The 72,089-nt window shown below is 38.9% G+C and overlaps 1 protein-coding gene across 1 annotated transcript; it reads right to left on the reverse strand.

Annotated features, from left to right (window-relative positions):
• Positions 1 to 7,199: 7,199 nt before the first annotated feature.
• On the reverse strand, positions 7,200 to 57,049 carry FRMD1 (FERM domain containing 1). Its single transcript, XM_044675483.1, has 13 exons — positions 56,954 to 57,049; positions 40,603 to 40,693; positions 29,313 to 29,473; positions 27,985 to 28,061; positions 23,854 to 24,040; positions 22,266 to 22,421; positions 19,013 to 19,078; positions 18,717 to 18,785; positions 17,459 to 17,633; positions 13,601 to 13,921; positions 13,111 to 13,239; positions 11,930 to 12,009; positions 7,200 to 7,539 (listed from the first exon to the last, which is right to left on the reverse strand). The coding sequence occupies exons 1-13, from the start codon at positions 57,047 to 57,049 to the stop codon at positions 7,252 to 7,254; spliced, it is 1,896 nt and encodes a 631-aa protein (XP_044531418.1). The 3' UTR covers positions 7,200 to 7,251.
• Positions 57,050 to 72,089: the final 15,040 nt, after the last annotated feature.

The following is a 72,089-nucleotide window of genomic DNA, read 5'->3' on the forward strand; positions in this document are numbered from 1 at the left end:
AGATGGGTGAGCATTAGTGTTGTTTGTCTAATACAAAATAACCAAAAGTTTAAAGAAAATTTATAGTTTCCTTCAAGGCTTAGCTTTGCTTCTATCTCTTATATGAAGTCTTTCTAGATCACTCTCAGGACTGGTACTTTTAAACTCAAATTATATGTTTGGTTTTTTTTCTGTGTAAATGTTGTATCTCTCTAGTAGAATATAGGTTCCTTGAGTGCAAGGATGGTTTCATTTTGCCTTTGTATTTCATTCTTTAAATTAAATTTTACTCTTTTAATCAGTAGAAATCAGTTTTCTTTCTCTTACACTCATACCTTTCTGGGGGCATGTTTTGTTTTCAGTCTTCTAGCATCACATAAAGTCTTGTTTTATCCAAAGTCTTCCAGTTTTCAACATTCTTTCTTTTTCCAATGTTGTTGTTATTGTATAAATCATTCTCCTGGTTTTTCTCATTCCATGTTTCATCAGTTTAAGTCTTCGAAATTGTATAATACAGATGTTACAAAATAGTTTTCCTAGTTCTGCCCACTTCACTTTATTATCAGTTCACACAAATCTTTCCACGTCTCTCTGACATTATCTATTTCATAATTTTTTAAAAAGCAGAATAGTATTCCATTACATCCAGATATGATGATTTGTTCAGTTATTCTCCAACTGAGGGGGAGCCTTTTAGATTTTTGCCCTCATAAAAAGAACTACAATATCCTTATACTTATAGGACTTTCCCTCTTTCTTTGATCTTTAAAGGTGTCAGTCACTGTGTTGTCAAAAGCCCAAGCACAATTTAGCACCTTTTTCTGTGTATAATTCCAAATTGCTTTCCAGAACGGTCCTACCCTTTTACTGGTTCAGCAGTAGTGCATCGTTTCCATTTTTCCATAACCCATCCAACATTCGCCATTTTCTTTTTTTTTTTTGGTCATCTTTTGCCATTTGATAGGTGAGTCAGAACCTCAGAACTCCTTTAATTCATGTTTCTCTATTACTGTTTTGGAGCTTTCTAAAATGGCTAAAGATAATCTGAGTTCTTTCCTTTGAGATATGTTTATTCATATTCTTAGACCAGTTGGTCAATTGATAAACATTAATTTTTTTTAAATTTTTAAATTTTTTTTAACCCTTAACTTCTGTGTATTGGCTCCTAGGTATAAGAGTGGTAAGGGTAGGCAATGGGGGTCAAGTGACTTGCCCAGGGTCACACAGCTGCCCAGTTGCCCCCTTGATAAATATTTATTAAGCCCCTACTAAATGCCTGGCACTGTGCTAAGTGTTGAGGATACAAAAAAGGGAAAAGGTAGTTCCTCTCTTCAAGGAGATCATAGTCTAATTTAACAGTTGATTAATAGCAATTAATTATTTTCATAAATCTGAATAAATCCCTTAAATATCTCAGAAAAAATAAATTTATCAGTGATGTTTGCAGTTGTTTTCCATGATGCATTACACATATATAGGCTTTCAATAAAAGCTTGTTGAAATGAATTTTTAGAGAATTATTAAATAATATAGAATCATATTAAATTATTATATATTATAGAATTAAATAAATTATTGTAGATTATGGAATTATATAAAATTATTATATGTGTTATAGAATTATATAGAATAACCTGTGATTTTATAAGCTGGAGCTCTCTCCACCAAGAGAAGAGGACATGGCAGTAGATAAGTGAAATAACTCGCTTAAGATCAACTAGGTATTATTAGTGTCTTCCTTCTTCCAAATCTAATATTCCATTCCCTGTATCAGGATATCCCTACTAAACTCGTATGAAGGAAATGAAAGATTTATCAGTATGTATGAAAAATATAATAGTTTATATCAGAATATATAGAAGTTTCTCATCAACAGTCCCTTGTACCAAGAAAAGCACCGTCCCATCCATATATGTTTTGGCAGTTGAGGAATGGCTCTAGACCAGGGGTCTGCAACCTTTTTTGGCCGTGAGAGCCACAAATAATCCATTGGGGGCAGCTGGATAGCTCAGTGGATTGAGAGCTGTCCAGTGCTCACAGTGAGTGCTCCTGTAACAGCATCTGAAAAAAAAATGGACTTTATGGCTCCTGCAGAAAGAGCCATATCTGGCCCTCGAAAGAGTCGGATATGGCTCGAGAGTCACACGTTGCTGACCCCTGCTCTAGACCCATGATTTCACACTTGTAATGATTTTCAAGTGATGATACCTGTTCCGCAAATTGCAGATTCAAGATTATGTGACTTGCCCAGGTCCACACAGATTTTGAGTCTGAGACTAGTTCCCCATCCACTCCATAACATTAGTTCTACCTCCCTCCATATAACATAATGCAACTTATAAAAGATATCTTCTAAGATATATATAGGCAGCTTGGTGATACAGTGGATAGAGCACTGGGCATGGAGTCAGGAAGACTCATCTTCTCAAGTTCAAATCTAGCTTCACACTAGCTGTGTGACCCTAGCAAAGTCACTGAACCCTGTGTGTCTCAGTTTCCTCATCTATAAAATGTTCTGGAGAAGGAAATGACAAATCACCACAGAATCTTTGCCAAGAAAACCCCAAGTGGAGTCACCAAGAGTTGGACACAATTAAAAAAATGAATAAAGAAGATATATATGTGTGTGTGTGTGTGTGTGTGTGTGTGTGTGTGTGTGTGTGTGTGTGTGTGTGTGTGTGTGTGTGTATAAGCTTATAAATTCCTGCATTGTACTGGGGTGCCTTGGCTCAGAAAGTAAGACAGTAACTAGGCAAGGAGCCAGGGCATATATACAAAAGTGATTTGATGGTTTCAGTACAAGGACATTTCCGAAAAGCTCTTACTGATCTCATTGCTCTTATGACTGTGCATTTACTTACATGAGGGATGGCCACAGTGGGCATTTGAGAAAACATTTCGGCATTCTTTCTGGTCCTCTTCCTCTAGTACTACCATCACCCTCTGTTTCAAGCTCGACTCCCATCTTCCCCATCCTGCTTCCCTGGAAAATTTCTTTCCTATTGTCCTTTCATTTATTTTTTCATAGCTACTGGAGAGCTTGTACTGTGCCTGGTGAATTTATCCCTGCATGCAATGATCAATCAAAACCAGCCAAACTGGTTCTCCTACCTGTCTTCTGTCCTGTCGCTTCAGAAAAGATCTGGAAAGGGGCTGGAGTTGTGAATTCGTTGGTATAAACCTCCTTGGCCAAGCAGGTGAACGAACAGCTTCCTTCTCTTTAATGTACAAGATTAGGAAACTGCCTGGAGTAGGGAAGGATTTCGATGTGTCTAAGGTGGAACTTGAGTGGAAGTCTTCTTGGTTTACTCTTTATTCTGCCCTACTGGATCTTAAGTGTCAAAGAATGGAAATGGCCCATTTTAGCATCTTTTGAAGTACTTAAAGACATTTTGCTTTGTGTTATATCAACTCGAACGTCTCATTCTTTCTTTTTTTTTTTAAGCCCTTACCTTCCGTCTTGGAGTCAATACTGTGTATTGGCTCCAAGGCAGAAGAGTGGTAAGGGCTAGGCAAGCGGGGGTTAAGTGACTTGCCCAGGGTCACACAGCTGAGAAGTGTCTGAGGCCAGATTTGAACCTAGGACCTCCCATCTCTAGGCCTGGCTCTCAGTCCACTGAGCTACCCAGCTGCCCCCGGCATTACAATTTTTTAAGTAATCTCTGGACAACCAACTTGTCCCACTCAGTTACTGCTGCCCCCGTAAGCAGTCTTGACCCTCAAATGAGACGGATGACTATTCCCAGCCACCTCTGTCCAAACTCAGTAAATCCTGTGGGATTCTGAACAAAGCCAGGGCAGGGCTTTCTCTAAAAGCCTTTACATGACCGCTGGAGCCCCACTTCATGCTCTAAAAGCTTCATCAAGCTTCCTCCCCTCCCTGCTTCCCTTCAGACAAAAAAGTTCAAGCAAGAATCTTTCACTTCTTTATTACATGTGCACGGTATATACAAAGATGCCTTTCACAGAAAGGAGAAGTAACACTTTCCAGTACAGAGAGATCTGAAGACAACACAGTAGTATAAGCCATCCAGGATGCTATGTATTCAAGTTCTCCCCTGTCCCCCCACCCCCAGCCCCCCAAAAGCTTTAATATGAACAATGTGAACCAAGTATAATCAAGATACAAAATATAGCACTGACAAAAGATTAACAATGTTGCATGGATACAAAAACCTTGCATAAGAATGGTTTCACAGTCATTCGATATTAATACTTTATGAGTATAAAATAACAAAATATAACAATTCTGTCTAAACAAAAATGAGGACCATCTTCCTGGTTGCAAGCACAAGCATGGCGAGCACTTACTTCTGCGGTGATGTGGAGGGAGGGGACAACAGTCCGAGAGGGGTGACGAATAAATAGAAAATATTACACAGACCATCAGGATGGAATCCCTGCTCTGTAACTCAAAGTACTGTCAGCCATCAGAGCCCTACTGAGAAGCAAGCAGAAGGGGATGCTCAGACAATATTCACGCTGCAACTGCCCTTTGAAGGAGCGGCCAGTGAGGACACCGAAAACCACCTTCTTTCGTAGCATCCTTTCAAGAGGGAACACAAACAAACGGAGACTCGGCTTTCCCATCAGGTGATGCAGGCAGACCTGTCTATAAAATGATCTATGCCTTTTAACTGCCTACACAGCAAATACTCAAATGACAACAAGTTGATGGATGACATGGGAGCAAGGCCACCTGTAACCGAGTCTGCCTCACTCTCAATGGAGAGCTTGTAGGACAGTTGGAGAGAAGAGAATGTTTTCTTATTTATCATGCATTGGGGAGGGAAAAGGGGTATATTCCTTTGAAGCTACTGGAAGGCTGAAGGAGTACAATAATTAATAGCAGGAGAAACCCTGGGATCCTGCAACCACACATGCATCCTGTCATAATGCCTCATGATTGATGGTGCCATATTGAACCCCAAAGTAGAAAGAATGACTACCTTCTTTCAGCCTCTCGTCCCATTCCTGCCCTTGTAAAAGATGAGTTCTGTGTCGTTGCCTAGTTAGCTAACTCCCTGATAGTTTCTATAGTTTAGGCAAATTCAGCATTCATAGTCACCAATCGACTACTGACATTTTCCATAAAATTCTCCACCATGAAAACTGGGAAGTACCAACAGAGCCAAAGAGAAGATCATCAACAAACTACTTGACCTAGATATAAACTTATTTAAATTAATGGGAGGGGGAAGTGGCGTTGGTGAACTAGGAGTAGAGAGGTCTTGGAGAGAAAAAGAAGGCAGTGGGAAGAGAGGAAATGACTTAAGTTTGTCTATTCATTTTTGGTGCCAACAATGGTAGAAAGAGCAGCTTCTCCAGCTTGAAGAGTTTGAGTGCAGATTCTGAACACATTCGATATTTGATTGCAAATAGGTGATATGGTGAAAAGCAGCTGGAATTTCTCAAGAGTCTATTATTAATGCTCTTAAGAAGTCACTGGCCATTGACTACAATGCTGGAAATTCCACAAACTCACTCCCATATCACAGATTGTCATATGAGTTTGTAAGTAACTTTATGCTATTTCAAAACATGAGAAGTTTAGTAGGGAGAAAGAGAAAGAGAAGGGGGGGGGGGGAGGAAACAAAAGAGGGAAGAAAAGAAAGAAGTCAGTTATGAGAGTAATTGATGAATAGAATGGCCTAATTACTGACAAAGTAAGATAGCATCCTCTACTTAAGAACTATTCTGTTTAAGAAACTGAGTAGAATGGCTAGTTTGATCTCATTTATTTGTTACCGCATTAAAAAAGGAAATTCCAAGCCTCAGAAAACCTTGGAAAGCTAACTTCATACTTAAGAGTTACATTGGCTTCTTATTCAATAATCTCTTATGGTCCTTGTACATGAAAAAAAGAACAGATTTGGATGCAATTGATATCACCTGGCAGATACAGAAACAGAAAGTGACCACTGAATGCAGGATTGCCTGCCTGCCTGTCCTTGCATTGGCACACATGGTCAAAGGAACTTCCAAATGCCAAATTAAAGCATAATGACTAGAAGATTAGCAAAATGGGAGATTTGTGATCTGCTAGAGTTTCAAAGAAATCAGTTGAAAAGGAACCAGCAAGCCTGAATGGCATCCTGTAATAAGCACTATGATGAATGCTCTGCAACAGCAAAGTTTGATTTGGGACTCCTGGAGAGTGGACAATAAGCAATCTTCCCACACCCTTGAGAATAATATCCATGCAAATATAAACATACATTCTTGAAGGTCAAATTTTTGTTATGCTTTCAGTGTATAATTAATTATAAGACTCTATTCGAAGACAACTAAACTGCTGGAGTCATAAAATGGACAATCTTGCCATTTTGAGGGTTATTTTATCGATTTTGTAGTGGTATAGAGGATATCTAGCTGGTTGGCCTCAGCAAGTTAGGGGCAGAGAATAGAAGCTTTGAGACTCCAGGGCTCTTCCTTCCGAGTCAAATACTCATCACTGCTTACACATTTTTTGCCTTCCAATGTTCCCTCCCTCCCCACCTTGCTTTCCAAAGACTAAATCAAAGATATTCTGTCAAAGAGGGAAGTTCTTGATTTCCCCTAAGAAATTTCCCCCCCCTTTTTGCCAATGGGGCAGGAATAGAGAGAGAAATTAAGAAAGAAACCTCTCAGGCTGTTACCCCAGTGGGTAACAAACCTAGTATTTGATTTCATGATTTGTTTGGAAGGACCAAAACATCACTGTAATTGAATCCAATTCAACATTTAATAAGCACCTACGATGGTCCAGTAGAATATAGGCTCCTTGTGGGCAAAGCCTGTTTTGGGTTTTGTCTTTAGTCCCGGTGTTTTGCATATTATAGGTGCTTGGAATGATTGTTGAATTGAATTTCCCACTTATTTCCAAGACCTGCCTTAAAAAACCTGAACACACCACATAAAAGGGGCATTTAAAGTTCAGCTGGAGATTTGCTCTTTTCCTGGAATCCTGTAGAAGATACTGATGAAAGTTGACAATAGATGGAAGGTTTTTGTATGTCTGGCTCCTTCCACCTACCAGTTTGGAGACTGCCCAGGAGATTGGAATAAACTGTTAGGGCAGTGTCCAAGTCAGGGAGGGACCAGTGCCAGAAATTTGTTCTGTGAATCACTTGCACTGTGGTGTCTTGGCGAAGGTGAGCACCATGTCAAGCTCTCCCTTGGTGAGGAAGATGATTCCTTTTTGCAGTTATCCACAAGATCTAAGGTGACTTCTCCTCTTTTCTCTCATAGGCTACCATGCCACAAACCACCTCCAAATTGTGGCAACTTAGCCTACACCACAAATTCTTCTGGGACCTGGTCTTCTCCCAGAAGATCCAGGGAGAGACAGTTCATAGATCTCTTCCCATAGAGGGCAGACTTGGTCATACAATCGGCCGTAGAGTATACACAGCCATAAGTAGCCAGTTTGTCTTCTAGGGCGCAGCCAAAAGTGTAGCTATGAGATGTGGGAGAAGAAAGATTGGTGCTTGGGGGTGGATGTTGCTGCTGGTACAGGCGGATGTCATCCAGGCTTTGGCTGTGCTGATCTGAGCACTCCCTGGCTTTGATCTCTCTGAGCTGTGGGGTTAGAAAGAAAACACAGAGGTGGGTGGAGGAATCCCCAAAGGAGTAGGTTCTTCAGATTCAAAAAGTGCTTTGTGATAAGGATGAAAAGGAGTTATCATGTTAAGTGTGGACTGTTTCTCTCTGCCAATTTGCTCCAAATATTTTCTTAATCAGAAAGCTACAATCCCACATTAACAGATGATTCTGTGTTCATTTGTGTGTAATCTACTCATTTTGTACGCTTTATCTTTTCTTCTATAAAATATATGAATGGCAATTAATTACAATGCACCATAGCTTTCATACATCCTGGGAGTTAATGATTTTATCTTACTGTGTTGACCTGAGAGAGCACTCCAAACCCCAGCAGCCAGGCTTGAAGAGATGACCAGAGTCTGGAAAATATTGGACACCGAGAGGTAGTATTTGCTAGGCCAGCTATTTCTAGTACCATATTCTGTCTTTGTGATCAGAATCTTAGCCCTAGGATTACTGACAAGGAAATTGTATCATTTTCCCAGATATTTACATCTCTTGTCTCTGCAACTAAGCCTCCTGAGGACAAGAAATAAAAATGATACTGATAATAATAGTTAGCATTTATTTAGTGTTAACGTTTGCAAAGTGCTTTCTTATTTGATCTTCACAAAAACCCTGGGAGGTGGGCATTATTTTTACCCCCATTCCTCAGATGAGGAAATGGAGACATAGAGGAAGTTCAATGACTTGCCCTGGATCAAGTGACTAGGAAGTTTCTGAGGCAGGATTTAAATTCAGGTCTTCTTCTTCTATCCATTGTGCCACCAAGCTTCATGTATGCTCTTCAGTCCTTGACACTGTGTCTCAAATGTAGTGAATGTTTCAGAAAAGGCTGAGGAATGACAAGGATAATGATTCTGAAAAGAAGCTCTCCCTTTGAGATCTTCAACAGTAAGGGTATGGAGCAGCTAGATGGCACAGTGGAGTGCCAGGTCTGATGTCGAGAGGACCTGTGTTCAAATCAAGCCTAGGCACTTCCTAGCTGTGGGACCCTGGGCAAGTCACATAACCCCAAATTCCTAGCCCTTAATTCTAAGGCAGAAAGTAAAGAGTATCAATTCAAAGACAGAAGGTAATGTTTTGTTTTGTTTTTTTAAAAACTAGCTGAGAACTCAGATCCTACTTATGTCAGTAAACCTGTGATCTTGGCCAAATTTGCCAACGAGGTGCTTCTCTGTTCAAATTCAATTCATATCTACTTTGAGCCAGGCAATATATATCAGGGGCTGGGGAAAATACAGTTAAATAAGACTTGGGAACACCTGAGCAATGGACTTGTCAAAATAGGAAACAAAAGTTAAAAAAAAATCAGTCCACACTTCCTGCCTCTCAGGACATTTGAGATACAGTCGGGGTTGAGGATTTCTTTCTATATTCCCCAAAGGAAGCATGAATATATCAGCGACCAGCCTTGAGTGAGGGGCAGGGAAAGGGGAAAGGAGTGGGGGGTTTGTAGCCTCAGAAAATCCACTCTCACTAGATTGCTCCCTTGAGGGAGGAGAAAGCCTCCAAAGTTGGTCTATCCTAAAGCTCTAGAGCTAAACTGACTCAAAAAGCATTACTGGCACCAAGCTAAAATCTAATCCAGCTTAAAAAACCCCCAGAATCATGTGCTTTCCCCAAGCCTGGCATGGCTCTCCTTGATCTTGGCCCAAATAACCCAAGCCCGCCCCTAAAATTCCAACGACATCTATTAGCATTTGACTCCTTTCTGTGACTGATGCATGTTTCTGTCTTGCTTGTTTGCAAAGTCTTGACCCAGTCAGAGCAGGGAAGACATCATTCCGGAGTTTCCTGAGGACAGGGGCAATGTCTGGAGGGCTTCTACTTAAAAAGGGCATAGCACAATGCCACATGCAATTAGAGGCTTAATGGACTGTTGTGAGGATGGTAATCATGAAAACTTCTGCTTTAGAGACAGCCGGGTGGAACTCAATTTGAAAGATTTCATAATCTTTTCTAAACAAGTGCTTTCTTTCCGTGTCCCTGGCACTCAGCCCCTCACCTCACCTCTCCCACCCCCAGCATACCCAACCAGTGTGTATGTAGCCAAAACAAAGAACAGAGCAGACCAAGGTGAATAGTATCAGAACAAGATGAATCCTAATCAAGCTGCGTGGGATACAAGAGAAAGCATCATTGTCTTCAGTACAGACCTATTCAGGCACACCCCTAATAAGAGTATTAGTTAGCCAAGTGGACAGAGCATGAAGACATGGAGTCGGGAAGACCTGATCTCAAAGATTGCCTCAGATACTTCCTAGTTGTTTGATCCTGGACAAGTCACTTAACCTCTGTTGGCCTCAATCCACTGGAGGAGGAAATGGAAACCACTTCAGAATCTTTGCCAAGAAAATTCCATGGAGAATAGTCAGACACGACTCAACAACAACAAACAACAAAACACTATGAATGTTTGCTATGATTATTTTTGTTAGTAATATTAATGCATGAGCTTCTTGAGGGCAGAGATTGTTTTTTGTTTTGATATAGTCTCAACACACGTCACTGTCCCTTGCACAGAGTAGGTGCTTAATAATATTTGCTGGATTGGATGGATTCTACAAAAAAAATCATTATTTCCCACTTAAGGCTATTTGTGTATATCCAGTCACATATAGTTGTGTCCAACTATTTGTGATTCCATTTGGGGTTTTCTTGACAAAGATATTGGAGTTGTTTGTCATTTCCTTCTCAGCTCACTTTATAGATGAGGAAACTGAGGCAAGCAGGGTTAGGTACTTGCCCAGGGTCACAGAAGGCTGTTTATGAATCAGGTAAAGAGACTAACCAGCCCCAAGGATTTCCCTAGCAAATGAAAGTTGTTATTATAAGGGCCACCGTAACTATTCTGCTATAAGGGGAATGGTGAGCATGGAAGGTCTAAAGAGAATGACCAGGGGGCAGCTGGGTGGCTCAGTGATAGAGAGCAGGCCTAGAGACGGGAGAGCCTAGGTTAAAATCTAGCCTCAGACACTTCCCAGCTGTGTGACCCTGGGCAAGTCACTTGACCCCCATTGCCCACCCTTACCGCTCTTCTGCCTTGGAGCTAATACACAGTAATGACTCCAAGACAGAAGGTAAGGGCTTAAAAAATAAAGAGAATGACCACTCCACATACATCCCCATCATTTTCCTTAAGGATGGGGGAATCATGACATTTTCCCAAGTACAATAGCCATTCTGTGATTTAGCACTTTAGGAATAGATGCTGAAGCGCCTGAAGCAGGCATCCATGCAATGGGCATAAACAAGGTTTGCAAAGAGCCTCAGGCTACCTGCTTTTTCTGCTTGAGCTCACACAGTCTGATTTTATCATTGCTTATCTTTGTAAGGTGACCACAGTTCCACATGGTACAGAATTCAAGAAAAAGGCAAGCATAATGACACACTTTGCCACTTCCTCTCTTTCTTTAAGTCAATCAATACCTAGGATCATAGCCCATTAAACTATAAAATATAAAATGGCAGAGAAAAACACACTCATAATTGTGGAGAGGTAAATAAAGGTGGACAGAAGGTTATCCGGTCTAGGGGCCTCTCCTCATTAAAGGAGAACTCTACAACTTACTCTCCCCATAGGGTAAAGGTGAAAAAAAAAAACAACATGCTAGGTCATGAGCACAACATTGGGTGCCAGAGGTACCAACCTAGGTTCTCTAGGCTACATGCCACCTGGGATCTAAGTTATATCCCCACTCTGGGTCTCAGTTTTCTCGTCTATAAAATAAGGAGTTTAAATTAGATGATGTCTAACACCTAAATTCCTTCCAGTACTAAATTTGTGATTCTGCACAAAATTAGAGGCTACAAAGGAAAGAACCATCTATGCATGAATACCAGTCTCCTTAAAGTCGGGGGCAGTTAGGGGTGCAGTAAAAAGAGCATTAGATTTAGAGTCAGGTCATGAATTTCCCAGTTCAAATCTAGCCTCAAGACATTTAAATAGCTGTGTGATCCTGGACAAGTCACTAAACCTTGGTTTGCCTCAATTTCTTTTCTATAAAATGGGGATAATAATAGCATCTACCTTACAGGGTTTTATGAGAATCAAATGAGATATTTGTAAAGTGCTTAGCAGAGCAGCTGGCAAATAGTAAGTCCTACATAAATGTAAGCTATTCTGATTGTTGTTATTAAAATGTTTGGGGTAAGGTGGAAAGGAAAAGGTTGGGCTGCTGAATAACATGCCAGCCCTTCCTATGGGGGCATAGGAATTCATATACTGTAGGAGAAGATGAACCATGATACCTGTGTCTGTTGATGATGAAAGGCATAAAGTTCATCACTCATGTGAACAGCCTGTGATGAGATTCTTTAAAAGCAAAAACTTAACAATTGGCATGGAAGTCACCTCTTTTACCTGGTTAAGGGCTTCAACACTCTGCCCCCGCATCTTGACCAGTGTTATCTGCACCACAGCAAAGGGTTCCTGGTGAGAGTCTGTAGGAAACGAAGAAAAATCAGGAGGGACGATGAACCCTGGGTTCATAGGCACATCTCCACCTTTCCCAACCTCCTCCCACTTTTGCCCTAGCTCAGAACTCTTTAATCTTCCATGCCAACCTGCCCTGGTCAACAGGCTCCAGGGAACAAAGGCAAAATTCTGAAACCTGCAAAAACCCTTTCATCACGGGCAACAGAATGGCCACTGATGGATGACATTCTCCTGCAACCTTCACTTGTTCTTGCCTTGCTGCACTCATTAGGTAACTTGGAATTTCTCTGCTGATACTCATTTATTTCTGCCTTGTCAAAGAGGCCAGAGTAAATATAAAGAAGGTTACTCACAAAATAGCTTAAAGAAATAAACAAATGTTCTAGAGTGGCTACACAATACTCATAAGAGAAGTAGAAAGTATTCAAGACAGCAAAATTCAGCAACTAGTCTTGAGAGGAGGAAGTTCATGAGACATGCATGATGCTTACATATCTTCAATATTTCAAGAAACAATGATCATATAGCCACCTTGAATACAGAAACATTTCTGAAGATTCACAAGGGTTTTTTTTTTAAGGCTAGCAATGGTTTAATGATAAGAAAGCTAGTCTTTGAGTCAAGTAATATCAATCAGAATCTGAGCTCTGACGTTTAGTAGTTGTGTGACCAATGGCAAGGCACCAAGCTTCCATGAGCCTCAGGTTTCTCATCTATAAAATAAGGATATTAGCCCTTGCATGACTTAGCTCCCAGTGAAACTTAAAGTTCATGGGATCATAAGATTTAGAACTGGAGGGCATTTTGGATGCTCTCTAGTCCATATGCTCATTTTACAGAATACTGGGGCTTGGAGAGGTCCAGTACTCAAAGTCATACTGGAAGTTAAGTGGAAGAGCGGGAATTCGCACTCAAGTCTTCAGACTCCAAGGTAAAGGTAGAAGATATTGTGCTGAATCATTGAGTCTCTTATCATCATCACTGACATTGCCATTATGAGATTAGAGGTAGAAAAGGCATGACTGTAATCAAGAACCTGAGCCAACAAATTCAGTCTTTTTAAATTTTTTTTCCCATGAAAAAAAAGAAAATTTAGCTGAACTCACCTTTGCAGCCATGTAAGCCAAGAGTCAGTGGATTCATTGATACTTCTTCCACTGCCTTCTCCAATCTGTTATTCCCCATTGGATCATCTACTGTCACTTCCTCTGGTCCATCTACCATCACCTCCACCTCTGAAGCAACAAGAAGCAAAAGGAAAAGTATTTGAGAAACCTAGATCTTAGGATTAGAAAACTCACTTAGCTCTCCCCAAACCAAGTATATTCTCCTTTTTTAAAGCCCTTACCTTCTGTCTTAGAATCAATACTGAGTATTGGTTCCAAGGCCGAAGAACAGTAAGGGCTAGGCAATGGGGGTTAAGTGATTTGCCCAGGGTCACACAGCTAGGGAGTATCTGAGGACAGATTTGAACCCAGGACTTCTCATCATCAGGCCCAGCTCTCTAGCCACTGAATCACCTAGCTGTTTCCAAGTAAGTGCACTCTTTTTTTAAACCTCCCTTTTCCTGATCCTCTGGTTCCCCCACCCACTCACCATCCTCAGTTCTCCCTTTACTGCTGCTATCTATGCCAGAGCTGCTGTGGCTGGTGGTGGACCTGCAGGACTTCTCTTTACCATGGCCCAGCTCCACGCCAAAGGGTTCATCCACAGACATCTCCACAGATACACGGTGTCTCGAGTCAGCCTCAATGCCAGATGTATGCGAGCTGCCATGACTATCTGTTGAGCGATGGGAGAGCCTGTGGTGGTTCCGACTGCCTCTGCTGCTTCCACTCCCATGAGAGTGCTTGTCTGACTGGTCAAGGTCCATCTCCAGGGTGTCACTGATGTAGGACTCCCGATAACGCTTCTTCTCTAAAGAGGTGAACAGGAAGAAAGGGGAAAAGAGGAACAAAGGAATGTATAAGCATCACTTGAGAGTCAGTGTGGGGCAGCGGACAAAGATCTGGCCCAGGAGTTAAAAAATATTCAGTTTGGGTCTCATTTCTGATGATCTACTTGTTATGTGACCCATGACAAATCATTTAACTTCTGAATGCTCTAGCCTACTCTAAGATTATATAAAATTTCAGAAACGATGCCAGTTTGAGGGGAAGAGTTCAAAACAAGGGATAAAAAGATTACACAATATAAAATGGATAATCTTGATTTCATAAAACTGAGTTTGCACAAACAAAATTGATAGATGTAATTTTAAGGCAGTTAACTGGAGGAGAAAATCTTTCTAATAACTTTCTTTGACAAAAGGCTAATATCCAAGATATATGAAGAGCTGATTCAAATGTAAAAACAAAAACCATTCCCTAATAGATATAGTATACGAAAAAGCAGTTTCAAAGGGAAAAGACCAGTCGCCATTAAAAAAACAAACAAACAAACAAACAAAAACATTCCTGGGGCAGCTAGGTGGCTCAGCGGATTTGAGAGCCAGGCCCAGAGATGGGAGATCATCCTGGGTTCAAATCTGGCCTCAGACACTTCCTAGCTGGGTGACCCTGGGCAACTTACTTAACCCCCATTGCCTAGCTCTTATTGCTCTTCTGCCTTAGAACCAATACATAGTATTGATTCTAAGATGGAAGGTAAGGGTTTAAAAAAAAAAAAGAAAAAGAAAAAATACTTAAAATCCCAATTAACAAGAGAAATGGAAATTAAACTCTGAGGTTGCATAACGATACCCACTACATTGGCCATAATGACAAAAAAGGAAAATAATTATTGTTCAAAGGGCTATGGAAAAATAAGCACATTAATATATAATTAGGGGAGCTGTGAATTGTTCCAGCCTTTCTCAGAAGTCATTGGAATCAATCAAGTCACTAACTTGTGTATTCCTTTTGACCCAGAACCACTGATACTAGATACTAGGCATCAGAGAAGGAGGAAAAGGACCTATAAGTATTTCGTAGCAGCAACAAGCCTGAAACTAGGCAGATACCTATCTATTGAGGAATGATTATACCAATTATGGTATATGAATGCCATGGAATATTGTGTCGTAAGAGGTACAAAAGGAAATGGTAAGATTTACATGAATTGTCATAGAGTAGAGTAAGTATAACTAGAAAACCTTACATAATAACATCAACAATGGAAAACCAAAAAACCTTGGAAAACTTAAGAACTTACAAATTCTGATCAATGCAATGGTAGCCATAATTTCACGGGGCTTGTGAAAGAGCCTGCTATGGTACAAAATAAGGGATGCATTTCTGGCTGGGGCCAATGTGGGGATTTGCTTTGCTTGAGTATATGCTTTATCATTTACTTGTTTATTCAGTTTTGGGAGGGTTAAGACAGGGAGGAAGTGGGAAGTAAAGTGATGGGGTTAGCAAAAAAAAAAGAAAGCCAAGAGGAAACAAAGATAAGCAGGAGAGGTATGGAAATAGCATGATGAATGTATCATGTGCTTTAAGTTGAAAAGCAAGCTGTACATAATATAGATTCAAGCTTCAAGGATAGTATTCTTTTTCTGTTCAGTTTTGTGTATGAAAGTGTTTACCTTATTGCCAAGTTCAGAAAACGTTTCTTAAAAAAAAAAAAGAAGAAAAGAACAATTTTAAAAATGAAGGGGCTAGTCTGTTTTGGCAAAGAGAATTTCCTCACCTAGAGACCGCTTAAACCAATCAAAGCTACTGAAAGCAGATTCCCTAAGTCCTCTTGCTATCTCTATATCCCTAGTGGGGGCATAAGGATGGAACAACAATAACAAAAAAATAAAACTAAACTAAAATTTGGTAGACACAACACATTGAATGCCAGATGGTGAGTATAAGGGCACACACTGATCTTTTCTAAAGAAGATACCATCCAGTATCGTTTACCTATTCCTAGGTTGCCAAAGAGGGCACACCCTCTTCCCCTTCACCACACTCACTCTGGAAGGAAGGGAAGAAATTTCACTCAATAAACACTCCCATGTGTGGCTTGGAGTGTGGAGAAGCTGAAGCAAAACAAAGTTCTAAGTCCAATCGTCCTCTCTTCTGCTCAAGGTGAACCCAATCATAAAATGCTGATTACAATTAATTACCATCATTATCAGTTGTCTTGGAGAGGCTGTTCTCCAAAGAAACCCAGAACAAACCTTAGTAAAATTCTCTCCTCAGCAGTTTACATTAAAAGAAACTGAGGACGGGTGTCTATAACAATTTTCTCTCTAGCAAGAGTTGCTAAGGCTTGCTGGGAAGACCAATGCAGATGGAAGAATGTGGAATTCTTGGCAATCCTGTCTGAGGTATTGCAGAGCTCAGCTAAATGGGTTCATTACAGACCAAAGGAATGTGTAGGCTCTGCCCATCTATCACCCTGTGAGCCTTCATCTCTCTAGTTCTTGCTCCTCCCCATACACACCGCAGCTCTAGTCCAGGAATGCTGGCCCTCATAAAGTGAATGAGACTCATTTGTGTTCATTTTAACTGGGACATTAAGGGTAATGGAGGCATAAATGTAAGCCTGGCAGTCAGGGGAAGACCTTGAAACCCAATCAGTCAAAAGGGAATGGAAGTGAATCCAACAGGTGTAGCTGGAAGGGGAATCAGTATGGAATTTCAGTTTCCTATTCTCTATGTGCTAGAGCAGTTGATAGAACTTAAGGTCTGGAATCAGGAAGATCTCAGTTCAAATCTGGCCTTAGATACTCACTAGCTGGGTGACCCTGGGAAAGCCACTTAGTGTTGTTTGCCTCAATTTCCTCATTTGTAAAATGAGTTAGAGAAGGAAATGGCAAATTACTCCAATGTCATTGCCAAGAAAACCCTCAAAGGGGTCAAGTAGAGTCAAACATAACTGAAAATGACTCAAGGACAACAGTCTCTATATGTGGGCAAGGTGGCTAACAAAAAAGAACAGGATTTTTTAAACGATTGGAAAAATCTAGGGGAGAGGATGTGGGAAGAGGAGGAACAGAAGATTTGCTAGCCTAGTCTCCAGCTATTTTTTAATCAACTCTACTTTGGAAGAAGGAAATATTGGTAGCTTGCCTTGGTTCAATAATATTCAAAAGGCAACCCAAACCTGTCTTAGGCAAAGTACCACAATTAAAAATGGGAGCAATGATGAGAATTTGAGAAAGGATGAATTCCTCTTCCTTTTCTCAAACTAGAAAGTACATGCAGGAAAGGGGTGGGACTAGGTAGAATAGCAAAAAATTAAAAGAAAAATGTATTTCTATCATCTGGCTAGTTTCTGGTGATAATTCTTTGAGCCAAACATTCAGAATAGAACTTTAGTACACACACACACACACACACACACACACACAGAAAATTAACCTCATGTCTTTTTTCTTATTTAACTCCCAAACTTATACAAGCTATAATGCCAAAGAGACATAAGAAGGCTTGTTCAATGAAGCCCCAGAATGCTCTCCCTTCCTACTCGATCACAGCCTACCTTCTACTTCCTCCAGTTGTCGGATCTGTTTCAGTACTGGCTGGACATTCAGGTAGAGTCGATGACTGTTACTGAGTAACTGTAGCAAGTGCCGAGAGCGGAATGGACAACCGGTGTAGTAGACCAGTTTTCGAGCAGAAGGCAAACCATCTGGTTGGATCTCAAATTTTTTGCCCTGAGATAAAACACAGAAAAGAATTTTCAAATTTGGGGGCAGCTAGATAGCTCAGTGGATAGAGAACTAGGCCAGGAAATGGGAGGCCCTGGGTTCAAATCTTCCCTCAGACACTTCTTAGCTGTGTGACTCTAGATAAGTTACTTAACCTCCATTGCCCAGCCCTTACTGTTCTTCTGTTCTTAGACTAATAATATTGATTCTAAAATAGAAGGTAAAGACTTATTAAGAATTTTCAAATTTGGCCTTCTTGGGATCAAAGGGACGTGGTGTTTTAAAATCTTTCCTTCAACCTAGAGCTTGACAGGTTCTCTGGAGAGATAATGAGTTCTTGGTATAGAATGTATGGCCACTAGAGCTCCTGGGATGGCATGCAGAAGAGAGAGAGTGAGACACATGTACAAGTGGCAATTTTCACCACCAGGTCAGGAGGGGAATCTGGAATAGACTCCAAATATGGCAGACCCCTAAAAATTTCAAACCCTACTCAGAAGGCAAAAATGAGAAACAATATGGAACAGTGTCAAAAGTCCTGAATTTGGGAGGCAAAGAATTTCAATGTGGATCTCATCTTGGATATTTTCTACTGGGAGAGGCTGGGCAAATCACATTAGCTTCTTTGGACCTCAATTTCCTAATCTATAAAAAAATGGAGCTGACCTGTATAACTCTTTAATGTCCATTTTGGTTCTAAGTCTATGTTGGTCAAAGTGACCCCTTCTTCCCCTGGGGACCCATTTCCTTACCCCTCCAAGCATTACATAACCCTCCTTGCAACATTATCGAGGTATTTTTCTCCCTGACACTCTCTCTCTCTCCTCTCTGTCTGTCTCTCTCTACTCTCTGTCTGTCTGTCTGTCTACATATATATATATATATACATGTGTGTGTGTATATATGTATGTACATAGAGATGAATAGATATAGATATATTAGCTTCTATAGGCCAGGAATTATAAAAACTTGCAGGGTGCCTAGATCTGGGGTGTTTATGCTTTTCATGATAACGTATATTTATTTGCACAGTCTTCTCAATCAATGCTATGCACTTAGATAATGTCACTGGTGTTGCTCTATACTCACAAGAAATGCCAGCTTTCCAACATGTGCCCAGGGGAAGTCATAGAGCAGCTGCCGGGAATGGTTTACCTCCTGTGAAATAACAAACATAACCTGGTTTGGAGTTGGCTGGAAACAAAGATGAGCCCAGAAGTGGGGGGATGGGACCCGGGTTGCCTTCAGGCAGAAGGAAGAATGTTAACAATGCACACAACTCAGTATTTTTGCCTTCGGGGAGGTGAAAATACTTTTATGAGGTTGGGAGGGTAAGGGAGAAAAGTCTGTGTGCAGAGATGATGAGCTAAAGCCTCTTCCATTACCTGATAAATGTGCATTCCTTTTAGGGTGAGACCCAGGACAATTGTTGGCCGATCTTCCTTCTTATCCTAAAAAGACCCAAAAAGTCAATAAGGTCAAAAGTTGTGTGTGTGCGCCCAGGGATGCATATACGAGCTCTATTTCTACAGCAGCTCAAGAGGAAGCCAGAGGGTTATCTGACATTTGAATGTAGTGGATGCCTATCACTGAAAGATGGTGGGGCCACGAAGGGGTTGGGGGCTTGGAGGGGCATTGTTCTCACTTCTGAATGTTTGAGGTCATTTACCTACTGGCATGGTGTTATCTGTGATTAGCAGAGGTCATAACTACTTTTCGGTAGACAAAATCCAGGTCTCTGCCTGGCCTATGAACCAAAACATCACTTCCTGCATATCTTGGGTATGGAGATACACTTAGAAAGTCCTCCCCCCAAAACTAAATAAAAGTATCAGCGTCACCAGCTATTCCTACCTCAGATGAGACACTGCTGTATTTTACAGTAAAAGGCTACAAACTTCAAAGAAATTGAAAGCAGAGGTTCATATGTCAGTAGGAAAGGAAGGTGAGCTCCTGCCATGTATTCATTGGAGAAACATTAGTTGGAAGCCTAAACGTGTTTTTATAATAGAAAAAAATGACATACTTGGTAGTTAGGTTCTCCAGCTACCCAAAAATGTCTACTCAATTCTTAACATGGTTAAAAGTATGTTGACACCTTACCACTCACTGCATCTACAGTAGTGTCTGGAGAACTAAGATTAAACTCATCAGCATCCCCTTTTTTCCTCTTCTCTTTCCATTCCCATCGGAAAGCAGAACTCCCACAGAGAGGACGAGCATTTTTCTTATTTATTTCTCAAATGGTTGGAATTGGTAAACAATGGGGCTAAGGGTGGGTATCCAGAAAATGACTGCCCAATTGCTCTTTAGGGCAGGACATTTGTAGGGGAAGTAAGTGGGAGATTGTACTCCCTGCTGAACAACTCTATGCACTAACAGTTTTTGTGCCAGATGCTCCTATCTTTCTCGTCTGCAGCCTTCTGTGGCTGTTTCCTCCCTATCGGGGAAAGCGGAGTGACCCTTGCCATGTGTTCATTTGAGAGGCATTATTTGGAAACCTAAACATGTTTTTATAATAGAAACAATGACATATTTGGTAATTAGGTTCTCAGGCTACCCAAAATGCTCATTCAGTTCATAATATTGTTAAAGCATGTTGCTTTACCTAGTGCTTGAGATGAAACTTTGGGAATACATGTAGGTTCATTTGTTCTTCTTTCTCCAACCCAACTAGCTTAGAGCTCAAGCAAGCTTCTGTCCTCCAGCTTAATTCTTGCTGTTTGAGACTCTTTCCCTTAGAGAGCCTGGTATTAACCCCTGCTACTTGTGTCATTGCAGAGGGAAAAGTTTCTCCTTGTAAGACATCATGTTGATTATCATGGTACAAAGGAAATGGTTCTTGCCTGTATGACAAAGAAAGGGTCTTAGCTGAACTGACTGACCTCTATCTGTCCTAAGGGAAACCAGGCTCTACTTAATCTGGATATGGTCCACATAGGTAGTTGTTCAGAAATTTATCCTAATAGAATGATCTACTTTATACTCTCTGCTCATGTCTTCTTACAAGGGCACCAGTATTTCAAATAATACTAGCACAGCTGCCACATCTGGCCAGGGAATGGGCCAGGACTGTGGGTACTAACACCACAAAGGGATCCATCTGGGCAGCCTCCTCGAGAAACATGCCAGTTCCACAAATCCACCCACAGGAAAAGCAAGAACCAACAAGTTGTTCCAGAGCCTCTTTCGAAAGTCTGTAGGGTGCCTGTGGCTATTCACACAATCAACATGCCCAGATTTTCCAAACAATAATTGCCAAGGCTCTAGTCTCTTATGATTGATTACATCACCCAGCCTAATTTAAGGAGCATAAATACCACCACCACCCCTCAACCTGTTTTTATCACAGGCACGTTGATGGGAAGGACCTTGGCAGACAGGACTCCCCAGGAAATAGAAGTGCACCAACAGGGCAAACACAGGCTGTCATTAGATCACCAAAAAGCCAACTTGGGTTTGCCTTTAGGCTCCCTGGATAAGGACTAGACTATATCCCTGAAAATAGATCCCAGGAATTTTTTCCTCATGAGCCATGTCCCCCTCACCTCTTGAAAGAACTCCTGGAGTCAAATTAGGAGGAAAAGATACTGGTGAAGGGAAAGCACAGGGGAAGAGTGGCATGACAGATGAAGGGTTAAACTAACATTAGGCTTGAAGCCAGAAGAGAAACTTATTTCCCTCAACCGTCCCTTAGAGAACTTGATACCTTTCCCTCATGAATGTTATCAGCGTAAAATGAGATACAACTGGGGATTCAGGGAAATGAAGAAACAAGCTTTGGGGACCTTCTGGCTTCTACTAGACAGACAGCTCTTGTCCCTCCAAGATGGATGTGGTAGAAGAAAGTTGCTTGGGTTTGCCTGTAGGGTCAACAAAAACTTACTAAGATTTCAAATCTGCCCCAGATCAAAGGGCTTAAAGGTGTGCAGGTCAAAATTTTCCTAGCTAGGTACCTTCCTTACAGGTAAGAAATTGGTTTCTGTGCCCAGGACAAGTCTATTCTTATACATTCATTTAGTCCTTTCATCTTTATGTTAACTCTGTCTTGGAGCTCTGTGTCTCTCTCCCCAGAACACTTTAGGCTTATCCTTACCTCCATTTAATGTTATGATAGGGTCTAAATCTTTGACAATCTTTGTTTTAAAACTTTAAGAATCATAATGGAATTTTCCCATCTTCTTTAAGGATTCTACCATAGGGTACTAATCAAACCCTAGGTAACTTTGCTTTTTATTGTTACCTCTTTGCTCTTGATATTATTAAGACCTGTCATATTTCTAAGCCTTAGTTTTCTCATCTAAAGTGAAAGACTAAACTAGATAATTTCTACAGTGCTACTTAAGATTTAGAAAGCACTTCTGTTCAACTGGACCATCTCATTTGATCAAAGTTTATAATGGGTTGAATTTGAGAATGGAATTTTAATAGAAATTAGTGCATGCTTCCCCCATCCCAAAAGTACCCAGAAGGCATTTTAGACCCCATCTCCAAAACACATGCTAACGTCATTATCCCTTGTATAAACATCGTTGCTTTTCAGCAGATAAGAGACATTAAAAAGAAGTGCAGCTCATCAGCCCTGAGCCTCAGTTCAGTTGCAGAGAGATTAAATGCTCTTCCCATGTTCAGTCCAACCTTTTGTAACTTGAAAAAGTGAACAGGAACATCTTCCAGTAGACAGGACTCCTTGATGAACTTTAGCACAGCTTCTTTGGTAGTCAGCCCCTGCTGCTCTCGGTGAATCTCTGGAGCATGTTTTAGGATGTAGTCTCTCCCTCTCTTTGTGATAATCTACAGAAAGAATGCCACGTCAGTAGCTCTCAAGACTTTCCTGTCTACCCTACTTGACTTGCCTAATTTCTTCCTTCCCGTTAATGCCCAGGATCACAAAAATTTAGAACTGAAAAGGACCTCTGAGGTCACCCTAATTCTGATGTTTGATTGATAAGAAGTCCGAGGCCCAAATTAGTAAGGTGACTTGCCCCTAAAACTAATAGGCAATAAAAAAGCAAAGCTGGAATTTGAACAAAAGTCTTGTTCAAAATCCATTGATTTTTCTAGCTCAGTACTTGTTAGCTATGTTTATTTAAATTTTTCAAAATTTATTTTTAGCAGCTTTGCAACTTTTGATTAAGTTTAAATTAAATTACTGTCCTTGTGAATTTGTTTCCATGTCTGTAAAACAAAGAGGCATGGATTAGATGATCTCCAATGTCCTTTCCAGTACTAATATTCTGTGGTTCCCATGTCACCTCCTCCATGAAATCCCCATTTGATTTATCATCCATATCACTTGTTAGTGAGAAACAAGCATGCTACTTTCTACCATCTAATTCTGTCTCTCCTGTGTATTCCCTAAATAAACAAGACAGTCACTTGAAGAAACAGGATCTTATAAAAATATACTTGTATCCAATTTACTCAGTTTCCAGTCAACTTTGAGAGACAGACACTGTTGATTGATTAAACAGTGACTCCTCCATTGGCTCTGGTGGAAAGTGATAAAGTAGGGACAAGAAACTGGGGTTTCCTGACTATGAATAACCCTCCAACTCTTTCCATTACAGTTCCTTCAATATCCTCCACGGATTCAAATTAATGGAGGTGGGGAAAGGTTTTGGGGTAGATGTGGTAAAATATAGGAATAAAGCATTCAAGAATAAGGAATATATAGAGTCCATGGAAATCTTACACCTTTATCGTGAATTCTTTGAGAAAAGTTATTGTCTTACTCCTATGATGCTTGACTATAGATCACAGATCTAAGATTAGAAGGGAGGTCAGAGACCACCTGGTCCAGCCTCTTCATTTTTACAGAGAAAGAAACCAGAGGTCCAGGAAGGTTGTGACTTGCCTACAATTATATAGGTCATGGTGTCAGGTAAGATTTGAGCACAAGTCCTCTGACCATAGTGCTCTTTTAAAAATGGACAGAGCACTGAATTTAAAAAATAGGAAAAATGATAAGCCACCTTAAATTTCTATGAAGTTCAAATAAAAATATTTCATTCATTTTCCAATATTCTGCCTTTGTCCTTAGCCTCTTCTCCTTGTCCCCTTTGCAATTCCAAGTAGATGTTACTATAACTGTCAAAGAGCAAAAGGGTAATAAGGGTAGAATTATTGTGAGGGAATACACCTGGGGAATGTGGAAAGGAAATTCTATCACCTCCTGGGCAAAAGGCTCACTAAGCTACTTTATAAATATAAAGGAAAATCTTACCCATTGAGGAAAGTAGGAATGAGGTTCAAAATATTTCCCCACATGGGCAGTCTCTCTATAGTTGCCCAAGTCTGCTTGAAGCCCATAGGCAGCCAATAGGAAGTAGACTTCCTCCTTGTGGGTGCACTGGGACCTCAGCACCTGTTCCTTGAGGTGGTGGTAATAGAGACGTCTTGCGACCTTGTCACTGGAACACAAGAGGAGAAAACAGAAACAGCTGAGTGTAGTGAAATTTAAGTGCCAAGATGGCCCCATAGTTGAGTCTGGTCCATAGGCCACCATATTGTGGGTAGAAGGAGCCTCAATGGGCAACTCTGCCTTGAACCTGCATAGCAGGAACCCAGATCATTTATGCCTCTCCTCTGGTACTCACTAAAGACAATTTTCTTTTATTATTATATATATTTACATATTATATATGTGTATATATGTGTATATGTGTGTGTATATATATATATATATATATATATATATATATATATATATACATCTCACTTTTAAGATATTTTAGGCTCTTTGGGGACAAGATCTGGATTATATCCATTACTGTATCCCTGGGAACTTTAGTATAATGGGCACAGTAGAAATTAAGACAGTGAAGCAAAGTAAAGAGAGAGCTGGTTTTGAAATGAGAAAATCTGAGTATGAATCCTGACTCTGCCATTTCCTAACAGTATAGCAATGGGTAAGTCATAACTCCTCTGAGTCTCATAACCTCCCCATAAAATAAGGAATTGAATTCAGTAGCCCATGAGGTCCCTTTTGGTTCTAGATCTATGATCCCAAGAGTGGTCAGCCATATTGTCATTCCTATAACTGCAGGTATTCATAATGAAATGTTTACGTTGGATTATTCCAAATTGCATAATCATCATAATAAAATTATAACTATAATAGCTCATGTTTATAACTTCCCTATCACCATCCTTCCAGTCCCTTGAGTTCACAACCTCCTTCACCCTAAATAATGCAGTCACAGTTGCTCAATTTTGTGGATTCAGCCTTCTTTCATCTCTTAATATCCTTCACCTTTTCTCTATTCACATGGCCACTCTCCTGGTTCAGAGACTTGCCACCTCTCACTTGGACTCCTGCATAGCTTCTGAATTGATTTTCCTAATTCAGGTCTGTCTTCTCTCTAATCTATCCTCTGGAGAAGTTACCCAAGCAATTTTTCTTCAGCAGACGGCTGACTGATCATGCCATTCTCTTGCTCTGGCTCCTCTAGGATGGAATAAAAACTTTTCTGTTTGGTATTTAAATTTGTTCATGACTTGGCTGTAACCTACACCTTTCTAGCTTTATTTCACCTTAATCCTCTCTTCCTATACATTTGAATTTAGTCAAACTGGCCTTCTAATTTCTCCTCCCACATAACATGGTATTTACTGTTTTCATGCATCTGCACTGATTATCTCCCACTCTTAGGATGTTTTCCCTCCTCCTTTCGGTATAGTTTCCTTCAAAATTCAGCTTAAACATTAGCACCATGAAGTCTTTCATGGTCCCACATTTGCTCATGACTCCTCTGACCCAAAAACTTTGTGTTTATTTTGTATATTTATTTGTATGTGTAAATATGTGTGTGTGTTTATCTATATCTATGTTCATTTATTTATAGGTTTGCCAACATGGTTAATACTAACAACTTTTGTGGACCTGGGATTTAGACTTAGATCTCTTGGTTCCCAGCCAAGTGATCTGTCCATTTTCCATGTTACTCTGACTCTGTTAAGGTTCCCCCTGCCCAACATGGGCCTGAATAAAACACCCTTTTGGGGGAAGCAAGCTTTTCCTAATGCCCTTTGGAATTTGTTCATGTGACCTATTTCCTGCCCACCAGATAAATCTTAGTTTTCTTTTAACTAAATCATACCCTCTACTCTCCATAATCTTCCTTTCCTCTCTATTTAATAGCTACTTACTTGCTGCCAATAAGTAGGTTCAGTTCTTCCCTATCCTTAAAAGAATCTTCCCTGGACCTTACTATATCCCTTCCAAGATACTATCCTGTATCTCTCCTAGATTTCTCCTTTCAAATTCCTAAGAGAAAAACAAAACAAAACAAAAAACAAATGAGCCAACACCTCCCAAACTATGTATACTCCTTATTTCAATTTCTCAACCCACTGCAATCTTACTGTATCACTAGCACCTAATAAGTGCTTACATACTGACTTAATCTTCAATCTCTTGTATTTAATATTATGTATCCTAGAGGTGCCCATATAAGTCGGAATATGCTTTACAACTTTTCTCTCTGAGGGCCATTGTCTGAAGTTGGAAGCTTTCAATTAAAGGTGGCAAGTTGGCTGATTTTAACTGGCATTCAGGTTAGTGGCCACCTGTCCTATTCCCTTCTTAGCCCTCATGAAAGTGTGCTGGCTGTCACTGCCCACTTAAACGTTGACAGAGTAGCCATCCTGCTCCCCAAACCATGCTAAAGAGTTCAAAGTCTGGTATATTTAGAATCAAAGTCCTCCAGGAGATCTCATTCCAATCTAGCTTTCCTGTCTTATTTCACATTAATCTATTAACCAAGTCTATGTACCAGACAAATTAGAAAACCAGTTAAGTTAGTCCTCAACTTGTTCTGACCTTTCATCACTGGGTGCATTCACACAGGACATTTTCCCCTCTATTTATTCTTTCTGGTGTATGTCAGGACCACTAGAATCATGTTAGTGAACTTATAGCATATGTGCCAGAGGGGGCTGCTCTTCTGCCCTTTCTCCATGGGTGTCTGAAACATTTCTCACATGATTCACCCCTCTGCCTAGCAGCCCAATGGGAGCACTTCCTCCCTCCCCTGTCTGAGGTAAAGGAGGTGGCTTACATGCAGCATGAGAGTATAGTTTGGGCACTTAAGTCTCTAAAAGGTTCACTATCACTGCACTAGAACAAGTATTCTCTTTTCCTCCAGCTGAAAGTGGTCTCTCTAATTTCCCCATAATTTTTTAACCTTTCCTTTGTAGTTACCATATTACAAATTATATCCTCTTCAAGAACATACCTTATCCCCTGTATTTAACTGCAAATACCATCAGGAGTTTGGCTTTATCATGGCCATTTCTGCATTCCTGGCAAAGGGACTACTAAGCTCATGGCAGACACCTGAAAAATGTTTTGCTACACTGAATTGAGGATGCCCCAGAATCATTCTGGTTTTTTTTTTCTCTCTGTCTCATTCTCATCTTGTCATACCAGAGGCAGAAGGACCAGAACCACAGCCAGACGCTTCTAAAAGTTTTCCAACCAAAGCTCTTTTTAAGGCATTTGTTATAGTTGTTCCTTTTAAAGGTCCTTTTCCTGGTCAGAAAGGTTTTAGGTGGGTCAATAGTCTGAGAGAAACCACCCAAAACCAGCTTTACCATTATGGGAGAAAGGATGTGAGGATGGGATGGGGGTGGTAAGTCAGGCTTGTTTTAAACTCACCTAAATACCTCTAGTTTTTGGATAATAATATTCACTCATACCCTGGATGATAACACTAAGAAAAACCCTCTTTTTCCACTAGGGAGAAACTGGGAAATTCAGCTAGAATGTTACTTCTATTCCAAGTGAATGGAACCCACTCAAATGTATAATCCCTTTAGGCTAAGCTTTCCCAACAACCCCCCTTATTTCTCTCCTTCTGCTCCCCACCCCAACACTACTGGGGAGTAGCCAAAGGCAAATATCTGTGGCCATGAGCAGTTATGCAGATAATACATGCTGCCACTTTGGAGAAAAAAATCATTTCCACCCAAAACCACAGAGGCTTTGTTTTGTTTTGAAAACAAAATTAAAATGTAGATTAACTTTACCCAAGTCTTGGGGCTTGGTCATATATTTAATCAAGGACCTTCAAATTCCAGTCAATTGAAGCTGATTGGCACCAAAGTCCAAGAACTAAATGAAATACATTTTCTTCTACAGAATACACCCTGATTTTGAAGAGGTTCTACTTTACCTTCATAGAATCCCAGCCTGTCACTCTTACTAATAAGGTCCTATAAAAATGAATACATAAATGGGTATCATGTTACTTGCCTTTTCAATTGGTGAGAGGAAGGAGAATGGAGAATGTGGAACTCAAAATAAAAAATTTAAAACAAATCAATAAAAAATGAATACATAAATAATAAGTACCTAATAATTCTCCCATTTTCCACATAGTATTGCACTCTGAAGAAGGCAACAAAAGGAGGGTTGGACTTCTCATTTCCCTGCAGAGATGGTTATAGGAAAGAAATATAAATTAATCACCTAATGTCTTTCATGTTGTGGATATCAGAATCCCAATCTCATCCCTTTTCCATTTTCTTCTGCATATTTATTTTGTGCTCTGATACTTTGCCTAATCTATTGATTTTCTCATCTAGTTCCCTTCTCTAATTCTAAACCTAAATTTAAGCCAATTAAAAAAATTAAACAGACTTACATAAAAAAAATCACAAGATAATCTCTCTCTCTCACACACACACACACACACACACACACACACAACCTTAAAAAAACTATGGCAAACAGAATGACAAATAATTATGAAATGTGGAATTGCATAAACTCAGATATTCCCTACAAACAAAGCCCGTTCATCATGAATACTTGCTGATTACAGATGAAGCCAGCACTACAGATGACTGCAGAGGCAGTGTGGAAATTTTTGTTGTCAGCTAGTTTGGGCTGGAACAATATGATGCTGACCAAAATTTAATTTCTCTTGAGAAAACTTTTCTAATCCTCCCAGTTCCTAGTTAATTCCCTAAAAATGACCTTGTATACATTTTGTATAAGCTTAATGTGTATATGTGGTTTTACAATGTAAACACCATGAAGGCAGGAACTGTTTTTGTTTTGTTTTTCTCTCAGTGACTCTAGCACTGACAAGAGTGCCTGGCACATAATATATGCTTAATAAATGTTTATTGGCTGATTCTCCCATAAAGATCTAGATCTTTGCTGAACAGCCTATTCCTTAACTTTGCTTGAATTTTTGGTCCCCAAGTTCCAGTCACTTTGAACTTAATTTATTTTATTTTTTAAATTTTCTTTATTTTATTCCAGTAACAAATCTACACATAAGTTTTCCAAGGTTATATGATTCATATTGTCTTCCTCCCATCTTCTCTCCCCTCTCCTATAGTTGACAAGCAATTCCACTGGGTTTTACATCACTCAAAACCTATTTCCATAGTGTTCATTTTTGTAATAGAATCATCTTTTAAAACCAAAATCCCAATCATATACCCAAATAAACAAGTGATAAATAATGCTTTTCTTCTGCATTTCTACTCCCACAATTCTTTCTCTCAATGTGGATAGCATTCATTTTCATAAGCTCTCAGAATTGTGCTAGATCATTGCATTGCTGTTAGTAGCAAAGTCTATTACATGTGATCATCCCACAATGTTTCAGTTCCTCTGTATAATGCTCCCCTGGTTCTACTTACTTCACTCCACATCACTGAACTTACTTTATATATCTCTTTCTTCCAGTCCTTCAGAAAGTATTTGCTGAGCTTTTGCTCTAGGTCCATAAATATGTATTCATTGTCTGCAAAGTTAACAAAAACAGTTGTCAATGCTGTTGAATCATCTGGTATAATGTGGCACATTGGGAATTTTAATTGTAGAGCTGAATAAGAACATGGTCATTATAGAATTGATTTAAGGAGGTCTAATGATCCATTCTGAAAACAAAAAACAAAAAGGGAAAGTGTTCTCTAGACTATGATGTGTAGCTAGATAAGTAGCTTATTAGGTATCTCCTCATAATGAAACAAACATACACAGACCTTGAATAGACATTGTAGATAAACAATGAACTAGGTTCAGAAACACATCATCAGGATGGATGACATTTGGGAAAACTATACAATGGCTTCAATGATCTTAGGTTGCTCAATACTCCGTATTTTTTTACACCAATATTCTCTTGATGATTCTATAAGGCTTACCAATTTTGAGAAAGCCACATCTTAGGTGAAAGCAGTTAAAATGACCAAAAGGTAAGGCATCTACTGGGTGTAAGTAGTATTAGACTTGAATTTCTGAAGTAATAAGATAATTATGATGGGAAATGGAGGTGAGCTGATCAAATAATAAGAATGAGAGACAATAGCTGGAAGGTCTGCATAGTATGAAGGGCTGGAAGGAATATCCTAAATAAGTAAAGGTCAGATATCCAAAAGGTCAGCCACAGATTGTAACCATAAGCATTACAAAAATGTTCATTATGTGGGGAAAATAAGGCTAATATTGTTTCCAGTTTTTAAGGGTCAGTTAAAACAGTGGTCATACAAAAGAAGAAAGATGATTTGAATCCTATTCTTAACCACTATGTAGACCATTGGCAAATCACCTGACTTCTCTAGGTCTCAGCTTCTTATCTGTTACAGAAGGTGGACTGGATCACCTCAAAATTTGCATCTAGTTCTACAGTTCTGATTCTTCATTTATGACTATATGATCCTTTAAAAAAATCCATAAATGCTATGTAAGATGGCCCATTTGTAAGTGTTCCAATTTGAATAATAAAAATACAAAAGCCCTCTTATGATGACAATTTTTCCTCAAGTTTATTTATATGGTAGTTTAATTTATTTTTGCAATCAGAAATTATTATATAATATTTAATCATACTCAATTACATATTCAACAAAAACTTATTATTAGTCAGCTAAGTTACCTACTACCATAGCATTGTTTCTGTTTTCACATTAAAATAATCCTTGTATCCTTTGTTGACACATGTTCAAAATTAGGGGGAATAAATATACACACACGCAACTTCTTTCTTTCCTTAGAGTGAGAATGCTTTAATTTTACAAAAGTGCATCTGTCCCAATTATCCCTATTTTACAGATGAGGAAACAGGCGCGGAGAGGATAACTATGGTCATACAACTACTCAGTGAAGGGATAGGGATGGGAAAGGAAATCAGGTCTCCTAAATTTATTACTGGTGTCAGATCAAAGAGTCTAATATTTGAACAGAATAATTGGAAAATATACTCTGAGGCAAAGGAGTTAACCAATTGTGATGGTAGAACTACTTTTTGGAAGCCAATGTCCCCAGTTTGATCCTCTGGGCTGGTTAACTTTAGTTCTAATTTGAGGCTATAGACTCTATAGCCAATAATTAAAAAAATTTTTTTATTTAGAATATTTTCCCATGGTTACATGATTCATGTTCTTTCCCTCTTCCCCAACCCTCCCCCTCCCCATAGCCAACACACAATTCCACTGGGTTTTACATGTATCATTGATCAAGACCTATTTCCATATTATTGATAGTTGCACTAGGGTGATCGTTTAGCATCTACAACCCCAATAATATCCCCATCAACCCATGTGTTCAAGCAGTTGTTTTTCTTCTGTCTTTCTACTCCCACAGTTCTTCCTCTAAATGTGGATATCATTCTTTCTCATAAGTCCCTCAGCATTGTCCTCGGTCATTGCATTGCTGCTAGTAGAGAAGTCCATTACATTTGATTTTACCACAGTGTATCAGTCTTTGTGTACAGTGTTCTTCTGGCTCTGCTCCTTTCACTCTGCATCAATTACTAGAGCTCATTCCAGTTCACATGGAATTCCTCCAGTTCATAATTCCTTTGAGCACAATAGTATTCCATCACCAATATATACCACAGTTTGTTCAGCCATTCCCTGATTAAAGGACATTCCCTCATTTTCCAATTTTTTGCCACTACAAAGAACGCGGCTTCTATAGCCAATAATCATGCAAATGTTGGTACCAATATGGTTGGTAATAGATAAACAGAAACTTGATCATCTTCTGAAGCAAAACTCCTGGGAGCTCCCGATGTTTCTAGGGTGAAATGCAAATGATTTGGGGAAACATTTAAAGGACCTTCGTGATTTGGTTGCAGCTGACCTTTCTAAACTGATTAATCAAAATCCTTCCCAAATTCCAGCTAAGTTGGTTTATTTGTTATTGCTTAAATATGATATTGCATTCCAAGGGAGTGTCTTCAAGCTTCGAATGCTTCTTAGGAATCTACCTTCCTTCAAGACTTAAGTCAAGTGTTTTCTCCTACACAAGTTCTTTCCTGACTACTTCCCCCCTTTTAGGTCTTACTCTATCCTCTATTTGTATGTATTTTCTTTTTACTTATGTTTATTTTCCCTTAAGCAGAGTAAAAGGTCCCTGCAGATAAGCACTGTTTTCTCTTTATATCCCTAGTACAGCATCTAACAAGTATTATTAATGCTCTCTAAATTAAAGTGGGATGAGGATCTAATAACGAACATTCCTCTATCAATAGCAAACCATTTAGTGAGAGCTATCTCAATATGCCCATTTTTCCTGTCCTTTTCTTTCTGCAAAAGCAGGCACATGTGGAATATGATTTCTTCTTTTTTCCCCCATTCACATATTGTTTTCTCTATAACCTCCACCCCTCTCCTATGCTTTTCCCTCTTTCTTCTTGATGGATGCTATAGGCTAAAAGATAGAAAATTCATAAAAATTATTGATGAAATGCAAAACCTTCTGGGAGTCAGACCAAGAAATAAAATCAAATGACCATGAACAATCCATTCTCTGGACCTCGGTTCTCATCTATAATGGTTTTGAAGCTTGCTTTCCAACTTCTTCAGAAAGAATGCCTGAGAACAGTTTCAGGCATCAAAAGTATAAAACTGTCTGCATTTTAATAATTAGCTCCAGGAAAATCAAGCTGTGTTTTCGTATCCGTTCCTTCCTTTTTGTGAAAGAGGGCATATATAGCATCAAAGCTTGGAAAAAAAATCTGAAAAGAAGGGCAGTAGCAAGCATTCTAAGAAGGTTCTGATTCTAAAGGCATCCTTGAAGGAGTAAAAATGCAAATTTAACTCATCATCTCTCATTTTTTTCCTTCCTTCCCTTTAATGGAGAGTTGGGAAAACAAAACAAAACTCACTGAGTCATTTGGAGAACTCAAGTAGGGGCTATGGGAAGTCTTTCTCCAGTTTAAAGGTCTCTGGGTAATCAGGCAAAACCAACTTCACTTAGTTGTCCAGAGAATACCCCAATGCTCCTTTCACATACATGCCACTGGGAACATAAGCTCTGGCCCTTCCCACTTTCACTTCAGCTGCTGGGCAAGGAGCCTTCTTGCATCAATCTATCCCTCCCTCCCCTTCGCAAACACATGCTCCAGCCTCTCGGAAGGAATGCAACTGCACATTCCAGCTTTAATGAAATTAATATTATTGGAATGCCAGCCTGCTGTGAAATCCCTCAAGCCTATAAAAATAAAGACTCCCATTCCACCCCTCCAGCCCCAGGTATTTCTTGCTGGAAAGCTCAAGAGATCTCAGGTAGTTCCCTTACCTCAGGTGAATTCTGGACTCATTTTAATAAAAGTGATGAGGCACAAAGGCAAGTGGGCTTAATATCATTCCCAGATTAGAAAGAATGTCTTGCTTAAAAAATGCATAATGTAGTTGTCAAAGTAACCTAATAAACTAAGCCAACTAAGTATATTTCTCCAGAGTTCAAGAAGTAGAGTCAATGAATTCTAGGATGCCCATTATCTAGCTTATATTCCTGTCCCACCCCACTGGCTACCAGGCATCATGGTCTCACACTGCCTACATTCATCATTGATTATAGCCGCTGGACCAATAGGGTCCAACACCTGATATGCTAAGGCATAGAGGCTGGGGGACATGGAACAATGACCGGAAGTGACCGTTATTACCTAGTCTCTAAATGCATGCTGATAGCTATGTAGTCTCTCCAGGGGTACAAGGAACTGGAAAGGATGAAGAGTGGACAACAATGAGAGCGAGGTGAAGAACAGATGGCAGCTTAATATTATAAAAAGACTGCTAGATTTGGAACTAAAAGGCCTTCATTCAACTTTGGTCTCTGTCTGTTCCCACACAACCATTCTATAAAGGGACGACTGGTAGGGGAAACAGATCTTTTATATTCAAGTATTCTTAACTTTCTAGGGCTCATGGACAGCTCTTGCAGTCTGGTGGTAAAGTCTCTGGATTCCATCTCATGTTTTCAAATGCATAAAATGAAATACATAATAATAACAGAAAATGAATGATATTTCAATAGTCATTGAAATAATGTTTAAAATTCTGATTCCAAGTTAAACCCCTCTGATATAGTTGAGGAGCAGCATGGATAATGCCTTGGACTTAGAAGTAGGATATAACAGCAAGATGGCTAGATATGGGATTAGTTACCATTTACCTAGGTGATCTTAGACAACTCACTTAACCAATCTGTACTTTACTTTCTTTATCTGTAAAATGAGGGGATCAGACCAGATAACCTTAAAAATACCTTCCAATTCTGTTTCTATGCCCTGGGTTTGAATTCTGGTTTTAACACTTATAGAGAGTAAGTCATTTTCATGTTTCTGGGACTCAATTTCCCTTGTGAAGTATGGATAAGTTTTTCCATCTTTCCCACATAGGACTGTTATAAAGATCATTTCTAAAGTATAAAGCACTACAGAAAAGAGTTACTGTCATAAATATGACTGTCACATTACATATGATTAGCTTTATTCCTCAATCATTTGCTTTATCCTTTTGCCGAGGTTGCAGAAGGCCAGTTGCAGAGCCACAATTGGAGAATTCTAGAACTGGAGATGACCTTAGGGTCCATTTGGTTTAATTTTAATCCCTTTATCTTACAGATGAGTCAATTGGGGTTTGGCAGAGTCAAGTATAAAATACATAAAAGTATTTACGTCCTTTATGGGTATATGATTTCAAGGGTTCTAAGACGATTTTGCCTCCCACTACCTCTCAATCTGTTCAACCTCTTGTTGATGACTAAAATAAAAGACAAAGGATTCATTCACGGCTCTGGTCAAATAATTTCACCTCTATCTGCCTTAGAGTTTCCTCATCTGTAAAATGGGGATAATAATAGCAACTACTTCCCAGGATTGCTGTGAGAATAAAATGAGATAATATTTGTAAAGCACTCTATAAATAAACATCTGCTCACTTCTTTTTTTTTTCTTATTTTTCTTTGAGGGAGGAAAGTTTAAGGGGTTATACCTTTTTGAAATACAAATATCTCTTCTGGGAAAGGTCTCACTAATGGTGTTTGGAGTTACACATTAGTAGGAATAACTGAGAGCTTGTGCCAAGCTTTTGCCAAGTTTTGATAAAAGAAGGGGAAAAAGAAAAGAATACATGAAGGGCAACAGAAAAGTAGAAATAGAAAAGTGAAGCTGTTGGTAATATCAATGTCTCTCTATTTCACCTTTTCCTAGGCAGGGTTAAGCCCATCTTAGAAGATCAAGGACCTGAAGTTGTAAAAGTATCTTTCTAAAAGTCTCTCAAGTTTGCTTTGATTTATTGTGTCTATTCCAAATACCTAGTGCCATACAAAGGCAGTGTCCTATGGCCTTTGGCAAGGGATGATATTCTTGAAAATTTGTACAAAACTGGAATTTCTTTACTCTTTGGGAAGGCTAGAGAACCCATTCTGAGTTAATTAAAGCACCAAAGTATTATGTAAAGTGGGATATAACAACAATACTAGTTCAGTTTCAAACTAATCAGTGTGATATGGGGTAAGTTGTAACCTGTCTGATTTTCCTTATCTATAGAATGAGAATGTGGAACTAGGGGGCCCTTTTTTGTTTATAAATATTAAATCTAAGATCTACTCTAGCTCGAACATTTTATTTTTCACTCTTTAAAAGATTATTAATCAAATCAATCAAAAAAGCATTATGAGTACCAGTATTTCACTATTTAACAATTCACTAACAATTTAATGCCTCCAATTTCCTGTTGTAATGTATGCTACCTACCCCATCCCAATAAGGATCTTGATGCCTTTTCCTATTACATTAAGGTCAATCAGCTAAGACTGGTTTTCCCTCCTCTTTGTACCTTAGTTTCTGTAGTTATAGGAAAAGAATTATGAGTCAGGACATCCAGCACATTTTATTGGTTCTCTTGGCCTCTCTTGCCTCTTCCTTTCAAAGAAGAGAAGTAGTCCTAGACAGAGTGTAGGCAGATGGCCAGGTTGCTTTTCCTAATGAGGAACAACCTGCTTTCTTTCATTGTTCAGTGGAGTTCAGAGGGCTGGGAAGCACCACATGGAATCTCACATATCCTCGGTGCATGAGGAGGTGGCATTAAATGACTGGCTGGCACTAATATGAAAATCCTCCCACCTGGGAACTTCCTTTGCAGAGCAAACACACCTTCTTTAAGAAAATATCAGCTGCTGATAAACTTAACAATCCCCCTTTGTGTGCACTTCTGGCCTAACTCCCACCCCTCCTAATGCTGTCAGGTATGTTTGCCTGTTTTCAGTGCTGTGCAAAATCAACTGCCATCTTTACAAAGACACCACAGTCTGAAGCAATCACTCCTTCCATCCCTCTGATCCATCCCTCCTTCTCAACTAAGGTTATCTTTGTAAGGGCTGATCCCCATGACTGAAATACTTTCCCTCCCCTCCTCATCGTCACTGAGTCTTGGGAATCCTTGGCTTCTTCAAGAAGTAGTTCCAAGCACCAACCATCTCCTACATGAAACCCTTCCTGCCTTCCCCTTAACAATGATCTTGTATTCATTCAGTATATAGCTATATATGCACATGCTTTCTCCCCTTTCTGCATAGCTAGGTACTGAGTCATGCAAGCTAAGACTCAAACTGGATCTTGGTAGTGTCTGAGCTCATTTTTTTTAGACACACTAGTTGTTTAGAGGTTTTTGGTTTTATAGCCCTTTTAAACCAATTATATTAAATGTAGAAATTTATTCAACAAATTCCCACTCTCCACTCTTAAAAGGAGAGAATATATTGGTTTTGCCTTTATGCCAACAGATCATACTATACAACATTACAACAGGTCAACAAACATTGTTATAGGCTCAAAGCCTAGTAAAATCCAATTAACAGATAATGAAAGATTTAGTTCTTTCCCCCTAAAACAAAGTTTCCTCACAAAGTTCATCTGCTTTTGAAACTACAAGTCTTCTATCTGCTGGCAAACTGTATAATGAAAAGTTAACCACCCCTGTGTACAAGGGACTGTGTAGGTACTAAATAGACATAAAAACAAACAAAAAAACTTGAAGCAAGTCTGTGTCCTTGGAGGTGGAGAGTATGGGAATATAATATGTACTCAGTATAGTGCTAGAAAAAATTGATCAGGGGAAGATCACTAATTGGAGGATCAGAGTTGACTTCCTAGAGGTTGAACCTGTATTCCATGGCCACTTCCAATAAACTGATTCCTTTCCACGGAGCTCAAAGACAGCTCTCCTCCACCACTGAGTGTTTCAATATCATTCCACATTCTCAGGGACACAATCAAAGAACTTTTCCCCATAAAGAATTTAAGATTCATCTCTATCAGCAAGGCATTTTAAAGTCTTATAACTATTCTGTGAGCCTAGGTAGTGAGTTCAATTTACAAATGAGGAAGCTGAGGTTCAAAGAAGTTCAATGACTTGCCAATAGTCATTCAGCTAGGAATTGTCTACTCAGATGTTGTAAGTACAGTGCCATTTTCACAACACTTTTCATGCAACCTTTTCAAGCATGGCTATTATATCTACAATAAAACTATAGGCACTTTGAGAACATCCTAGCATGACCTTGGGCAAGTTACTTATTCTCTCTGTGCCTCAGTTTCCTCATCTGTGAAACATAGATAAGACCTCTAAGGTCTCTTCTGACTATAAAGATAAGATCCTATGAATAGGGGCTATGTCTTTGATTTCTTGGTATTCTTCTCAGTAACTCTTCCATTGAATCCTCAAAAAATTTGATTAATTAATTCATTTGTTCTGCAACACAAATCTTTTGGCAAAACAGTTTTACTTAAATATGTAGCCAGCATTCACTAAGACTCTGGCCAGAATACAAAGTTATAGGAGATCTTTTAAGACTCCTCCTGTTTTACATTTTGTTTAAAGCAAACACTATGCATTCTTAGATCATCAAATGTCCAAAGAAAGTAGTGCCACCAGTTTGAAGTCTGTAACCTGTCAGAAGATGCAGCTTACCTTGCCTTTTCCCTCCCTTCTCAAGAATTTATTATCCCCAAAATCCTCACCGCTCTCCCACTAGCTTTGTGTTGAATGTCATCACTGAAAAGGTCAAAAACAAACTTCCCAGAGCAAACACCCTTTGGGTGAATTGTATACTTAATTGAAAATCAAACTGTATAAAGACCCTGGAGAATTCTGTTTATCTAGAGAACAGGTATGACAAGAATGTGGCAACCTTTCTCTCCTCCTAATATGACTCAATTTCCATTAAAGGACATGATCTTGATGAACAAGGACTAAACCCTTGGGCCATCAACAAAGAATTGTTCACTTACAGATCATTATGGGAAAGCCCAGAGTCTCTGAAAGAATTTTCAGGTATTTCTTCATTTTTTGTGTCTGAGATTAAAAAAAAAAAGGACCACCACAAAAATATACACATGGTTAATCTTTGATGGGAACTGCCCTTTTGTCTCCAGCGATTATCCCATTCTTGTCATTCCCTTTCAGAAACCACATATATATCACTTACACCCTTGAGGGCTACTATTGCCTGAGCCTCTAAAAATATAAGGTAGCCAAGTCAGGTCATAAATCAATACAGTGAAGGGAATATGGTGGATAGCACAAAAGATTGATAGACAATGAGATAAGGGAGAGGTAAATTAATGTAAACAGGGAAAAGTGGGGGGGGAGAATGGAAATCTATGAGGAAGTTTCTGCCCTTAGTATAATTAGTTTAAAAAAGATTATGAGACAAAACAAGCCCAGATATCTCTCTGATCAGTAAGACTCCAAACTCTACCTAGAACCCAGTATAAGTTTTAGCTTGCATGGTTCAATACCAATCTATGCAGAAAAGAACAGTGGAAAAAGATTTACTAAGTGAGTTAGTTATGAAGATATCTGTTTTTTCACTGTACCCCCTGCCATTACACCTGAAAATAAATTACACCTTTTTTACACTCAGAGAGAAACTAAAACTTATAGATTAGAGGATAGATTTTAACTTCCTAAAGAATCATTCAGCGCTTAGATTTTTTTAAAAGTTGTATTAACATGGATTGTATCCTTTTGCACAAAAGCAAAACATTAGAATGGACCACCTTTAAACCTTGACATTTTAAACCCCAAGGCTAAAAGTTTGCTCATACACATGATGCATGTTATATCTAAGGAGGGATTTGAACTCTGGTCTATTGATTTTAATTCTCAGGCTGTCTTCACTATGCCACACCCTCTCCACCAAGTTATCTTCCTTACATTCAAAGATCTTTAAATGTGGCTATCTTAAAAGATTGAGCTCCTTCCCTGGAAGACTTCAAGCAGAGGCTAGATGATCACAAATCCTATTTTAGTAGGTGGATACCTTTTTAGAATTTTTTAATTAAAATTTTTAAATAAGAAATACAATACTGTATTGATTCCAAGGCAGAAGAGCAGTAAGGGCTAGGCAATGGAAGTTAAGACTTGTCCAGGGTCACATGGCTAGGATATGTTTTAGAAGGTGATAGACTAGATGGCCACCACTCAGGTCCCTTCACCTCACAAATTCTGTGATTCTAAGTCTTCCATAAATACATAGATAACTGAATTTACTTTATAAATGATATACAGGTTTTCTTCAAGTAGTAAACTGCAGAACAATTTTACCTCCACTAAGAATGAGTAGCACCTCGTTTTACTTCTAAGAGATGGCCCTGGGTTCTTAAAGGGTCTGCCAGAGGAGGACAAGTAGTCTATAAACATACTTTTTGGGTCAATGGAAGGATCAGATGAGCACAGCTTATTCTACAAAGTCTGAATGCCAAATGATGTATAATTTTGGTACAGTATCTTTTAATGGGTTGGGACCTGACATGGTAGAAGAACCATTCATATCAATGGTCTTTCAAAGTCAAAAATGTTGAGCTCTTACTTTCACCAACCACTCCTTATTTAGTGTTTACTATGTACCAGTTCCTATAGTAGGAGCTGGGATACAAATGCAAAACAGAGACAGTATCTGCTCTCCTGGAATTTATATTCCATTTATGGAGGGAGGAATGAGGCACCACATGATAACAAGTTAACATAGGACAGATACAAAATCAATTAAAAGTGATTTGAGGGTGGGGCACCAACAACTGATGAATGGAATTTCTAAGAAGCAGGTGAAAATGGAGAGCAATCAGGGCAAGACAGATGCCATGCAAAGGCACAAAAGTATGAATTTGAATAGTGTGTAGGGAATAGTAAATAAGTGGGCCCATTTGGATGCAGAATAAAGTGGATTCATTTGGGTGGAGAGTAAAATATTTGAAGTGGGAGTTATCCTAAATCAGACTGGCTAGCATAGTTTCATGACAGCCTTACAGAATGAGAGCTCAGAGAAACTTAATTCAACAAAAATGCGAAATCCTGCTCTTTGCTTTACTCAGAAAATCTAAGAATCTGTAAGAGTCTGTCTTCGACTCAAAGTCTAAGAATCTGAGTAAGAGAACCAGATAGCGCAGAAATAACACCATGCTGTATCTTGATGGATATAGACCTAGCTAAATAAGGGTGGTACCAGAAGCAACAACTCCAGAACACAACAATTGCAATTGCATTGCATAGTTCAGGGCAAGCCCTGAAATCACCCTCCCTTATTGCTTGCAGGCAATAAGCATAGAACACAATTTTAGATAATGGAGACATGTAAAGGGCATGGTGGGATCACAGCTGTACAAAGTTGAGGGGGGGAAAAGGGAGCTTAGTCTTTTGGGCACGTGCCAATACTTACTTCGAACAACACTCAGGCCAAAGAAGTGGGGTTCTTTAATGCTCAACAAGCCACACACCTGCTGGAAAAGCTCTCTTCCTGTAGCTTTCACCTACGTGAGGAAAGAAAAGGAGAAAAGCCTAGAATCAGAGCTCTGTGGGTCACAGACTTTGCTGCTGCCAAGAAAAAAAAAAAAAACCCATGATAAAGTTCTGATGCCAGTGCAGTCAAATAAACCACCTCATTTGTTTGGCCTTCTTGTTTGTCAGGTTGTCCTTCTGTGGACATGATCCCTTTATTGCCAGATAAAGATGATAATAACTTTGATACAGCAATTTGCAAATTCTTATTGTTTGAGGTACATTTTCTTATCTGATTCTATACTACATATACTATAGTATACTTACATACACATGCACACCCACACATACATATATACACACAAACATACTATGCTCCTCCTCCTCCTCTTTCATAGATTAGGAAACTGAGGTTCAGACACTGATTCATATAGGTCCAACAAACGAGAATCTGAGGTGGACTTTAAACCCAGATTTTCCTGACCCTAAATCTATATCGTAGCCATCAGACCCCAATACTTCCCAAAGCATGGAGCAGCATTATAGGTAAGCCTGGTGCATTGATATACATATCTATCTAATATGTGCAACAAACTTCCTAAAGAATGTGCTCCCCTACCAAATTCTAAAAGAAAGCCTGAATGACACCTTGGAACGATGTCTTGGATACATCTTGGACTCTGCAATAAGTCAAGAAGCATTTATTAAATGCCTACTATGTGCTAGCCTCTGGGCTAAATATGCTGGGATACATATACAAACAGAAATAAATATAGTCCCTGCCTCCAAGGAGTTAACATTCCAATAAGGGAAAGAAAATATATGAAAGGGAGCCAAAAGTGGAGTATGAAGGTAGGGGGCATGGTAGAGAGACAGTCCAGGGAAGATGAATCAGGATTACTTTCTGGAGAGGAATGAAGACATGGTTGGCCAAGGTTTCTTTAAAAAGGAGGGTCTGGGAGGTAAAAACCTATCTGAGGGAAAGGAAATAAGGGCAGAAGGTACTCCCAAGGTGAGAAGAGGTCCACAGGAGTAGAGTGTGCCTCTAGGGCAAAGAGGTTTCTATGGTATAGAAGAGACAGTCCTGAGAAGATGATACAGTAGTGTAGCCTGGAGAGGAAAGAAGTCTGCTGAAGGATGAAATATGCCATACTTTTTCCACTTTATTTTTCTTGCTTTGGGGGGATAACATGGCTAATGTGGGAATATGTTTTGTATGACTATATACTCATAACTGATTTCAAATTGCCTGCCTTCTCAATGGGTGGGGTAGGGACTAGAAGGAGGGAAAGAATTTGGAACTGAAAGCTTTTATTTTAAAACTCAAAGCTTTTAAAAATGAAAGAAATATGCATCATAAACAAATATAAGGAAGAATGAAATATGCCACAAATGATTTTACACAAATTAAAGCTGAAAAGTCTGATTGTGAGAATCACAATTTTTCCAGACTGCCTGATGAAGCTTCGACTCCAAAACAATACAGTCAATAACTATTCCAGCAGCTTCACAGAGATCAAGAGATGGGAGAGATGGCAGATCACTGAAATCCAGGTCCGATACAAAAAACTGAGCAGTTCAGAAAATGGGATGTAAGAGCTTAGGGATACAAATTAGTTAGAGGTCTCTGAAAACTACTTCTGACATTTAGTGACCCTGCTAAAATCTGCTTATGACACTATTCTAGACCCCCAAGCTGGGATTACCCTAGTTGACTGTAAAAATGTGGTTATCCTTCTCTCCTAAAGAAACACTTGGGTCAAAAAAACTATGTTGCTTATTCTCTCTCATACTCCAAATCTGTTCTTTAAAATTCATTGGTACTTTTTAAATTCCTTTTTTCCTACCAGATATTGTCAATTGTCAGTCACTCTGCATTTTTGAATGAGTGCTAGTCCTTGATAGAAAACTTTACTAATTATCTATGTGGGAAACCAATTTTTATAGTCCTTTGCTCCAGATTAGTCTCTACTGGGGTCATTCATAAAAACAACAGATATACATATATCCCTGAACTACTCCTTTATTATTGCCTAAGGGCCACTGTGCCAGAAGTCAGAACTTTCTGGAGAACCTCTACATATAAGGAATTCCAATGCTGCTCTGGGTTTTGGTTGTTTAAATTGGACCATTTATTGTCACTACTATTGAAATCAAGTTCCTAGTATGGTTTCCTCAACCTGACATTAAAGCCAGAAGCAACAATTTAAGAACTATTGGCTCTTATGCTGCAGATAAGTTCATAGAGTGGCTAAAGGTTGTGTTATGGAACTATTCATCTTTACTATGAGACAAACAGTGAGATCTGAACCAAATTAAGAGGACAAACACTCTTGGACAGCACCTCAGAGCTGGAAGGGACTTGAAGAAATTGTCTAGTTTAGCTTGGTCACTTTGGAGATGAGGCAGGTAGAAACATTATATGCAAAGAATTTTAAAATTAAAATAAACCAGAGTAATCATCTAGCACATATTGCTAACACAAATATGGACCTTTAAACACAGAAATGTATACCTTTGCAGATAAGGGAATCCCAAAGGATTTAAACTAAGATGTGACAACAAGTGGTATTTGATGTCAGGTAGCTATTCAACCCTGTCCAAAAGGTAACACAATAAATCATCTATTCCAAAAGCTATTGTGCTGAGCATATCTCCATTTACTATTCTGATTATCACTTTCCCCCAATTTTTGTTCTCTTTAAATGAAAATACCATCTTTGGGTATCACCCAAGCTACTTTCTGCTTTTCAGGGACTTGTACTCCTCAAGACTCTTTCATCATATTAGGATGGAGAGAAGAGAAAGAGAAAAGAGCAGTGAATTAAAATGAAAAGGGAGTGGAATTGTCTTTGAAATGAGACTCCAATTCAATGAGGGTCATTCCTGTCTGAACACATCAAGCAACAGCTATTTCCATTAAAAGCCAACCAGCAAACAGCTTTCTGCCTCCCCATCCAGTTCTTGCCACCAAACATTTCCAAATACCCAAAGAGGTGTTGTTGACACAGTGGACTTATTTCTCACAGTTATTAACAGCTTCACTGGAATTTCACCCAACAACAATTCACAGGCAACTTTCACTTCCCAAATCCCCATTTATAATAAGAGGGAAAAAAGGATGACCATATAAAATACAAAGGAACTAGATCTTGCAAACAAGCTGGATGAAATCCAATAAATTCTGTTCATTGAACTTCTTCATATCCAAAATCTGAGTTAAAGAAAAGTAAATATGATCTTATCCATACTTGTAATTCTAATAAATGGCCCTCTAATCTCAGTAATCACAGTTACAGGCAATATTTTTTTGTGAATCACGGAGAGCTAAATAAGTGATGTTGAAAATTTTCAAAAGGGCTTGGCTCCTTTAACAAATTAGCTGCTAAGACAAAGAAACTTATTCACACAGAAGAAGGGGCCCAAAATGAGTAAAGTCAGAAGTTCACAGTTCCTTATATAATATTCTTTTTCATAAGTTGGGATGCTTGTGTTTGTTGATTATTATGTTCATAAGAAAAAAGAATTTTTAAAAAAATTGGGTGTGGCTGTACTAAATATCATAGAAATGATGTTGATTCAGTAGAAAAAGTATTGGACTTGAGAGTCAGGGAAGTTTCTTGCTTGTTCATTAACTGTGTTGAATGATCCAAAAAATCATTTAACCTCCATGAAGCTCAGTTTACTCAGCAGTAAAATGGGGTGGTAGAAATATTTATCTTACAAGGTATTGTTATTATAAAATGAAAATGATGCCTCCTTGGAATTTTTTGTTTCTTTTATATTGTTCTACCAATAGAATTACAATTTACTATAAAACAAACATTTAAGTACCTAACCTGTTAGATATGGCAAGAGATGAAGGGAGAAGCAAAAAATTTAGATGGCACCTCCCTTAGTAAAGGGACTGAGTGTAAGAACTTAAAAAGGGAAGCAGTGATCCTTAAAACCAGCATGGCTACTTCAAATGCAGGTCATGCTAAGCCAATCTCATTTCCTTTTTTGACAGGGCAATTAAAACTGAGAGATGAGGGAAATTCTGTAAGGAAAGTTTGCCTAGATTTCAGCAAAGCATTCATCAAAGTTTCTTATGCTATTCCTCTGGACAAGATGGTGAGATGTAGACTAGAAGTATGGTTAGCTAGATTCAGAAATGGGTTAGTGACAAGTTTTATTAAAGATTCATTTTCAACCTGGAGGTAAAGCTTAAGTGCAGTACTCCAGGGATCTGTTCTTATACATAAAATACTTAATATTTTTAAAAATGTCTTGGACCAATACAAAGAAGGAATGTTTATCAAAGCTGCAATTGACACAAAGATGGAAGGGAAAACTAACACATTACATAAAACAAATTGAAATGCAAAAAGATTTCAGCATCTAGAATAATGAGCCAAAGAGAATGAGATGAAACTTAATGATCAGTCAATAATCAATTGTTAAGTAAATGTTAAGTGCCTAGCACTGTGTTGAGCATTGGGGGATACAAAGAAAAGCAAAAGACTGAATGTGCTCTCAATCTAATGGGGGAAAATGTGTAAATAATTGTGTAAAAGCAAACCAAATTAGGAAATCAGAAAAATTTTCCTATGGAAAATAGGATTTTAGTTAGGACTTGAAGAAAGCCAAAGAAGTCAGGAATAGAAATAAAGAGAGAAGAACATTCCAGCTACAGGAGAGTGGCAAGGATGCCAATGCCAGTGGACCATGATCTTAGAGGGAAAGAGAGGGCATAAGAAGAATGGAATGGTCATGAAGGGCATTGGACCTTAAAGAATTTTATGTCTGACTTACCCTACCCCAATAGGGAAGCACTGGAATTGATTAAGAATGGGGGAGACATGGTCAGGACTATGCTGCGTGGAGGAGGGAATGGAGGGGAAAGATAAAGAGAGACCTACATGGTTACTCATTATTGATCTGTCCTTCCCTTCTGCTCCTTTAAAAAATAATGAGATAGAATTTATCTCCTAAGCAAAGAGAAGATCATGTCTGATAAAAGGCATCAGCCTCTCTCTAGTTGATAGGGAGTATGTATATATCCTTTTCAAGGATAAGGATTATATCTCTGTAGGGCCTAGTGTGCAGACCTATCTCAGTCTTCTCCGCTGCTCATTAACTATTAACAAGACTGTGAATTCATTATTAGAAGGTTGACAATAGTGCCTCCGCTAAAAGGATCTTCTCAAAAGGGGAGGGACATTTTCCTGAGGACCCTCTGTTCAACCTGGAAAAACATATGGGTTTTGTTGTTGTTATTTATTAATCCTATATCATTTCCACCTTAATCCTTCATTACAAAATAAGTATTCTTCTATCTTAGTAGAAAAAAGGTTTGTCTGCCAGATCTGGGACATGAGAACAGAAACAGATATTGAGTTTAAACAATGAGGACCTAAACTCAGTGCTAAATCCATCGAGTTTTATATTACACTAAAGGCCCTAGGGGAAGATAGAACCTACTCATGGTAGAGGAGATGCCCAATAAATCTCAGAAGACTCAGTCAGTTGGTTGGCCAGTCAAGTAGCATTTATTAAGCATCTATTACATAAGGCATTGTTCTGAGCTCTGAGGATACAAAAAAGGGGGAAACCTCCCAAATCCCTGTTGTCAAGAAGTTCACAGTCTCAGGGGGGAGACAACATGCAAACACCTATGTACAAATAAAACATTCAAAATAAATTGTGTGTATGTGGTGGTGGTGGTAGTGGTGGGGAGTGGTGTCAGAGAAAGCACAAAGATTAAGGAGGAGTAGGAAAAGCTTCTTGTAGAAGGTGGGGCTTTTGCTGAGACTTGAAGAATGCCAGGGAAGCTAGAATGCAGAGATGAAGAAGGAGAATATTCCAGGCATGGGAACAGCCAGTGAGGATGCTTAGAGTAGAGAGATGGAGTGCTGTGTTAGAACAGTTGGAGATATGATTAGAGCCTATGCTATGTGAGGATTGGCTGAAGGAAATGAGACTATATCTTCTGAATAAGAAAAGACCAAGGGCAGAATATAAGAGCTGCCTTCAAGTATTTGAAGAGCTGTCAGGTGGAAAGAAGAGATTTATTTTGCCTCACTCTAGAGGGCAGAACTCTTGAACAGTTTTAGCACTGTCCAAAAGTGGAACAGACCAGTGATGGACAAAACTACTGCCCCCAGGCCAGATGCACCCCCTGAAATGTTCTATCAGGCACAGGGACATTATTCCTAATCTGATGAACACAATGAGTAGGATACAATACAATGAAACTTTGAAAGAATTGCCTTAGAAAGAAACTGACAGATGAGCATTTCCTTTCCTTTGGCCCCCTCTTTAAAACGTTTGCCCATCACTGGAATAGACTACCCTAGGTGACAGAACACAGCGGTGTTTAAGTATCTGAAGGGGGTGACCAAAAGGAGGAGGATAGATTTGTTTGGCTTGGTTCATGGGGGCCAGGACTAAGAGCAATGGGTAGAAGTTACAGAGAAGCTGGGTCTTGATGTAATCAAAACTTCCAGATAAATGTAGAAAAAGTGGAACAGGCTACCTTGGGATCCCCTTGGGTTCCTCTTCTTTATAAGTCTTTAAGCAAAACTTGGAGTGTCTACCTGTTGAATACCTTGTAGAAGGATTCTTGTTCAGGTAAGGATTATACTTGATGACCTGGGAGAGTTCTTCCAATTCTGAATTTTTTGTGATTTTTGTCATCAACAAGGTGTTTTGGACATGGGAGGTAAAGTAAATGTCAAGTGTCACAGATAGTAATATTTATATTAAAATTTAGGGACGTGTTGAATCTGAGGTACCAGTGGTACATGCGGTTGGAGGTATCTTATTGGTAGGTGGAGATGCAGTGCAGAACTCAGAAAAATATTGGGTCTAAGAGGCCAACAGAGGAAGTAGTAGGGTCAAGTGTCAAGTTTTTCAGAGATTAAAGAGGATAAGAACCAATAAAAAGTCATTAGGTTTAATAAATGAGAAGTTACTTCTATCCTTTAAGAGGGAAAATTTGGCAGAGTAGTGGAGGTGAGAACAAAATTATCAAGGAAGTGAAGGCACTGGATTTAGATAACTTTTCAAAGAAATTTAACAGAGAAGAGGAAAATAGAGATAGGACATTATATAGCAGAAGAGCCAAAAAACAGCTTTCTAGGCCTGGGGAAAACGGATTACATTTTTAGGCATTTGGGAAGGATTTCATGGGAGAGAGGAAGCCCTTTCAAGTTTGAAGGAGATGAAAGAAGGGATGAAAAAAGTCAGGAGAGAGGGAATGGGAAAGAGGAAAGGGAAAAAACCATTTACATAGTACCAACTAACATACCAGGCTGTAGTAAGGTGCTTTAACAATTATATCATTTATTCCTCAAAGTAGGTGTTGTTATTAACTTCATTTTAGAGTTGAGGAAATTGAAGGAAGCAGAGATTAAGTGACTTGTCTAGGGTTATACATATATTAAGTTTCTGAAATCAGACTTGAACTGAGATCTTCCTCACTCTAGATCTAGTACTCTATCCACTGTATCACTAGCTATCTCTGTAGTAAGATTAGGTAGGAATAGCCCTTCATCTAAGACAGGAGAGAAGACATTGGATGATAAAGCTGAAAGATCTTGGAGATCAATAGAAAAAAGGAGACTCCTGTTAGATGGCCTCATTCTGAAAGGAAGCCAGTGAAATCTGGGGTTAACTTCATTCTGGACCTGAATCCCAATTTTGCTATTTTACTGTCTGTGTGTGAGTCACTTAAGTGAGCTAGACCTCAGTTTCTTTATCTTTCAAATGTAAAATGTTGAATTATATGTTTTCTAGAACCTCTTCTAGTTCCAAATGCTAAGATACTAAATGGGTGGGAATCTAAGTTATTTGCTTTAAGAATTTGTATATTGTTAGGAAAGGGGGATGGGAATAGTGATGATGAAAGGGTATAACCAAAGACATGTTGTTGCTCTTCAACCATTTCAGTCATGTGTGACCCTTTGTGGCTCTATTTGTTGTGATTTTTCTTGGCAAAGATACCAGAGTGGCTTGCCATTTCCTCCTCCAACTCATTTTTAGATCAGGAACTGAGGCAAACAGAGTTAAGTGGCTTACCCAGGGACACATAGCTACTAAATGTCTGAGTGGATTTAAATTTAGGAAGATTAATCTTCCTGACTCTAGGCTCAGTGCTCTACCACTGTACTACCTAACTTCCCCGAATCTGACCTAACCCCAACCAGGGAATCATCAAAAATATATCTTAAAAAAGCATACAAAACTTGTCTAATGGCCTATACTTACTTTTAGTCCCCTCCTCAAATGGGACAGCTTCACTCACTCTTTCCTAAAGGGCAACACTAAATCATGTCAGTGGCAGCCACTAGTGGTGTTAAAATCAGCTGTTAATCAGTATCTGCTGGCCCCTTTAGGGTTTTCCTCTCTATGGCTCTAATTAGCCATGAAGACATTCTTGTCTACCCCATCAGGTGATGAACATAACTGGCCAGAGACTAACCTGGGATTGAATGTCTAATTCCATTCATCGCTCCTCTCCACCCCTGTTGACTTCCCAGACCATGGACTTTGCCTATTATTGATGGCCATGTTACCTACCTTCAATGGACTCCCAAGACTTTGAACCCAGGGTTTCATGCCTGTATCAACAATATTTCTTCTCCTTCCACAGTCTAACCATCTCACTGGAATTAACTTGTTGCCTGACTAAACCTTAAGTATCTGCTAGGTTCCTTCTGATCCCCTAGACTCCTGGGTCTTGGCTTCTTCTGAAGCCTCTCCCATCACAGTCTAAGCTCAGCAATATACCGGGGCCAGCAAATAAAAACCTTATTAGTCAATCAACAATCAGTCAAGTATTTAATTGCTTATTGAGTGCTAAGCATTGGAAATTCTGAAATAAAAAACATGAATGAATAAATAAATGGCATAAAAATGATCTCTGCCTTTAAGGGGCTTACATTCTAATTTGGGAGACAACATGCATCTTTGGCCATGGTTAATGGGTAGATTTGTTTTGCTTGTCTATGTTTATAAAGGAGGACTGATTGGCTCCTATTGACTTTTTTTTTTCTTGGTAGGGGAAATGAGGAAGGGAAGTGATTAAAAGAAGAAGAAAAAGCAAAGAACAATTAAAAACTGAACAGAAGAGATCTGAAGTTAGTTCAAAGGAAGTGACCAAGATGAACAGCACTGGAAATAACCTACTGAACCCATTCTTCCCTAATCAATGCTCATGGCTTCATGTGTAATCCTCTTTTTTCTGTTCATTGTTTTTTGGAAATGCTCAGAGATGCTGGTATAGTTCACAACAAATGCTGGCACAAGTTCACAATAACAGAAAATAAAGCAATTATTTTAAAAAACAAACAACTATTAGTTTCCATCTTAGAATCAAAACCATGTATTGGTTCTAAGGCAGAAGAGCAGTAAGGGCTAGGCAATGGGAGTTAAGTGCCCAGGGTCACACAGATAGGGAGTGTCCTGGCTCTCTAACCACTGAGACATCTAGCTGCCCACCAGGGATTCTCTAGGACTTATATAGAAACATCAACCTCTTTTTAAAGAAGTCCACCCTCACACAAAGGCTTCATACATTCAGGTACCAACCAAACTTGGAGATCTGTCCCTAGATATGCTAGAAGGTAAGAAGGATTACTTACTCTTCACTAGGACAGTTCAGACAAGATGCCATGTGAAATGATTTTATTTTTGGTCTAGACTTTTGATTTCACAGGTATAGGGAAATATTGGTTGGAAATGCCCTTTATTTATTTAGGTTAGCATTATATCTGCTGTGCATATACTCTCTATGTATATGTATCAGAGGCAGAACTTGAACCCAGGTCCCCTTGACTGTGACCACCAGCTCTCTATCCAGGATGCTCTTCATGTGAGCAGATCACAACAACTAACTTTTAGATGGTGCTTTATAGTTTTCAAAGCATGTTATTCACATTATCTCATTTAAGACAAGTACTATGATAATATCCCTACTTTACAGATGGGGAAATTTAAGTTCAGAGAAATCAAATGATGTGCCCACAGTAGCCCTAGTGTCAGAGAGAGGATTTGGAATCATTCCTGTCTTGATTCCCAAGTCCTACACTGTTTCTAACACACCACACTGGCAAAGAAAAATCAGTCCCTCATGCTAAAACTCATAGAGACCAACAGCTCTAATGACTGATAAGAAGGTAAGAAGTTGCTCCCAAGTTCTCACCTGTCTGTTCAGACCCACCTTTATCCTAACACGCAACACCCATCCCTGGAGACACTGTGCTGAATCTTCTAAAATTACTCTCCCTTTGAAAGCTATTACCCTACGGCTGTTTGTTTGGAAAGATGCTAAGCCAATAATAAGGAAATCTTACTTTTTGTTACTTTTGGAGTTACCTTGACCAAAAGCTTCTCCCTCAATTAGGTGTTCTCTCTCCTTTATTTCCTCCTTACACCAAATCATTTTATAAACTCTTTCCGACTCCAACTCTCTAAATACAGCCAAGATGGATGAGAAGCTTCCTCTTTTTTGAGGATCAGTACTGTTCCCCTAAAATTGTCCAACACATGTTCTTCACCTCCTAAGTAAATCTTCTGCAAGTCTAGGAGGCAGAACCTGGCATTTGTGTGCCTTAGGCAAGGTTTGAAAATTTGTACTCTAACACTGTCCACTGGAAGTTTTGAAACTTTGCTATGATCTGTGAATTAGCTTAACTCACCAAAAAAATAAAAATAGCATTTTCTGGCATTCAAGCAAAGGAATATTAGAAAGTGTCTCTTGTCAAGACTTTGCTGAAGCTTACATCTGAGAGAGGTGTCTATGCCTCCTCTCTCTAAATCTGTCTGGATTCATTTTCCTCTAGCTGTCTTGCTTAACATTTCTCTCAGAACTGATAGGACCCATTTTTTTTTAAGTGAGAGCATTTTTTGGCTAAAGTTGTGAAGATGAGAAATGAATCTGAAATTTGTATGTTTTTTATGTTTTGATTCAGGTGTGAAATTCTGTTTCTTTCTCTAAATGACTTCTCTCATATTGGTCTCCTCTGACACATGGGAAAAGCAAAGTTAAAAAAGCAAACTTCATCTAGGTCGGGGGCGCTTGCATATCAGGATTAGAGATGGAAAGCTGGTTGGGTATGTTATTACTCTTAGAAAGGGAATCATTGTTCAGAGTTGAGGTAAATACTGAGGGTTTCTTCTGTGACAATTAAGAAGCCCTTGTTTGAAAAACAACTTGAATTTTTCCCCAACAATAGGACTATTTAAAAGAGGTTTCTGAAACCAGTACTAACCTGTGTGAGGAATGTTTTAATATGAACATTTTTTTCTTTTTTTGGTCTTTACTGGGTCAATAATGTTAAAGTCCTGTTAGGTATTGGCTTTTAATCATTAGGTAAGCAAACATGAAGTCAGTCAGCTAAAATGGCAAAGGTTAATTATGCTAGGAATCTCCATTCTGTGGCTTGTCCCAGTCAACAATCCTGGTAAATGTAAGGAAAACCTGGATGTGGGGTGCATAGATGCTAAGATGTTTATCTTTTCTCTCTGATATGCTTCCAAGTGAGTAGGGGTGTGAAGTGGGCATCAGGGCAAATATGAATGCTTTATTAATTGCTTTAGTGTGCAAATCTGTTTTTGTAAACCTAGCTGCTTGCTTCTGTTGTCTCCTGTATGATATCCTCTGTCCATTCCACCATTAAATTTAAAAGTCTTACAGTGAAGATATGACTATATCACCCCAATAAACTTCAACGGTTCCCTTTTACCTACATGATCAAAAAGCCTCTATTTGACACTCAAGATTCTTTACAACCTGTTCCTACTGTACCTTTCTGGTCTTCTCAGACCAGTACCCCATGCCCTACCCCATCCCACTGGCCTCCTTGCTATTCTTTGAACAAGACACTCTATTTCCCAACTCTGGATATTTTCACTGGATGTCTCCCATACCTAAAAGCTCTCTCTCCTCATCTATACTTCCTGGCTTGCTTTAAGTAAGAGTTAAAATTCCACTTTCTAAAAAAAGCCCTTAATGCTAGTGACCTTCCCTTCTCTGTTAATCATCTCCTATTTATCTCATACACAGCTTGTTCGAATGTTGCCTCCACTATTAAACTGTGAGCCCCTTGAAATCATGGACTTTTGTTCTCTTTGTATCCCCAGTGCCTGGAAATACTGTTGATGCTTAATAATAAATGCTTATTGACTGATAATTGGAAACTCTACTACCCTATATTCTCTATTCATCTTGGATGTTGTATCATCCATTAGAAGGGACAGTGACATCTCACTGATGTCAATACTTATGACACTTTGCGATTCAAAAGAATGATGTTAGGGTGTTTTTTCCTGTTCAAGAAACTCTGAATCCAAAGAAATAGGTATTTTAAGACGAGTGTGGGGCATAAAAGGAAAACAACGAAGAGGGGTAAGGGAGTAGCAGAGATAGAGAAGAAGCAGTAAGAAGAAGAAAGGAAAAAAAACAAAAAAAAAACAACTAAAAGGTAGCTCTATCACTCAAACACAGCCAATTTTGATATTTCAATAGTCAGAAAGAAAAGAAATATAGGTAATCACCAACTTTGGGTTAAGATCAAAAAGTTGCTTTGTGGAGAGGGTACAGATCTGTAATTTTATTGATAGGAAATTCCCAAAAGTGAACCCACCCTCTCTACCAGGGCAGACCAGTCACCAATTTTGGGCACTGGGAGACCAAGTGATTTGCCCACAGTTCCACAGTCACTATATATCAAAGGGCTCTCTAACTCTGAGGACAGTTTTCTATTTACTGGCATAGTGATGTTTCTCTAAATATTCTTAAAAATCTGTCCATTGGAACTTAGAAAATATTTCCCTGAAGAACAATTTCATATATGATGAAAAAGCTCCCTAAGTAAATCCATAAAACCCCCTTTAATCAATACTTATGACCCTTTGTGATTCAAAAGAATGATGTTAGGGGTTTTTTTCCTGTTCAAGAAACTTGAAAAAAAAAAAAGAATTTACCTTTAGTTGTAGCAGTGGGGACTGGACCTGTGACTCTACTGATTTAGAGAATTTCCAGGTGAGGAAACTCTAATGCAGGTCAGCAATCTTCTCCACAACTTATTTTGAGCATCAGTCCTAAGACTTTTTGGTCTCAGGACCCCTTTATAGTCATTAAAGTTTTATATTCTTACACCCCCCCAAAGAGCTTTTAGAATGTAGGCTACACTACTATGCTGAAAATTAAAATGGATATTTAAAATATTTAATTGGTTTAAAAATAAGAATAATAAACCCATCACATATTAACATAAATAGCATGCTTATGAAAAAATAACTGCAATTTTCAAAACAAAAATAATAGTGAAAAGAGCAGCATTGTTTTAGATATTTTTGTAAATCTCTCTTATGTCAGGCTTAATAGAAGACAGCTGGATTCCCATATCTGCATCTGCATTCAATCTGTTGCAATATGTTCTTTGGGTTGAAGTATATTAAGGAAAACTGACTTCAAAGGAAAAGGCAGTTGGGAAAAAGGAGAACAGGAAAATAGCATCTTAAAATTATTATGAAAATAATTTTGAACTTGAGAACCCCCAAAAGGGTCTCAGGTACCCCCCAAGGGATATAAGGACCACACTGTGAAATAGTCTTTACAGAGTTATGTAGAACCTTGATGGGGTTTAATTGACCTGCTCGGGGTCACATATCACATACATGCCAGAGGAGGGACCTGGAACTCAGATCTTTCTGGTTTTGAAGCCAGTTCTCTTGTCTATGATACAGTAAATGATCATGTAGATCTTAGCAATATTTCACATATTGTTTTTTGGTAAATTCTGATTTTCATTATGAACCTAAGCATCAACATGGACAAATCTTTAGAGGCAATGAACAAAAAGGGATGTACATGAAACTATGAATTTGTATGTTATGGGCTGGAGTCATATGTGAAGGTGATGCAAAAACAAAGATTATAGATACAAGTAAAATTTTAAAAGGCTATACCAACATCCTAATAATGAGATTTTTGGTATTCTAAGATTACTTGATTGGAAGGATGGGAAGAGAAATCAGATGGTGCTTGAAGATCAGGAAGAACAGTAAGGAAGAAAAAGAAATGCCCAGTTTTAGCTGCTGGATCTTATGATTTAAAGACCACCTTTCTGGAGTGCCAGGACAAATGTCCATAAAGACACACAAAGCAATCCCAAAGAAAAGAACAAGCTTCAAGCCATAATGTGGAAGATGAGAAGAAGAAAAGAAAAAGTTAAAGGATAGGGGGAAAACATTTGCAGTCATGAACCCTTTTGGTAATCTAATTAAGCTTTTGAACAGCTTTCCAGAATAATATTTTAAAGTGAAAAAAAATGTATTTTTCTCCATGCAAGCTCATGAAGATCTAGAGGTGTGGGGAAGTTCCCACAAATTATGCCATGAGGACGAGTTTAGCCTAGATAAGAGCTGTGAGCATGCGGAGTGGGGCACCATCATACTATTTGAAAGGCAGGTACTTTTAGGTCATGCTTTATAGTTTTCAAAACACATTATACTCATGTGCTGGGTTCAAATGTGGCCTCAGACACTTCCCAGCTATGTGTCCCTCAGCAAGTCACTTAACTCCCATTGCCTAGCCCTTACCATTCTTCTGTCTTGGAACCAATACTATGTAAAAAAAAAAAGTATGGGGCGGGGGAGGAGAAAGACTGTGAGGGTCTACATGGCTATAGATGAAACAAAACCAGAAGTAGTGAGTACAACCTGGAAAGAGGCCAATTTGAAAATAATGTAAAGAAATACTAACTACCAATTAAAGTAGAAAGGGCTGCTTTGGGAGGCAGGGGATTGATTGCCTCTCCTGGGAGGTCCTGAAATAAAAAGCCTAAAAGTCTGAACTCTCTTCCAGTGCTAAGAGTCTGAGAATAATCATAGTTCCCAAAACTAAGCAGTATGTTATCAAGTGTGACCAAATCCTCTCTGCCTTCTCCTAGGAGCATTAGTTTTCACCGATTTCCAGGTACTCTCAGATAGCTCTCTACATCTGAGTAGTCTCATCATTTTTTTTCATATTCCTTGAAAATATTTAATATACATCTCCCAAATCAGAAGCACAACATCATGGTGTAGTGAGAATCACTGGACATGGAGTCCTGAGTTCAAATCCTTACTAACTCTGTGACTTTGGACAAGATAAATAAATTCTCTGGACTTCAGGTTTCTCCTCTGAAAAATGAGAGTTGGACTAGGTCACTGCTGAGACTCCTTCCACTTCTAGATATAAGATTCCCCACTTGGATTATACTGAATTCTCTTTTTTGCAGGATAGGGAAACTAAGACCTGGAGAAATTCAATATTTTCTCCAGGGAAATACTGTGAGTCACTGAATTTGGCTCTCCAGATGCTTACTTTTGGCCTTGATCCAACAACTTCACAGAATCCTGAAGCTGGAAAGGACCTTAGATGATCATCTGGGACAGTGATTCCCAAAATGGGTGCCACCACCCCCTGGTGGGTGCTGCAGTGATCCAGGAGAGCTGTGATGGCCACAGGTGCTTTTGGGGGCGGTGAATAACTGTAAGGGGGCGGTGATAGTATGTGACAGGGGAAGCTAAGTAATATTTTTTTTTTTGGAAAGGGGGCGGTAGGCCAAAAAAGTTTGGGAACCACTGATCTAGGCTAACTTTCTCATTTTATAGATGAGTTAAGGAGTTTGAGAGGTGAGATTAATTGTTCAATTGTATAGCTAGTTAATGGCATAGACAAGATTGGATCCAAGGTTACACAATCCCCAGGGCTTTTCCACGATGCAGTACCATTTTCTTTCTCCTTCTACTGGCCAGGCATCTACTACTCTCCATGCCAAATTCGTACATCAAGATTCAAAGAGGGTGAGTACAAAGGAAATTTCTTAGAGATTCAATCATTTCCTCGAAATAGAATCAGCCAGAATGTTAAGAGATCTATTAAAACTATTCCTCCAGATCCATGATCACCCCATCTCAAGGTCAGGACTAGTAGCCAGAGTCCCTATTTTTTAAATGTAATCATTTAAAGAGGAAAGGAATGGTAAAATTTACTCAAAGATAGATCAGTACAAAGAGCACATCAGAACACATTAATCCTGTGTGTCTCACAGGGGTAACCAGCAAGAGAACTCAAGCTATTGCCAAATAAGCTAAAAGTCAGTTAACCAAGGTGCTTAGCTTTTCCTACAGCACTACAAAGAGAATGAGCATTTTCTGCCCTTTTGTCTCATTCCCTGGACTGCAGGAATTCAAACAGGTGTCTATTTAACATATTTCAGGTCCCACAAACCCAAGAAGAGGAAACTGGGAAGACTCACCCCAATGCTTAACCTGAGTTGATCTCGGTTGGGCAGCAGGATGCAGACATTCCTATATTCCAGGGTCATCTTGCTTTCAGGTAACTGTTTGTTCATGGTAGAGCTGGGGGGAGCATTTCAAGCTCACTTCCGCCACTGAGAACTCTCTTCAGGAGTGAAGCCAGGCTCCCTCCATGTCACCTGCTTGCCAGGAGATAAAATACTTCAGTGTCAAGTTCATGGGAATGGGAAAGGGGTGGGTGGGACTGCTGAGCAGCTGGACAGCCTGTATGTAACACAGGATGTTTTTCACCTCATTCCAAGAGGAGAGATAAACCCTGTCCTTTCAAAGGTTGCATTCACTGAAATCATTGTTAAATTATTCTCGCATTAGTCAGCCCTTTCCTTGATTAGTAGAAATGGTACATTAGACCAACCACACGTGGGAGGACAAATGATACCTCTCAAAAATTCATCCACCACGAGGAGGAGTCATTTGCATGATTTCCCCCCCATCTTTTGCTCCAGGCTTAGTCAGACTATGGAAATGTAGGGGTTTTGAACTTCGGGCCCTTTCCCAGGGAGCAGGGTTCAAGTTTATAAATAGCCTTAATATGTGAAACCTAGATCAGAATGCAAACAAACAAATCACACTCCCAGTGACACAAAGCCATTTATTGCTCAGAAGAGTGAAAAGCCAGCAGGTAGCAGCTGACTGCACTTGCTGGAATACCCTACAGACACCGGACCAATGAATCACCCAGTTAAGACACCTAACAACAACAGGAAACCAGAAAGGCATCCTCCACTCCTTTTATTACCCCCCTCCCCAGCTTTCCTATCCATAGTCAAAGGGGTTTTAAAATTCGAATATTTGCCAACTCTCCTGGATTTTAAAAAATATTTATTTACTTAATATTGATTTAGAATATTTTTCTCAACTCTCCTGGATTTTTGAGGCTGAAAGGACATTTAAGAGAAATGTGGACTCTGAAAATTAAAGGGAGGTGAAAGGTACAAAAGACATCTTGAAAGCTGACTGCATCACAAATAAAATGAAATTTAAGTTAAAAAAATGTAAAATTGGGGGCAGCTGGGTAGCTCAGTGGATTGAGAGCCAGGCCTAGAGACAGGAGGTCCTAGGTTCAAAACTGGCCTTAGACACTTCCCAGCTGTGTGACCTTGGGCAGGTCACTTGACCCCCATTGCCTACCCTTACCACTCTTCCACCAAGGAACTAATACACAGAAGTTAAGGGTTTAAAAAGAAAAAAAAATGTAAAATTTAGAGAACAACATCAAAAAGAAACCCCAAAGTATGTGATTATAATGATTGATCATAGCCTCGAAGAGCTATTAGAAGAACATTCTTCCCTTTTTTTTGCAGAAGTAGGGGATGGATATGGATTATACTGAAAATCCCAAAATTCTGAGTGCAGTTTAAAGCTTCAATACCTTATGCATTAAGACTTTAAGGATAAGGGACAGCTAGGTGGTTCAGTGGATAGAGAGCCAGGCCTGGAAATGGGGTGGGGGTGGGGACATGGTTTCAACTCTGGCCTTAGACACTTCCTAGCTCTCTGTGTGTCCCTGGGCTAGTCAATTAATCCCAATTGCTTAGTCCTTACCTGTCTCCTGCCTTGGAATCCATACTAAGATGGAAGGTAAGAGCTAAAAAAACAACAAAAAGATTTCAAGGACAGCTTATAGAGTTGGATTCTGTTAATATGTTGGTTCATTCTGCTGAATTTCTCACTCCCCCACCCTTTTTTTCTTTTTTATAAAAAATGATCCTAGATAGGGAGATAGCTTGAGAAATGAAAAGCAAAAATATGTCAATATAATTAAAAAAATAAAAATGCCAAGAAAAAAATTAATGCATTTAATTCTTGAGAAAATCTTCAGGAGGGTCCCAGATTGACACAAAGAACAGCAATATCACTCATTACTTGTTCAAGTAATTGGAAACTGAAGAATGAAGGAGGCATGGAAAACACTAATAACAACCTGGCTAATGATGACAATAATAATAATCCTGTTAACTTGGCTACTCAAAGGAGGAAATGACAAGAAGCCTCCTTGGAGGAAGCACTACAGAAGGTAATTTATGAAAGAGCATAATGAGAAATCACTCCCAGACTATGGCTACATTCTTGGGTGCCCTATAATCTCTGATGGTCACTCTGTTTAAGACTCCATCTAATCTCTTCAACTTTGATCCCTCTGTGAAGAATCAGTTGGTTCCACATTAGAAATCTAGAAGAAGGGACATGGAAGACCATTCTTTACAGAAGTCTATAAAAGGGAAATGAGCCCTGAAGAAGGCATCGAATAAACCATGGAGTCAAAAACAAAGAGTATTTTAACATTATTGGGTTTTTAGGGTGGTATGCATAGAAAATAGCTCCTAACTTTGACCTCAGCAAGAGGAACCAGGAGTGTTAACAGTATAACCATGCATAATCAATTAGGAGACCCAAGGCAAAGCTTTTTCATGATTACTTGGTTTTGTGATCTGGGTAAGTCATTTCATTTTTAGAGTCTCAGAATCCTCATCAGTAAAGCAAAGATAATAATGTCTCCATTACTAAACTCAAAGGGTTTTTTGTAAGAATGTAGTTAGAAACCTTAAAAAAAATCTTACAAGAAAAGTAATAATTATCCCCTCAATGTGGTTTCCTATCCATTTCAAGGAACCCTTTTCTCTTTTTTTCCCTTAAAAAGAAAGGGGGTTTCTTTCTTTGAGTACTTAGAGATGGATCCCCTTTACCAAATCTATTGAAATTCACTTCCCAGCTTCCCCTTTAAAATCTTCCACAACCTTTGCTTTAGAAGATATAGAATTCAAATGCAGACTATGTAATTTCCTTTCAGAATGGTGTCTAAGTCAGATTCTACCTTTACTGATTCATCCTTTGCTCATTTTCTCTTTCCTTCCTCCTATATTTAAATAGTTTTGACCCCTCTTTCTTGAGACTAGACTAGGTCACCAACGAAGAATGTAAAAGACAATGATCTCTCTCCCATCCCAGAGTGAATCTGAGACTGTAAATCACTTGGCGCCAAAACCTTCCATCCAGTGACTCATTAGCCCTAGAAAGCAGGTCCCTTTTTGTGGGGAAGGCAAAGGACTCACAATATCTGATGCTATGTAATTTGTTAATTAAACATCATGAATTTTAATGTCAATACAGGAAGAGTTATGACTATTCTAAAACAAGTCTGCCTGGAAGAAAAAAAGAGAACATTGTAGAGATTTTGGCAAGCACTATGATAAATTAAAATTTATAACAACATATAACAATAACAATAAAATTAGTCTAGATTTGTAAAAAATTAAAACCTCTGTTTAACCCAATGATCAATTACAACTCCAGAGAAGCATGTTAAGGAAGCATGCCAAGTCACCCTAGGTGGACACAGAATACAGAATAAAATATATATTTTTTGGAAGTGGCCCATTAGAGAATTTGTTTTGCTAGACTCTATTTTGTCACAAGTGTTTGTTCCTACTTCTTTCCCCCATTTTGGGCACAGGAGTGGAAGGGAACAAAAATCAATTTTTGTTCATTTAAAAAATATATTCAGTAGACAGTTTAGCAAAAGTCACTTTAAGTAAAAGTTGTAGAGAAAATGAAGAAAAAAATTCAAAAATTGAAAATTCTTCTGTATGCTAAGGATGAGTCAATCTCTTGTCCTCTTTGTGGCTCAATTTTTCTCATCTTTTAAACTGAGGTAAGGATGATGAATGATTTGATTATTCAGGAAAAGCCATAATAAAAATGGCTACATTATGGGTCACTTGGCAAAGGTAAAGTTTCTATCAATACTGAGAAACTCCAGATGTCTAATATTACAAAACCAAATACCCCATATTATCTAAGTCCCTTCTTAAGAAACACAAAGGACTCTCAAAAGGTCTAAAAATAAATTTTGATCTTTTAAGTCTGAATTAATTTGAAAGATATTACACATATCACCAAGTCCTATTTCAAATGCTTCATCACCATAGCATGGAGGTGACCCTGGGCTTGGTTTCTATCACAGAGGCAATGAATACTTCAGGCATCATTCAGCAAACAAATTAGGACTCTTTTCCAAGGTCTAGCCTAGCTAAGTAGTCCTCATTATGGGAAGTTGAATGGCAAAAACTTGATCAGAACATGCTAAAGAATCAGTTTTTGAAGTGTCTATGAACTTCAACATGGCCTTCCTTGGAGCCCCCATACCAGCTGGTGCAAGTTCTTTATATGACTCCCCTTTTTCAAAACCAGGGGGGAAAAAAGATGATTCAGAACAATAACCACCAACCAAAATGCCTCATCTTCCATTTACAATGCGAATGTGTTATGCTCCATGAAAGTATCTCTATGGCACAGATAGGCTTTAATAAATGATAATACATAACAGACTATGTTAGTTTCCATCACACATTTGAATGAAAGATGAAGGGAGTTAAAAGTCAGTAATGGTGAACCTTTAGAGACCAAATACCCAAACTGCAACCCTCATACCGCATGTGAGCCTTGCACCTTACCTCTGACAAGGGATGGAGGAAGTGCTCCCATTGGGCTGCTGGACAGAGGAGTGGGTGATGTGAGAAATGTCCTCAGGCATGTGTGGGGAGAGAGAGAGGAACAGCCCCCTCCAGCACATATGACATAGGCTCGCCAACAGAGATAAAAGCTATCGCTGTGTTGCTTATTTCCTAATTAACTGATTCAGTAGAGCAAAATATTTCCTTCAAACAAGATGATATATCTCACCCAAACAAAAAAATGTCTTTCAAGGAATCTTGAACAATTATAAAAAAAAAGATAATCTTCTAATCACAAATTCAAGTAAGGCATAAAACAGTGAGATCTAGATTAACAAAAGTGGTCAACATTGTTAGTCAAGAACCAGTGAGGGGTCCAATTTGAAGAGGTTCCTATGGATGATGAAGTCAAGCCCCAGAACACTGTAAAGCTACCTAAAAGGTGTCTATAGCTATCCACACTGAAAAAAACCCAAATGTATGAAGAATGCCTACTGCCCAAACATTACAAAATATTGTCAGAAGAACAATTTATAGAATTTGTCCTTTGCTATATACATTTGGTGCAGAAGAATAAATGGACCCTGGTCAAACCAGTGGAGGTCAGTGAGTTGAGTTGCATTCAGGACACTGAAAAACTCATTCAATGCCCTGAAAATGAACCCAGAAACAAAAGCCCACCTTTTTTTTTTATAAACAAAACTATTCCATTAATGTTGTTGTATGGTTGAGAATTATAGAACCCTGTAAACCCTGAAATGCGCATTACAGAAGGCAATACTTGTGGTAGGCATGAGCAGATTACAATAAATAGGAGGAAAAATCTTCATAAAACAAACTGAGTAAAACTTGCAGGAAATACAATGTATCTCATATTTTTTCTATGCTTTTTTGGTATAAAAAGTAGCTTAGGATAAACATTTACTATATTTGAAGCTCCTGCTGAGACAATATTCTGCAATGTCTCCCAGCCCACTGAATACTCAGTGGATCAAGCTCTTTCCTTTCTTTTCTCCCTTTCTTTCTTCTTGCCTCCCCCATTCCTCTTTGTTTAAATAGAGGCAGGCACTTAGGAAATAAGTTGATCCATATCACATGGTGGCTGCCTTGGAAAAGGGGTGTGGTCAGATCTGTACCCCTCCTAGTGGCATGTATGCATGAAACACTGTTGATTGATTTGCTGGTGACAAGTAAGGTGGGAGAGTGTGAGCTCAAGAGGTGAGGTGGGGCAGAGCAGCCTTCATGCCAAAGAAAATGAGCTTAAATGACATTTTGGGGGGCAGCCAAACTTGTGGCATATTTTTTCTATCTAATCATCACTTCTCACTTGGAATTTGTCTCCATTTCAAGATTCTAAGCTGTGAGTTCCCTGAGAGCAAGGATCACGGATTTTTTTTTCTTTTTTTTTTTATAATTTTTTTTTTTTTATTTTAAACCCTTAACTTATGTGTATTGACTTATAGGTGGAAGAGTAGTAAAGGTAGGCAATAGGGGTCAAGTGACTTGCCCAGGGTCACACAGCTGGGAAGAGTCTGAGGCCGGATTTGAACCTAGGACCTCCCGTCTCTAGGCCTGGCTCTCAATCCACTGAGCTACCCAGCTGCCCCGGATCATGGATTTTTTGCCTTTATATGCCCAAGGCTTGATATATAAGTACTTAATAAATGTTTTCTTATTGGGGCATTAACAATTATGTAGCTTAACTCCATTTTATTTTATAGTAGAGAAAACTGAAGTGCTCATTTAATATTTTGAAAAATAATCCTTACCTTATCTTAGAATCAATACTAAGTATTAGTTCCAAGGCAGAAGAGCTGGAAAGGATAGGCAATAGGGGCTAAATGACTTGCCTAGGGTCACACAGCAAGGAAGTGGTCAAGGCCAAATTTGAATGCAGGATATCCTGTTTCTGGGTCTGGCTCTCAAAGCACTAAGCTACCTAGCTGCCCTCAGTGCCCATTTAACTTAAACAAAGTTAAGTGATTCACCCAAAGTCACACAAGATAGTAAATTAACAGAGCAATTCATGGATCCCTCCTTAGAAGAATGCATTTAGACTATGCAGCCTACAAAGTTTAGTGAAAATAAAGGTGTCATTGTTTTTCCCATCCAAGTTTACAAACTCCCTGAAATCTCAGGTTAAGAACCTTTGATTTAATTCATACATAATATTTTGAATGATATCCTACAAAATAAATCACTTCTACACTGTGAAAGTTGCCTGATTTTCACTTTTAATGCTCATGACTGAAATAAATTTAAATTCTGCTTTACTCAGGAGTCTTTACTTGGATTTATGTTTCAAAATATTTTTCTAAGTGTACTTCAATAGAATTGTTTTCTATAATCCTGTGTATTTCATGTTAAAAGCTTAAAATAGTATTCTAAAAAAGTATCTAGGGTTCACCAGACACAAAGGGGGTCCAGGACACAAAATGGTTAAAAAGCCTTGTCTGAGTTGTTTAATGTCCTTCTCAAAGTGCTTCATATAGTGAACAGTAGTATACCATTGTGCCCATATTTATAGACAAGAACACTGGGAAGCTTATTGTCACAGTTAATTATTGGGGGGACCTGAGGCATGAAGCCTACCACTTTCTCACCCCAAATGCAATCCTCCACTAGAGCACTGCTTCTTTAACCACAAGAGTGACAAATTTGTTAATAAGTGCCTTTTCTCTAATTTTTTTTCAATGTCTTAAAAATTGTGATTTTTGAAGGCATAGCTGTATCAAAACTCTAACTAGAAATTTCACTTTATCATCCTTGAGGGGAGATGGGCAGAAAGAAATATTGTGTAGGACACAATATTGGGGGAAGGAGAACACAAACATTAGGATGGGAGCTCAAAAATGGCATATCGAAAAGAAGCAACCTTCAATGCTGGAGGCCCTGAACGAAGTCCTAATTGCTCCATATTACTCTTCTATTTGAGGGGGAAAAACCCAAACTCAACGGGGCAAGGATCCTACTTCAGATACTCATAAGGTTAAATAATTCTATACAGAAGTTGGGAGGAGCCCTTTAGCATTTTAAACCCTCTGCCTTGTTCACTAAAATGTGAAAAATCAATTTTTGATAGGCATCAAGCAACAGAAAGGCTGAAAAATACAATTCCATGCTCCAAAGTGATGTGGAGTCCAACAGAAAGTCCAAGAAATCATTAGCCTAAAAATGTCCAGTTGCCTATTTACATTTGGCACTCTGGACAGCCTGCCAAGAAAACCAAAGAGCCAGGAGGAATGCTCTGCTAGACTACATATACACAGTCCTACAAGTCCAGATGCCATGCTTTTGTTTACCATTGATTCAGACCTTTTAGCCTCAATTAAAACCCTAAGTGCCCAACAAACAGAACACAGAAGGATTAATAAAAGCCCAAGTCAATCATCTGTCTACAGGGGGCTGAACCTTTTTTTCTCCCCTAAGTGACTTAAGGTTTTAGCCTCCACAGTGGCATACAATTTGAGAAGTAATTGCTTTGTCTTAATGAAGCAAAGCTGAAACCTCATGTATTCCTTATTTAAAAACCAAATCAAACCTATAATCATGGCTAAAAAAGGAAGAAGGTCCTGAAGAAGGTATGTAACTTAAGAGAATCTACATTTCATGCAATTAAAAGCACAGACAGATACAGGCACTGTAATAGCTTTAAAAAGCAGAAACTTACACGCACACACAAATCTGGGTTGCTCCTACAAAGACAAAAACCTTCTCTTATAAAAAACATGCTGCAAATGCCATATCCCTGTTTAAATAGCCCCTGCGTGGACTTTTGCCCCCAGAGCAACCCATGAGACACATTCTTCTCACTGTCCTAGACTTTGAACCTTAGTCACACCAAACTGAGTTGATGACTGGAGTTGGTGGGAGACTACAAGGTCAATGACCTTTGTAAAAGTGAGAGCCTTTCACTCGGCATGTCCAGAGACTGGTTTTATATAATGACTATTCTGAGAATGAGTGATTGTGACAAATTTTCCAAGTTAAAAAATTCTCTCATTACAAAAATAAATCAAAGATTTAAAGGGGTAAACAATGAAGTATCTTCTAGAAAAGAGATAGGGAATAGTTTTAGACATTTTAAATATAATTACTCTACTTTAAATACATCCTGAAACCTAAATACACTCTTGGATATTGTAATAGAATGATGTGTTTTATGAAGTTTCTAGATCACTAATTAAATATGAAAAAATATGGGTAGGTGGCAAAAAGTGCCCCAAACACATACCAGATGACAAGGTAGTGACATGGTTATATTCAAAATGAAACACTCAATATCTAAGTCACCTTTTGATCCTGTGATATCTTCAATGAGAAGAAGCAAATATTACACTAAATAATTAGGGAGACAACTCCCAAGTATCCCTTCAGTTAGCCCTCTTCTTACTAAGCATCTTAGTTGATGATTCTTGTAATACGGATGCCCAAAGTATTGTCATAGTGAACGGACTGGGGCCGTTTTGGAGTTGTAGCTATGAACCTTCTCAGAATATAAATGTGCATCTGTTTTGGGTTGTCTCAGGGCAACAGAAAAGGAAACTGGCCAGTAAAGAGAGACTCTGAGGAGTCAGAGGATACCACTTTGTGCATTTGGCAAGGGAGCCTCCTGAAGCAGGCAGTGGAGAGTATTGTCCGTTTCGTAGTAGGGAGATCTAGGCTCAGATCCAGCAACAAGGCTTAATTGCCTAGTGAGCAAGACTTGGAAGTCTTGTTTTTGTACTCGGCGAGACTTGTCTACAAGCTGGTGAGCACGGGTAGGTTGCCACCATTTTTAAATCTGTAAAATGATCTATGAAGTCTCCTTCCAACTCTAAATTCATGATTCCATAAAAAGGGGTAAATATAATGGAATGAAATCTGGGAGGGTGGGGAAGAGGAGGAAAAAATGAAGTCTCAAGGTAAGAAGAAACTCTGTAGAACAGAGAGAATACAGTACCAGGAATCAGAAACCTAATTCTAAGATCTGTTCTTCTCCTAACAAGACATGTGATCTTGAGCAAGATGCTACTATTGGACCTTGGTTTCCATCTGTAAAACTCAGGGGTATACTGCAAATCATCTTTAAAGGTGCCTTCCAGGGGTGAAAGCCCAATTCAAAAATGGGTTGGGAGAACAAGGAGGTAGGGGGAGAAAAGATAGTTAAAAGTAAATTAAACCACCAAGAGGGAAAACAAGATTTAAATTTCACATTTCCCCTTTAAAAGTTTTTTAAAGTATCCTTAGTGTAAAAATCCGATAAATACTAAACTAAAAAAAATCTGGAGACATAAGTAAGAATCTTCTTGGAAGTATAAACCTATAGTATAGCCTATGAAGCAAGGCATCCTCCATGCCTCTCTACCAGATGGTCAGACTGGATCTGGAAGAAGCCTGAATATGCTGAGAATCCATTTTTTTCTTGCTGACTTTGTGGTACAAATAGATTTATCTGTAACCAGATTATGTTTTATTTAGTTACTTTACAGAATATCTTTAGTTTCTCAAAGTTTAGAATCATTCATTTAGAGGTAAATGGGATAGTAGAAATCACTTAGTACAAATCCTTCATTTTACAATTGAGGGAAGCGACATTAATTTTAATAATAATAATAATAGTATCACTTGGTTGTTAAATATTAGAGGTGACAGTAACTTAAGTCTTTCTTCTTCTAAGCCTAATACTAACTCTCAACTTGTCCTAAGCTATTTCGTATTCCTGAAATACTGAAGTATGTATATGTGTATATATTTGTACCCGCTATTAGAATGGAAACTTTATGGAGGCAAGAACTATGTTTTATTATCTTCCAGAAATTCCAAATGTTCTCTGCACATGGCAGACATTCAAAGGAGCTGGGTAGTACATGGGTAGAGAATGAATTCAGATTGGCAGTAACAAACAGATTCTAACATTTATTAAGCACCTACTATATGAAAGATATAGGTGCTTAATAAATTTAAGGTGGAGAATTTACATATAACCAAAGAGATAAAGCATGTACACACATAAGGAATTACTAAGTTAATGAAATAATTTTCAAAGAGGCAAGTACACTAAGAACTGGAAAAAGAAGAACACGAGGAACCAAATGATATAAGATTTGCAGGAAAACAACATGCACAATGACTACAAGAATAAAAAAGAAAACAACAAAACCTGAAGCTAAACATTGTTTATGACACTGAGATGAAGAAAGCACCTTCCTTCTTTTGTTAAAGAGGTGAGCTACTATGGCTCTGGAATTGGTCACATACTCTGTCACTTGTGGCTTACATTTGGTTGGTTTTAATGATTTTTTTCTTTATTGCAAGAGGAGTAATGGAATAGAAATGGGAGGGGTGGGAATTATATTCAAAAGGGCCTGGCATAAAAGCAAATAAAATCAAGAACTTTTTTTTTTTTGATGATATGAGGTTGGCAACCTCCAAGTGTCCATGACATTTCAAAATGGCAAGATTCCAAGACCACCAAAGAAAAGAGCCCATGCCTCTGGGCACTTCAAACTTTCTCTCCTCCCAGCTCCTACTGACTGTTAGGGAATTGGTGATCTCATCCACAGTTAGAGATGACTGACCAATGAAAATAGATACATTATCCATACGTTATTTGGCTGACAAAGAACCTTCAAAAGCTATGAAAATTTCAGAACTGCAGGTAGCTTATTTTTTTTTATTTGCCCAGATTTACCTACTTGTTATATGTCCTGAGGCAAATTTCTGAAACCTCTGGTCCCTGAATTTTTTTGCCCTTAAAGAAATTCTCCACCTCTATATCCAGATAAATCACCCGCCCACTAGCTAACACACCAGGATGTTATGAAGATTAGATTTTCAAAGAACAAAAGGAAACAAACATATAAAGCACTCTGGTACTATGTAAACACTTGTTACATTCCTATTTTGTCATACCTGCTTTGCTTACAAAAGCTCTGACCTCCAATGGTCTCCCAGTGGCTTTTTTTTTTTTTTTTTTTTTTATCCTGGGACTCCATTCTAGGAGCATAGGGCCACAACCAGTAGGCAATGGGTCACACAGTCGCTCAGGGTCACCCAGCTGGAGTGTCTGAGCCCGGGTTTTGAACCTAGGACCTTTCATCTCTAGGCCTGGCTCTTAATCCACTGAGCTAGCCCAGCTGCCCCTACTTTAGGTTGCAGTTTCTTTAGCTGATGTAGTTTTTACTTCCAGTACCTTGGAAAAGGACAAAAAAGAAAGTGTTGGCTTTCTGAAGACAACCAACTAAAGCTATCCATCACCCATAGAAGAGAGCATCAAACTGACCTTAAGCTCCATGAGAGGGCAAATCCATCCTCCAACTCATACCTGGTACCATGGGCTGAATCAATATGTTAAAGCAAATAAAAATCAATTTAATACACACTAAAAGTCCTCAAAGCTGCATTAAGTTGTGGAATAAACACAAAGATGAACAAGTCAAGAAGTAGATACCCTCCCCTTAGAATCTACAGCTTACTAGAGGGATCTGACACATAATAATTCTCACACACAACAGAAAAATGCATCAGAGAAACACAAAATCAAAGATGGGGAAGGGAAAATCATTGGGAGAAGACACAGCAATGTTTGGAGTTAAGCTTTAAAGGAATCTATTTGGGTAAGAGTCAGGACATCATACATTGCAGACATATATTGGAGGGAGAGAGGAGAGCACCCCAGAAAGACAACAGAGTGCCACTCTGGCCTGAAGTTCATATTCATTGCCCATAAGACCTGGCATTTATTTCAGTGCAAAAGGGAATTTTTTTTTAAAAAAAAGGATCAACCAACCTTATATCCAAGAGCATTCCCACAGAAAATAACACTGTACAGAGCACAGACTTCCTCTGGCCTAAGTGGATGATTTGAAGACACAATTTAAACTAAAAAGGCTTTGGTCTTTCCAGGTCTTTCCCCACAATGGCCAGCTCTCCTCTTGGTTGCCTGAGCCACTCCAAAACAAATGCCCATTGATATTCCACAGGGGTTCACAGTTTCATCTCTAAAACAGAACCAGTCCTTGGGTAGGTCGGATTCTAAAGTGCTCAGATTTAAAAATAAAAAAAAAATCAATTCCTTTCAGAATTCATTCATTCTGAACCTTGATCTTGGTTAAAATAAGATTTTTCTTCTACAGAGAATCTTACCTGCATCTATTTTTTTCCTCCCTTGTTCTTCTAAGGTCTAATCATAGGAGATAAATAATTCAATTTAACAAGGATTTATTAAACCTGCCTACATGCAAGGCACCACGCAAACAAAGACAGAAACCAAATGGTACTCTCTGTATCTGTATGGCTGGTGTAGGGAGTTTTAGCAAACTGCAAGCTCAATATGAAAAACAGGTGATGTTATTAAGAAAGCTAATGTAATCTTTGGGGGCTTTGGGATGTCACATCTGGGACTAGAGATGGAAACAGCATTCTACCTTCATCAAGCTGAATCTCAAGAGCACCATGTTCAAATCTGGACATCACAATTTGGAAGAATATCAAGATAGCAAAAGATTGAGTTTATGCCATATGAGGCTAAGTTGAAAGAATGTGGATGTTTCACCCAAAGAGAAGACTTGGGGAGAATAGGATAAGTATCTTCAATAGTTGCAGAACTTTTCTGTGAAAAGAGATTAACTTGTTCTCCTTGGATGTAGAAACTGCAGCTAAGGGTAATTAGTGGAATCTGAAGAGAGGAACTGGAGAGAAAAGTGGTTGAGTGGTGGTACAGAGGATAGAGAGCTGAAAGACCCGAGTTCAAATTCAGCCTCAGATATTTACCAGGCGTGTGAATGGAAGTCATTCAGACTTGCCTCTGGTTCCCCATCCATAAAGTGGGGACAATAATAGCAACTACTTCTCAGGGTTGTTGTAAGGATCAAATGAGATATTATTTGTTAAGTGCTTTGCAAATTGTAACACCTTTTATAAATGCTAGATATTATATAAAGAAAAACTTCCTAGCAAAAAAGTAGAATAGGTTGCCTGGGGAAGGAGTGGATTGCCTTTCCTTAAAGGTCTTCAAGTAAAAGTTGGAAAGCCACTTATCAGGCATATTATAGAAGGGATTCTTGTTCAGGTTGGACTAGACAGAATGGTTCTGTAGACTGGACACTCAGAGAGAGGTACTTTGCTCCAGTCTTACAAGATATTAATGCTGGACTCTTCAAAACTGTTAATTCATTGCTCCTAGAACCAATAAAATGGCCAGATGGGAAGGACAGTCACTCTGGTGTGAATAGTATTAACTGTACGGTGTCATGGGTGTGAGGTCATATGTACTCTTTCCCTTGCTTCCATACTTATTTCCCCAGGGAGAATAGCAAAGATAATATCACCTTTCCATATCATCAGGGTGTTGTGGGAACAAATGAGCTCATGCCTATAAAGTGCTTTGAGATCTTTAGATGAAAGGCACTTTTTAAGTAAGAAACACTATATCATTATTTATTATTACTACTATTACCAGGAGAGACATGGCCTCAAGGCTCCTGTTCATACTTCAGATTAAAACCTGACAGTAGGATATTTTCATAATCAGATACTAGAGCCACATGGTTATTAAAGTATAGACAGAAAGACTGCAGCTTCTTCCTAACCTTTGGAAATAAGGAAACATCTGGGAGGAAAGCTAGGAGCAATCTTCATTCATTAGAACTATTTGAGAAGGCTTGTAATAATACCAGGGAGGATAGGGAAGGTTAAAAAGTCCAGGAGGATTCTGGTTTCATTTCACGTCTCAGGATTATTGTTGGAATTCTAGGCAATCTGCAGGGGTGGGAGGAGGCAATTGTACATCTAAACCCCCACCTTGCTTTCAGTAGGGAGGTAGACAATTCCTTCTTATTTGAGGTTTTCAAATAGCTTAAAAAGTAAACTCCAGAAAGCAAACCTAAGAATACTTGCCTGTGTCTGAGCTGGTTCACATACAAACCTGCCCTTTCCTTCCACAATGAGAGGGAGGAAGAGGCAGAAAGCAAGACTGAGTAAAATGTTGATGGTGCCATTTTCTTTTGGTCAACATAACAAATATCCACCAGGGTCTCTTGCACACCGTAGATGTTAGTATTAGGTGCTGTGGGTGATATGGCAAATTATTTGGTCTTCCCCAAAGAAATTAGTAGGACAGACTCCTTTACAAATATCTCTATTACAAGACAACCAGGTAAAGTTCCATGAAAAAGAAGAGATACAAAGAAATGCCAAAAGTATAGAGGAAGAATTGAAGAGTACCTCGGCTCATCAAAGACGGACATGACTAGACCTTACGAGATGGGGAAAATTTCAATAGGTGAAGATTGGGGGGTCTGAAAAGCAAGAAAGCAGCATAAAAAAAGAGTGAGAAGGTACTTTAAAACTCAATTCATATATTAAGAAGGTCAAGGAACCCAATGTTGGTGAGTTCCAGTTCTCTAGAGCTAGGCCTGCCTGGGAAAGGTCAGACTTTAGAGGGTCTAGAATGCTAAGATAAGGTTTTTCAAAAGTAGCATTTGAGGGAGATTTATCTGAATTCAGAATCCAGTGAGGTAAGGGAGAGATTTGCAAAGAAGGAGATGAATTAGGAGGGATAGAATTGGATTTTAAGAATAAGAAGGAACCTTAGAGATTGATCTAGTCCCATCTTCTCATTAGAAAAATGAGGAAATTG

This window comes from Gracilinanus agilis, chromosome 4 (assembly GCF_016433145.1).
Source record: "Gracilinanus agilis isolate LMUSP501 chromosome 4, AgileGrace, whole genome shotgun sequence".
NCBI classification, from domain to species: domain Eukaryota; kingdom Metazoa; phylum Chordata; class Mammalia; order Didelphimorphia; family Didelphidae; genus Gracilinanus; species Gracilinanus agilis.

Bases quoted from the DNA above. Each gene is read 5' to 3' on its own strand.
- FRMD1 (XM_044675483.1), bottom strand. From the start codon at position 57,049: ATGAACAAACAGTTACCTGAAAGCAAGATGACCCTGGAATATAGGAAT. The intron at 18,786-19,012 runs GTAATGGAAGAG...GTTATTTCACAG, and splicing joins AAGGAATGCACATTTATCAG to GAGGTAAACCATTCCCGGCA. The intron at 7,540-11,929 runs GTAAAAGAGGTG...CTAACCCCACAG, and splicing joins GTGTTGAAGCCCTTAACCAG to CTCAGAGAGATCAAAGCCAG.